The sequence below is a fragment of the Carassius auratus genome, chromosome 15 (assembly GCF_003368295.1).
Source record: "Carassius auratus strain Wakin chromosome 15, ASM336829v1, whole genome shotgun sequence".
Classification (NCBI taxonomy): Eukaryota; Metazoa; Chordata; class Actinopteri; order Cypriniformes; family Cyprinidae; genus Carassius; species Carassius auratus.
In genome coordinates, this window is record NC_039257.1 from 22399386 (window position 1) to 22460774 (window position 61389).

Here is a 61389-nt window from a genome sequence, read left to right on the forward strand (position 1 = left end):
TTGTGTTCTTATTTCTCTTTCTTTCAGTGCTTGATCACAGCAGGTGTTTGAATGACTGAGAGAATTTTGCATGAACATTTTACTAACCTTAAAATAACATTATACTAATATGGAAACTGGACCTTTTTATGTTCTTGGAATGTTACAAATCAACATGTTAAAATATAAATTTTTAAATCAAAATTAAGTTGAAATAATGTTTGAGGAACATCATACCTTTAACCATTAACAGATAACAGCCATCACCTGCTCTCATTTCACGTTAGCTTTCTTTGATGCTGCAAATGTGCTTGAAACACAACTGTCACAGCAAAGACAAAAGATATAATAAGTGTTAAGAGCCCAACTAATGGAAACACTAATCACTGTAATGGTGTTTAACTGTTATATGTTATGGAAATTAAACACATTATAGTTAAACGCCTGTTAATTTTCAATGAGAGCTTTTGTAGACGTCTGACAGAAATAAAGTAAGTCTGGTTAGTAATAAGTGAAGCTGGTAATGCTGTTTGTAGAGTTGTTTAATCCTTCTCTGCTGAGATATTGAGATATTTAATGTGCTTCTATGCATTTCACCCTTTGTTGCAGTGTGGTGCTTATTCCAACCAAAATTCAACGTTTGTCTGATTTCGGAGTTTGATGTCAAACAAAGTTGGGTTTAGACGACAGCAGAACCCAGTGATGAACCCAGTGAACTGATGCTCGTTCTGTTTATGATGAAATGTTCTGACACTGCGTTCAGATGATTTGACACTATAGTGTGATGTCATCGAGTTTAGACACACTTTTCGCTGTGGGGCACAGATGACAACTCTGGCGTCCGGTGTAGACAAAGACAGTGACTGCTCTATTTACAAATAAGTTCTATAAAAAAATAAATAATAAAAAATCTAAACCAGCGGCATAACGAGATGGAAATATAAACTAGAAAAAATATTAACAGGTCCTCCATCCATGACACTGACTCACTGCTGAGCTGCCAGTTTTAATCTGAACAGCTCTTAAAACTGAGTGGATGGTTAAATGCATGATGGGCTAGTATTAAAAAAAATAGCATCTTTTCAGCATTAAGGTACTGTTTTTTTTTTTAAATCATCTTGTTGCAGTTATACATTTGACTGCTAAATGAATGATAAATAACTATATTTAAACTTGTTTTGTAAAATGTATTCGTCATTTGAATATTGATTTAAAAATAGGTTTAAATCATAAATCAGATTTTTTTTCCTAAAACTACTGCCTGGCATGCATAACATAGTATTCATTAGTATAGTGTTTTTGTTTGTTTGTTTTTGTCCAATGAAATCAATATTTTTGTGTAAATTTTACTTAATTTTTTCATGTTATTCTACTCATTTTGAATGGTTGCTTGTAAGCATCTAATTTGATTATTTCTAATGAGTTAAAATGTGTTAAATGTAATTAATAATATTGCTTATATTCTGTATACATATGTTCTCTCTCTCTCTCTCTCTCTCTCTCTCTCTTTCTCTCTAAGTTATCAAATAATGACATTGGATTGATTTCGCTGGACCAAGAGAAAGCATTTGACAGGGTTGAACATATGGGGAAACGCTAAAAGCTTTTGGTTTTAGTAAAAGTTTTATTGATAAAATTAAAGTTTTGTACAGTGATGTTGAGAGCATACTCAAAATTAATGGTGGTTTATGCACTCCTTTTAAAGTTCTTAGAGGTGTGAGGCAGGGATTCCCGCTCTCAGGAATGTTATATTAATTAGCACTTGAACCTTTTTTAGAACAACTAAGAAGAAATCTACAAGGTTTTAATGTGCCAATGTTGGGAAAAAGTCTCTCTGCATATGCTGATGATGTTTTAGAGTTTGTTAGTCAACAGAGTGATGTAAAGGTTTTAATCAATGTACTTGAGGATTTAAAAAAACTGTCTTTTTCTAAAAATAATTGGGAAAAAAGTGAAGCGATACTAATAGGAAATAAGAGGGTGTTTTCCCCTTCCTCCTGGTTTAGTATGGAAAAAAGGAGATTTTAAATATCTGGGAGTTTTTTTAGGAGATGAAGCAACTGTACAAAAAAATTGGGTAGGAATTACTGAAAAAGTTAAAGGTCGACTTGGGAAATGTAAGTGGTTAATCCCAAATATGTCATATAGAGGTTGAACCTTAGTTATAAATAATCTAATAGCTTCGTCTTTATGGCATAAATTAACCTGCATAGATCCCCCTTTGCGTTTTTTGGCGGAGATTCAAGCAATTTTAGTAGATTTTTTCTGGGACAAGTTACACTGGGTTCCTCAGAGTATATTGTTTTTAACCAAAGAAGAAGGAGGACAGGGATTGGTACATCTTCAAAGTAGAACAGCAGCTTTCCGTTAACAATTTTTGCAAAGGCTACTTACTGGATCAGTAACTTCAAGTTGGAGAGTGGTTGCATGTAAAATACTGCAAAACCTTGGAAATTTGAAATTGGACAGGAATCTTTTTTTTTATGGACTTGTCAAAACTGAACCTCAATGGAATGCCTATTTTTTATTGGAATCTTTTTAAAGTGTGGAACATGTTCAAAGTGCAAAGAGAAGAACATTTTAAATCTCTTTACTGGCTCCTTGAAGAACCACTTATATACGGAGCATGCTTTGATTTAACGCACAATGACTGTATAATTCCTGGACTCACTGAAACACTTGTGGCTTCCAAAATATGCACAATGGGGAGTCTAGTTAATTTGACTGGACCAGTTTTTGTGCCTAAAAAATGTGCCTAATGAAAGAGATGTTTTATCAGATTTTTTTCTTTTACCTGTTTTAGATGATGTTTCAGGAAAATTTCTAAACTCTGGAAAATCCCTATGTCTTTTTATAAAGCTTGTGTTCTTGTTTTTAACAACAACACAAAAACGCCTGACAAAAGGGTTGATACACCATGGTGTGATGTTTTAAAACTGTGTGATGATGATAAACTACAATGGAGATCATTGTATAAGCCACCTTTAAGTAAGAGAGTTGGGGACGTACAGTGGACACTTTTTCATGGTGCATTAGCAGTTAATGCTTTTATTTCAGTTTTAAATTATGTTATTGCGGAATGCCCTTTTTGTTTGAAGAGAGAAACTGTTTTTCATGCTTATATGGACTGTTTTAGACTGAAAAGGTTGTTTGATTTATTACATAATTTATTTGCTAGTTTTAATGAATCTTTTTCTATAGATGTATTTATTGTTGGTTTTAAATAAATATGTCAGAAGAAAAAGGTTTATGTGTCAGTGTTTAAAGTGCATCATAGGTCAAGCCAAATTAGCAATCTATATGAGTAGAAAAAACAAAATAGAACTAGGTGCAGATCAAGATATTAATACTTTGTTTTTAGCCACAGTAAAATCTAGAATACTTATTGATTTCCAATTCTATACATCCATGGATGATGTTTTTACTTTTGAAATGAAATGGTGTAAGAATGAGGCTTTGTGCTCTGTTATTGATGGAAGAATTTTTTTTATCTTTTACTTGTATAAAAAAGGGATTTATTTTATTTTGTTTTGTGTTCCTGTGGTATAAAAGGTAAATGTAAAATAGTAAATGTTGATTTGTGAGCATTTGTTGAAAGTGTTTTATGTGTGAAAATTGTAATTAAAGTATTTTTTTTAAATTCTCTCTCTCTCACTCTATATATATATATATATATATATATATATATATATATATATATATTTATTTATGTGTGTGTCCGTTTGTGTGAAAGCAAAAATATATGTATGTGAAAGGAGAATGTTCGTGTGTGAGAGTGCCTGAATGAATTTTGGCTTTTACGGCCCCTCATAAAAATGTATGGATTTTTTTATAATTGTATTTTTCATATCTCAAGTATACTTTCCTAGAAGGCCACGAGGGACACGACAAAATAGGTTGTGCCAACTGAAAAAAAAAAAAAAAAACCAGATTAATTCTAATACAGAGATAATAATGTATATCATGTTTTTAAACCTTATTTAAGGAGACATTTCAATTAATATAAAAAGCTTTTAAAAATAGATTTTGGTGTCCCAATAGATAAAATAAATGTAAAAAGGTCAGAAGGACTCAGATCATACTGGTTTCGTGGAATGACTCAACTGCATTCAACCCAACTCACACCCATCCATTTTCAGGATTCACAACCGCATTCACCGAAACTAGCTGTAGTACAGCGCGTGAGAGCCACCCACTCTGGTTAAGTTACAGCAACAGAGGAATGAGCTGTGCATCATCTGAAAGTTTTAGATCCAGTCTCCATTCTCCACTGTAGCAGTTTCAGTCTGTTTTTTGTTCTGTGCGTGACTCAAATTCAGTGTCATGCGTGACATGCAGAAAAGGACGCTATTGAATATGCAGATCAAGTCTCATTGCACATTCATACAGACAGTATTTGAGACACTACTGTACAGTAAGCTGCTGTTTGAACAGGAAATTTCGAGGCTGTAAGGAAATGTGGTTGTCAGTCCCTAAAACTGAAAGCGTAAACGTGGTGCTAAGGCATTTTTAAACTGTGTCGGATGTGTTAGCATGTTTCTAATAATATTGGTCACAAACATACCTGCATGATCTGATGTGTAGTATTTTATTAACTCGCTGTCATGCATTGTGTGGAAATGCATTTCTTCTTCCTCTTGTTTTTATCCATTTTCTCAAGTCAAGTCAAGTCTGCTTTATTGTCAATTTCCACATGTACAGTACATACATACAGAGAATTTAAATTGCGTTACTCTCAGACCCCGGAGCATACAGATAACGTTAACGTTACAGCCTACAAATCTAAATCAAATATAAAATGTAGATACAACAACTATACAATAAGGGAATGTAAAAAAAGGCATATAATAAAATAAAAAATAAAGTTACATAAAGCAGCGCAAGGCAAATGACAGATAGAGTGCAAATCAATGACGTGAACAACAGTGCAGATAAAAGATTTTTAGTGCAAAAAAAAAAAAAAAAACGTATAAAGTCTGATTAAAGTGACAAGTGACAAAGGGCTCAAGAGAAGTTATTTTATTTAACTGACTGATGAGGTAGTTCAGTGGTGCCTGGGGCAGAAGAAGGGAGGGGGGGGCAATTCAATTCAATTCAATTCGAGTTTATTTGTATAGCGCTTTCTACAAAATAAATCGTTACAAAGCAACTTTACAGAAAATTATGTTTCTACAATATTTAGTAGTAGCTAGTAGTTTGTGCACATTTGACAGGATTTTAGAAAAAATAAAAATAATAATAATAATACAAGACGTAGTTAGCTAGACGTAGAACTATCTATATTATTAATTAAGTTATTATATGATTCAGTCACACATTTAGCAATAATTGTTAGTTCTGTTTGTTGATTCAAGGTAGCATCATCTGGGGTCCTCTGAGGGTCAGCATCATCTCTTCTCAGGTGTTCTGGATCCAGACTGGAGCTTGTTTAAATCCTAGTTACCACGGGATGTAAATCCCGTGGCGAAACATAGAAACAAAATACAGACATCATTAGCATAGCTGCTGATCCAACAAAGTAAAATTAGTTTAACCCAAGTTAATGAATAAAAATGCACCTTTGAACAGATGCAACTACACTCACAATTAAAAAGATACATTATTTGAATGCTTGGTGAAAGAGATGTGTTTTTAATCTAGATTTAAACAGAGAGAGTGTGTCTGAACCCCGAACATTATCAGGAAGGCTATTCCAGAGTTTTGGAGCCAAATGTGAGAAAGCTCTACCTCCTTTAGTGGACTTTGCTATCCTAGGAACGACCAAAAGTCCAGCGTTTTGTGACCTTAGGGTGCGTGATGGGTTGTAACGTTGTAGAAGGCTAGTTAGGTACGCTGGAGCTAAACCATTTAGGGCCTTATAGGTAAGTAATGATAATTTGTAACTGATACGGAACTTAATAGGGAGCCAGTGAAGAGACTGTAAAATTGGGGTAATATGATCATATTTTCTTGACCTGGTAAGGACTCTAGCTGCTGCATTTTGGACTACCTGTAGCTTGTTTATTGACGAAGCAGGACAACCACCTAGAAGTGCATTACAATAGTCCAGTCTAGAGGTCATGAATGCATGAACTAGCTTTTCTGCATCAGAAACAGATAACATGTTTCGTAGCTTGGCAATGTTTCTAAGATGGAAGAATGCAGTTTTTGTAACATTGGAAATATGATTTTCAAAAGACAAATTGCTGTCTAATATAACACCCAGATTTCTGACTGTAGAGGAAGTAACAGTACATCCGTCTAGTTGCAGATTGTAATCTACAAGATTCTGTGTAGTGTTTTTTGGTCCAATAATTAGTATCTCTGTCTTATCCGAATTTAATTGGAGAAAATTGTGTGTCATCCAATCTTTTACATTTTTAACACACTCTGTTAGCTTAGATAATTGGGAAGTTTCATCTGGTCTCGTTGAGATATATAGCTGAGTATAATCAGCATAACAGTGGAAGCTAATTCCGTATTTTCTAATAATATTACCAAGGGGCAACATATATATTGAAAATAGAAGGGGACCTAGGACGGATCCTTGTGGCACTCCATATTTTACTGATGATAAATGAGATGACTCCCCATTTAAGTAAACAAAATGGTAGCGATCGGACAGGTAGGATCTAAACCATCTTAGAGCCTGCCCTTGAATACCTGTATAGTTTTGTAATCGATCTATGAGTATGTCATGATCTATGGTGTCGAACGCAGCACTAAGATCAAGTAAGACTAGAAATGAGATGCAGCCTTGGTCTGACGCAAGGAGCAGGTCATTTGTAATTTTAACAAGTGCAGTTTCTGTGCTATGGTGGGGCCTAAAACCTGACTGAAATTCTTCATACAGATCATTTTTATGCAGGAAGGTGCTCAATTGAGCAGACACAACTTTCTCTAAAATTTTAGACATAAATGGAAGATTTGAAATAGGCCTATAATTTGCCAGTACACTAGGATCTAGTTTTGGTTTCTTAATAAGAGGCTTGATAACCGCCAGCTTGAATGGTTTTGGGACGTGTCCTAAAGTTAACGACGAGTTTATGATATTGAGAAGCGGTTCTTCGGCTACAGGTAACAGCTCTTTCAGTAATTTAATGGGTACAGGATCTAATAAACATGTTGTTGGTTTAGATACAGTGATAAGTTTATTTAGCTCTTCCTGTCCTATGGTTGTAAAGCACTGCAGTTTATCTTTGGGTGCGATGGATGAAACTGAAGTGTTAGACGCTGTAGAATCTACATTCGCTATTGTATTTCTAATGTTATCTATTTTATCAGTGAAGAAATTCATGAAGTCATTACTGTTTAACGTTGGTGGAATATTTGAATCAGGTGGCATCTGGTAATTTGTTAACTTAGCCACTGTGCTAAATAAAAACCTTGGATTGTTTTGGTTATTTTCAATGAGTTTGTGTATATGCTCTGCCCTAGCAGTTTTTAGAGCCTGTCTATAGCTGGACATACTGTTTTTCCATGCAGTTCTAAAAACTTCTAAGTTAGTTTTTCTCCATTTGCGTTCAAGACTACGAGTTAATTTCTTGAGAGAGTGAGTATTACTGTTATACCATGATACAGTACGTTTTTCTCTAACTTTTTTCAATTTGATTGGGGCAACAGCTTCTAATGTATTAGAGAAAATAGCGCCCATGTTGTCAGTAATTTCGTCTAATTCGTGTGTATTTTTGGGTACAATTAGCAGTTGAGATAGATCAGGCAGGTTATTTGCGAATCTTTCTTTGGTGGCTGGAACAATAGTTCTGCCCAGACGGTAACGCTGCGACATATAGTTAATATCAGTTATACGCAGCATGCACGATACAAGGAAATGGTCTGTAATATCATCACTTTGAGGTACAATATCTATAGCAGTAAGATCGATTCCATGCGATATAATTAAATCTAGTGTATGATTAAAACGATGAGTGGGCCCGGTGACATTTTGCTTGACTCCAAAGGAGTTTATTAGGTCAGTAAACGCAAGTCCTAATGTATCATTTTCATTATCAACGTGAATATTAAAATCTCCCATGATTAGTGCCTTATCAAGGCGCAAGTTCAGAAGGGAGTTTAGCTTCCTGACAGCCTGGTGGAAGAAGCTATCCTTCAGTCTGCTGGTCCTGGCCTGGAGACTCCGCAGTCTCCTCCTTGATGGCAGCAGACTGAAGAAGCTGTGTGATGGGTGAGTGGGATCACCTGTGATGCAGGACGCATTGCAGGCGCTATACCACACAGTGATGCAGCTCGTCAGGATGCTCTCTATGGTGCCTCTGTAGAAGGTGTACATGATAGGGGTTGGGGCTCTGGCTCTCCTCAGTTTTTGGAGGAAGTAGAGACGCTGTTGTGATTTCTTGGCCAGTGCTGTGGTGTTTTCAGTCCAGGAGAGGTCCTCTGTGATGTGCACACCCAGGAACTTGGTGCTGCTCACTCTCTCCACAGTCGCACCTTTGATGGTCAGAGGAACGTGTTGAGTGAGTTCTCTCCTGAAGTCAACAACAATCTCCTTCATCTTCTCCACGTTCAGAGCGAGATTGTTGTCACTGCACCACTTGGCCAGGCTGCTCACCTCCCTCTTGTAGTTTGTCTCACCTTTGTTGCTAATGAGACCCACCACAGTCTTGTCATCTGAAACTTAATAAAGAGTTTGGAGTTGTGTGACGGTACTGCCTGAGGTCTTCCATTCAGAAAGTCCAACAGCCAGTTGCACAGTCAAGTGTTGAGCCCTAGCTGGATCAGTTTGTAAATGAGCTAATGAGGGATGACTGTGTTGAATGCTGAACTGAAATCTATGAACAGCATTCTGACATATGAGTCCTTTTTGTCCAGATGTGTGAGTGCTGAGTGTAATGGAGATGGCATCATCAGTCGACCGGTTGGACCGATATGTAAACTGGAAGGTGTTCGGGGGGGGGGGGGGTGCGATGGGGTTCAGCTTGTTCAGCAGTGAGATGTTGTTGTCACAGGTCCGTGGTGGGGGCTTGTTGTCCGTAATGATCTGTATCCCCTGCCACAGGTTCCTAGTGTCTCTACTGTCACTGAATTGATGAGCTATCCTCCTGGGGTGCTGTTCCTTAGCCTCTCTGATGCCACGGGATAGGTTTGCCACCTCATCTCCAGCTCTGAAGGCAGCGTTCCGTGTCTTCAGGTAGACCTCCCCTGTCATCCATGGCTTTGTAAGCTCCTCTCTGTGTGGTGTAAACAAAGTCCAAAATGTTATTACCTCTTGTTGGAAAGTTAATGTGTTGGTGTATTTTTGGAAACACACTCTTTAGGTCAGCATGGTTGAAATCCCCAGCCATGATGAGAAAAGCATCGGGGTGTGCTGTCTGCTGCTCACTGATGTGCTGGTACAGTTCATTTAGTGCGTTGTTCCTGTTGCTGATGATGTTGAACGGGGGAATGTACACCAAAATGAGCAGTGTATTCCCTCGGCAGATAGAATGGCCGGCACTAAATAATCGATGGTGGGGATAGATGGCTTGTGTGGGTTATCCGTTTGCCTAGCCCGGATACCTCCGCGCTTACCCCTCTTCTGCTTCCTCTCACACCGCTTGTGGTGCCTCCGCTGTGGGCGAGATGCATTAGTGGGGGTCGGTGATGGTGAAGGCCTCCGTAGCAGACCAAGATCCCGCAGCTGTTCTGCGTGTGCGGAGTTTAACTGTCAAAAAAATGTGGTTCTGCCGACATCGCGCAGAAACTCGTGACTGTATTTACGCTTACAGAAAAAACACGAAAACACCGTTCTGTCGGGACAGAGAGAAGCCGTTGCGTGTGGATGCGCCGCCATCCGCCATCCGCCATCCGCCATCCGCCATCTCCACTGCTAAAGAAAATCTTAAGCCTATTTAAAGTCCTTGTCAGTACTTAGAACAATTTTGGACTTTAAGAGCTCTTTCAAGGGTTAAGATTTTTCCTGAATATGGCCCCAGAGCCAAACTCAACACCATCTGGTTCAAGTCTCGGGTTCAAGTCTGCTCCAGGTGTGTGTTCACTGCTGTGTGTGTGCACTTTGGATGGGTTAAATGCAGAGCACGAATTCTGAGTATGGCTTACAATACTTAGCTGTATGTCACTTTCACTTTCATCTGTGTCAGAGAAGAGAAACAGATAGAGATTAGTTCTTACACTGTAAAACCTCACAAGTAACTTAACTCAAACCATTTGAATAAACAGATTGCCTTGATTTAAACCAGGTAAGTTTTAAAACTTTGTAATTAAGGAATTAAGTGATTAACTAATTGTTGAAGTTCATATACTGATTATTGATATCTGCGTGTGACTACTTGACACCATGGAAGACTAAATTGATTGGAAAGGTTTTTATATTAACTGATTATCATAGAACCACTGGTTCTTAGAATCACTTTTACTATAATCAATCCAACTAATAACACAAAACCTATTTCATCAGAGATTAGACTCCAAACAGTTCAATAATTGATGATTATCATCACCAAAACACAGATTAACATCCAACACCTAGGTACAGGCTAGGTAAAAAATATTAGCCAGAAGGCACTGTAAGTTGCTTTGGATAAAAGCAGCTTCTAAGTGTGGGTGCACATATATATATATATATATATATATATATATATATATATATATATATATATATATATATATATATATATATATATATATATATATATATATATATATATATATTTGGGCTGCATGTTTAATTGCATGCAACTGTATTTATTATACACGTTGACAGACATTTATGCACTTTGGAATTTGTTGTTCTGTAGCATATGCAGCAAAACTATCTAAGATAAATTGGTGGTTTATTCTTGAATCAGCAAGCTCGAATAGTGGAAGCATAGTAACAGTTTAATATAATTTTTTTTGTTATTTAATTATATATATGAAATAGGGGTGTAACGGTTCACAAAATTCACGGTTCTGTTCGATAAGATACACTGATGTCACGGTTCGGTTCAGGACGGTTCGGTACATTTTAGATACAGCAAAAATTTAAAACATCTCAACTTTTCAGAATGCTGCAAGCGCACCACGGGACATGTGACAAGAACTAACCAATCAGCTTCATCCTTTCCCGTAACAACATTGAAAGCTCAGCCAAGATGAAGGAACAGCTGATCATAGTTGTATATGGATTGCAATTTTTAAATAAATTTAGTAGCAGAGCTAGCCTACTGCAAGCGATTTTTAGAGCTGCAAATCCATTTATCCTTTGCTGAAATTTCTGCATCTTCATGTAGAGAGCACGTCATGGTTGCTTAGCAAAGGCAGACGCCTCAGGGGCGCAACTGCCCGAGCGCTTTGGAAAGGAGAAGACGTGCCTAGCATAAACTGATATAAAACAACATTATACAGAAAATACAACAGATTTAAAGATGAATTACCCTGTGCGCCTTCTTAGACCATGCAGATAAAGGTTACTCTTTTCCAGGCTCTGTATACCATTAACATTACTCTGCATCCATGTTTCTTCAACCCATAATGCAGCGGTCCCACGTTCAACTCAACCTGGTCATATGACCTGTTACGCTTCGATATTAACTCTTTCTTAAAGAACCCATGACATTAAAAATTCTAAGGGAGCACTTTCTCTACTTGTAAACAATAAATGAACTCAAATTGATTAAACTGTTTAAACAAACATAAATAATAAACATATCTTTGAATAACAAGTCTTTTGACAGTTACACTGGTGTTTGGGTGCACTTTGGATTCCCTGTAAGCTATAATGGTGATGATAGAATGAATGGTAAATAGTAAGGTCTTATATCCGCGGCTATAACGTAAATGAAGCCTACCAATCGCTGTGGTGATGTCTTTTGCCCTGTTTGAATCCATTGGAAATGTCTGTCTAAATGCTGCAGGTATAGTTTGTTGCATATATGTTTCTCCTTTTTTCATCTTTTCCCAGATACTGACACACTAAGGTGATGTTGGCGTAAATGAGTTGACATGTTTTAAGTATTCCCGCTGGTGTTTTTATTTATTTATTTTTTTTTTATTCCCGCTTGTGTGCCCTATTGTCATGTAGATACCGTTGTTTTTTTATCCACCACTCTCTTGCCATCACCATTATAGCTTACAGGGAATCCAAAGTGCACCCAAACACCAGACCTGTTGGTTATTGGAGGATCTTCTATTTCTGGTCTGTTAAACGCATTGGCCACCGCGTACAGTGCATGAACTGCTAGCTCACTCAGCGTGTACTGAGTGAGTGAGCGCCTGACTGAGTAGCCTAACATAAACATATAAGTTGGTGTTTTTTTCTTCTTCGGGGGTGTCAGGGGCATTGCCTGTTACGTCGTTTGGGTTATTGGGCTACCTTGTTCAACGCATATCATTATATTTAACTTTCTTCTTTTTTTTTCAAATATAATTAATTAGTCCAACGAACCGTTCGATACATAATGTGTACCGCCTACCGGACCGAAAGCCTCATACCAAACAGTTCAATACGAATACGCGTATCGTTACACCCCTAATATGAAATGATGTTATTATGTTAATTTTTACATATATTAACAATATTATTATTTATTTTAATAGTAATTGGCGGCCCACTTGCGATAGCATCACTACCCACTAGGGGGCCGCGGACCACAGGTTGAAAACCACTGCTCTACAGTATGAAAAATTATTGTCACCACTGTTGAGGATCATATGATAAGTGTTCATGTCTAAAAGCCTGCACTTTTTTCTCATGAGCACTGCTATTTGTGTTTATGTGTTATTGAAGTTTTTATCAAGACTTTTTTTTTTTTTTTTTTCAGTTGCAGCTGAATGTCAAGCAGTAAACCAAAAAAAAAGAAAAGACCACATCCTGTATATTCATTTGTATCAAGGTATAGACAGAAAGTATAAGCTCAACTGCATTGTCAAGGTTTGATTTGATGGAGCACAAATGCTTGCTCTGGAATAATTTTTCTGTGTGTTGCTTGTCTCAGCTTTCTGGCCTATCTGCTACCTTTTGGTAATAATGGGAAATAAAGGCTTTCTGAGTAGTTTGAAGCTTTCATGAAGTTGTGAAAAAGCTTTTAACCTGTTAACCTGACCCCCCATTATGGGACTCACAGCTGAAAGTGCTCTACCTAACTTATAATTGTAACAGTTTCTTACTTCAGTGTGTTACTCACATAATTTGTGTGTATTTGAAAAGAAGATCCTTTGGGCTTTTTATCAACCAGATTTGGTAATGCTCAAAAGTATTAAAAGTTATAGACACTGAAGTGCCTTGAATTTTTTTTTTTTTTTACCATACTTAAATATTTATTATTTGATATAAAAATACATGAAATCAGTCCTGGAGCAATCTAGAAAAGTAATGGTTTGAAAGCCACATGTCTCATGAGTTTCTATTTCAAATCTGAATAAGATATCATGAAAAATTTGGCTCCTGCTAATATTTTTATGAGACTATGTCTATACCCCCCACCCCTCCATATATATTAAACAAAACTGTATTGGAGGTTTCTACAAACTATTTAGTCATTAAACATACCACTGCATAGTTTTTTTCAATTATAAAATACTAGACAGAAACTTAGACATCATAAAAGTGACTTATACAATAAGAATAATTTGAGTAAGATTACCAATTACAGGTCGCTATAAGTTCCAACTCCATCTGCTGACAGGTGCGTCAGAGCGCGTCACGAGAGAGCACCAAAATTGAAATATACTATCTTTCGCCTATCTTTCATTCACTTTTTTTCCAGTGGAAATCTCTCATTCTGTTTGTGACACTGTACGTTGCAGAACCATGCCATTTCTTTACTACCAAGATGCAGTTTCTGAGCGTGAGTTATTCCATAACGAACACACAAACAGTTCTGTCGCTGAAGAACTGAAATGAAAACAAAGGAATTATGATCCATATTACAATGTTATTGCTTCTTTGGACTAAACGTGCTTCATGAGATGCCGTTCAGTGGATCCTTACCTTTCTAACTAAACCAGGATTTACAGCCGTGGATGTGTTTATGACTTGTTATTACGAGGTATCGGGAATGTACTGCGTTTTCATTATTCATGTTTTGATGTTTACTGCTTACACAAATGTAGCAAATTTAGTTTTATAAGCTTTCCATTGAAAAACAGCAAACTGTCTTCGATGCTTGAGGATTAGATCTTTATAATGATAGATAGTTTGTCAAGATTAAATTTGACCCATTTGATTTAATCTATTCATAAACACTGACAAGTGCGAGTTGAGGGGCATTCAGGATGCCCGCGTCGGGGTGCAGGCTAACAGGTTTTAACACAGTGCACTTTAGTGATATCAGGTGGTCAGACTCGGTTTCTCCACCATATCTATTAAAACATTGTGGAGCAGAGTAGAGGATGGTTGGAAAAAAATCTGTGCCAACTTGTGTCATGCGTGGTCTGGTCAACAGATTCACATATTGATCAATAATATAAAATATACAAGTGTGTAATGATAATTCATAATTGATGTGAGTAATTGCAAAAAAATTTTGGGTGACCTGTTTGGGGTCTCAGAAATGTATTCTACTGAATCCCAAATAAGTATAATATACACACACACAACCAAGTCAATGTAAATTCAAACACGAGACATACGAAGCAATACATTTTTTAAATTTTTTTTACATTGATACTGAATCATGAAAAAAAAATATTTTCAGCTAGTTTGAATCTTTCTGAAACTTTTTCTCTAACACATGATGTACATTTTATCTCTATAATGTGTCATGTTTGACCTGACTCTAGGTATCAGGAAGTCCTGAGGTTTTAACACAGTTGTGTTTTTTTAACTGTCTGTCATTATTTGGTCAGTATGGGGCTTAGTCAACTTCCTCTTGTGCTCTGTGAGTATTGCTTTCTCTGGATGTGTTTCAGTGAATGTTAATTACTATTATATTAAGAATAGGATCAAGTGATTTAGGGTACCTGGGATTTTTTTTATTTTTTATTTTTTCATGCTGCTCATTTCAAATGAAAAAAATATATAAAGGTAGCATGTCTATAGTTAGTGCTGTTTGTGAAGGAGAAATGCACTTTATTGTGTTCTGTTTGTTCAGAAGATCTGATTTTTTGTGTGCTTTATAATAATGTTTGTTGAATCAGCTCTGTTAGTTTGTTATGCGCAGATGCTTAGTGTAATGTGTAATTTAGATATTCACTATTGCAAAGTTATTAAGAGTTTCTTTATTCCTCTGCTTGTGATCAGACTGTCAGTTCTCTAAACATGTTTCTCTGCTATGATGATTAAATCTGTAAAATATCAAACCGGTGTTTCTGTGTTCATCTGGACACAATATATTACTTTAAGTCAGTAGAATGTCTGTTGGGACACCATCACAATAAAGAGTTAGCGGATATTATTCAGACGGTCTACTAGTACTCTAATAAGTGTTAGTTGAAATATAGGTGCAAAGTTACTTATTGTCAACAAAATGCTCAAAAGGGAGCTTCAAAATAAAGTGTTACAAAAAATGACAACAAAAACCTGTTGTGCAGCTGAGAAACATTTTAGAGTAAACTGATGGTGTTTTACAAGAATATACCTTCATGTGGCTAATGCAATTTACACAGTTTCAGCTCAATACTGACATTTTATTTTTGTGTTTTTAGTGCTGATTTCAAATATCCACTCTGGTCAAACTGAAGGTGAATGAATTTCATCACATAGTCACATATGAGTGATTCTACACTTTTACAAACTAGCCGTAACAAGAGTGTTATGAACTGAAATGATTATAAATATTCATTCTTAAGTTATTTTGTGTTTTGACTAGAGGAAGAAATATCATTGAACCAACAGCAGTGACGATACACAGCAAATACTATATATTTCTTCACTTAATGAACTGCTCTGAGAAATTAGTGAAAATGTTTCATAAATACATTAAGTGACTGTAACAGCTATACAGAGCACAGTCTTACCCATATACTGTAGCATGTGTGCTTTGCAATAAACTGTATATGCAGTAAAAACAGCTAACATTATTTTTATTGTGAATTGTCATTGTACAGGAAGACCAAAACCCACAGTAACCATTACGCCTGCTCAACCTGTGTTCAGAGGAGAGACAGTCACTCTCAGATGTGACATATATGGTGGAGGAGTCAATAGCTGGCGCTACTACTGGTATAAAGAAGGTTTATACAGTGTTTTCAGTGATCAAAAGGAACACACATTCAGGTCTATTACTGAGTCTGATGCAGGTAAATACTCCTGTGATGGATTCATTGGATCAAACGGCTCTAATCGCAGTGATACAGTTACACTGACAGTATCAGGTGAGGGTGATCATCTTTTCATATTCACACAAACACACTTTTAACATGTTATTAATGAGGGATTTCTCAATGTCAGCTCCCATAGCAGTTTTCTTAAGTGTTCCTTAAAAGGTTAAAAAGTTAACAGATTTCTAGGGGCCAATGACCAAATTTGTGTTGGCCGTGTTATAACTTAAATTTTTTGGCTAAAAACAGAATTCTTCTCAAAATGAAGATGATTTCAGTTTTTGAAGTCTTGATAATCAAATTTCTTTCTTTGTTTTGTTTTTAACAAAATTGGTTCATATGATTGTCAAACAAGGTTTCATTTTTTTTGTTCAAATATTACTGACACCCTATGAAAATAGTTGTGATATTTCTCTGGAACATGTCTGTTTAATTAAGCTTTGTAGGCACGGTCTGGTATTTGATAACAGCTCCACATAGTGGTCAGAAATAAGACATTTTCTTTCTGTTGTTGACGACTGATTATTGTAAACTGCTGTATCTGCAGAAAACTCTGGGCTGTTAATCTAAAGGCAGGGGGTTTGAACCCTGTCTAAGGTTTTTTTTTTGCACCTCTCTGTCCTTGAATTTTTTTTGTTGTACATGTAATAAGAGATGGTAAACAGCAGGCTTTCTGGTTCATTCATGTGCTGATGAAGTGAGAAGGCTACATATCAAAAGTTGTGTGCACATATCCAAACATTAACTAAGGTTTAGATGTTGATTTGTTTAATTAAAAGTAACCATGTTAGAGATCAGTGTTTGCTTTGGTTGGGATCTTGACTTATGCTGTAACTTTTTTTTTTTTTACTGTTACAACTATATGTTCCTGAAATGTATTTGTGATAACTCAAAAGACTAGAGAAAATATCATCAGGTTTTGTTTATTATACTATATGTTGGTGGTAATAATCATCGCTGTTGGACAGTGTTTTCTCTACTTCCTGTTGGCCTTCTGTAGCTAATCATAGCTCCGTGTAGCTGTTTTTATTTAATATTTTTTCTCTATAATCTTTCTTACTATCACTGTCTGTTTGTTTGTTTTTTAAATTGTAAAATATAACTTAATTCACACCATATTTCTGATATTATCGATCAATCTTATCAGATTAACTTTGATCGTTCTTTCTTCCGTGACTGCAGTACACCTGCAAAGCGTTAGCACTCGTTAGCTTGTCATTAGCGTTTTCTTTTCTCCTCTCCTCTCCTCTCTCACTCTGAAGTTTTCCACAAGTTCATCAAACAACCGCAGTAAGAATATTTCATCAAGCACGGTGAGTAATGGCTTCTCCTACAATTGTTATTTGCACCTCTTGCCACATGTACAGTTTATCTATCTCTGTCGCTGATGAGGGATTCACATGTGATAAATGCAGGGAAATAGTTAGGCTGATGGAGAAGATTTCAGAATTAGAGACATGCATCCAAACTTTAATTGAGGACAGTAAGCATGTTAGGGCTCTAGATACGGCTTTGGATGCGTATAGCTCAGGGATTCCTGTACATTGTCCGGTTCCAGCAGAGCCCCTGCAGCAGGGCAACTGGGTGACGGTGAGGCAGCGTAGTCGTGGGTCAAAACACCGCTCTTCTGTTCCGATCAAAACATTAAACAGGTTCTCCCCACTCAGTGATGCACCCACTGAGAAACCTGATGAAAGTGCTCTAGTTATTGGTGATTCTATTGTACGGAACGTGAATATAGAGACACCAGCCACCATAGTCAAATGTTTACCGGGAGCCAGAGCACCTGACATCTTGGCAAATTTAAAAGTGCTGGCTAATGCTAAACGTAAATACAGTAAGATTGTTATTCATGCCGGCGCTAATGATGTTCGACTTCGCCAGTCGGAGATCACTAAAAATAACTTTAAAGAGGTGTGTGAACTTGCAAGCACGATGTCAGACACTGTAATATGCTCTGGTCCCCTCCCTGCTTACCGTGGTGACGAGATGCATAGCAGATTGTCATCACTCAATGGCTGGATGTCTAAGTGGTGCCCACAGAATAACATAGGTTATATAGACAATTGGACGAGCTTTTGGGGCAGACCTGACCTGTTTAAAAGAGATGGTCTTCATCCTTTCTGGGGTGGAGCTGCTCTTCTGTCTAGAAATATGGCAAATAGTCTTAGAGTTCATACTTGACTAACTGGGGCCCAGGTCAGGAAGCAGACAGACTGGCTAAACCGACCGTCTGCTAGCTGCCTCCCGTCACAGAGGTCAGTTAATTCTCAGCACATAGAGACTCTTTCACCTAGATATCACACTATAGAGACCGTGTCTGTTCCACGAACTAGAAAATACAAAAAACGTCCAAACCAAGTTAAGGTTAACAATTTAATTAAGGTTCAACAAATAAAAAAACAAATGCTATATCGATAAACAAATGATAAAGATTGGCTTATTGAATATCAGATCCATTTCTACGAAAACACTTTTTGTAAATAATATGATAACTGATCATAATATAGATGTGCTCTGTTTGACAGAAACTTGGCTAAAACCTGACGATTACATTATTTTAAATGAGTCCACCCCCCAAGATTATTGTTATAAACACGAGCCGCGTCTAAAAGGCAAAGGGGGAGGAGTTGCTTCAATTTATAACAACGTTTTCAGGATTTCTCAGAGGGCAGGCTTCAAGTATAACTCGTTTGAAGTAATGGTGCTTCATATAACATTATCCAGAGAAACCAATGTTAATGATAAATCCCCTGTTATGTTTGTACTGGCTACTGTATACAGGCCACCAGGCCACCATACAGACTTTATTAAAGAGTTTGGTGATTTCACATCCGAGTTAGTTCTGGCTGCAGATAAAGTTTTAATAGTTGGTGATTTTAATATCCATGTCGATAATGAAAAAGATGCATTGGGATCAGCATTTATAGACATTCTGAACTCTATTGGTGTTAGACAACATGTTTCAGGACCTACTCATTGTCGAAATCATACTCTAGATTTAATACTGTCACATGGAATTGATGTTGATAGTGTTGAAATTATTCAGCCAAGTGATGATATCTCAGATCATTATATAGTTCTGTGTAAACTTCATATAGCCAAAATTGTAAATTCTACTTCTTGTTACAAGTATCGAAGAACCATCACTTCTACCACAAAAGACTGCTTTTTAAGTTATCTTCCTGATGTATCCGAATTCCTTAGCATATCCAAAACCTCAGAACAACTTGATGATGTAACAGAAACTATGGACTCTCTCTTTTCTAGCACTTTAAATACAGTTGCTCCTTAACGCTTAAGGAAGGTTAAGGAAAACAGTTTGACACCCATGGTATAATGAGCATACTCGCACCCTAAAGAGAGCAGCCCGAAAAATGGAGCGCAGCTGGAGGAAAACAAAACTAGAGGTATTTCGTATTGCTTGGCGGGAAAGTAGCATATCCTACAGAAAAGCATTAAAAACTGCTAGATCTGATTACTTTTCTTCTCTTTTAGAAGAAAACAAACATAACCCCAGGTATTTATTCAATACAGTGGCTAAATTAACGAAAAATAAAGCCTCAACAAGTGTTGACATTTCCCAACACCACAACAGTAATGACTTTATGAACTACTTTACTTCTAAAATCGATACTATTAGAGATAAAATTGCAACCATTCAGCCGTCAGTTACAGTATCACATCAGACAGTGCACTATAGACCCCCTGAGGAACAGTTCCACTCATTCTCTACTATAGGAGAGGAAGAATTGTATAAACTTGTTAAATCATCTAAACCAACAACATGTATGTTAGAACCTATACCATCTAAGCTCTTAAAAGAGGTGCTTCCAGAAGTCATAGGTCCTCTTCTCACTATTATTAATTCCTCATTGTCATTAGGATATGTCCCCAAAACCTTCAAACTGGCTGTTATTAAGCCTCTCATAAAAAAGCCACAACTTGAACCCAGAGAACTTGTTAATTATAGACCAATCTCGAATCTCCCTTTTTTTGTCCAAGATACTAGAAAAGGTGGTATCCTCACAATTATATTCCTTCTTAGAGAAAAATGGTATATGTGAGGATTTCCAGTCAGGATTTAGACCGTATCATAGTACTGAAACTGCTCTCCTTAGAGTTACAAATGATCAGCTCTTATCATCTGATCGTGGGTGTATTTCTCTATTAGTTTTATTGGATCTTAGTGCTGCGTTTGACACAATTGACCACAACATTCTTTTGCATAGACTTGAACACTTTGTTGGCATCAGTGGAAGTGCATTAGCATGGTTTAAATCGTACTTACATGACCGCCATCAGTTCGTAGCAGTGAATGAAGATGTATCATATCGATCACAAGTGCAGTATGGAGTACCTCAAGGCTCAGTACTAGGGCCGCTACTCTTCACACTTTATATGTTACCCTTGGGAGATATCATCAGGAAACATGGTGTTAGCTTTCACTGTTATGCTGATGATACGCAGCTCTATATTTCCTCGCAGCCCGGTGAAACACACCAATTTGAAAAACTAATGGAATGCATAGTCGATATAAAAAATTGGATGACGAGTAATTTCTTACTACTAAATTCAGAAAAAACAGAGGTGTAAATCATAGGGCCTAAAAACTCTACTTGTAATAACCTAGAACACTGTCTAAGACTTGATGGTTGCTCTGTCAATTCTTCGTCATCAGTTAGGAACCTAGGTGTGCTACTTGATCGCAATCTTTCCTTAGAAAGCCACGTTTCTAGCATTTGTAAAACTGCATTTTTCCATCTCAAAAATATATCTAAATTACGGCCTATGCTCTCAATGTCAAATGCAGAAATGTTAATCCATGCATTTATGACTTCAAGGTTAGACTATTGTAATGCTTTATTGGGTGGTTGTTCTGCACGCTTGGTAAACAAACTACAGCTAGTCCAAAATGCAGCAGCAAGAGTTCTTACTAGAACCAGGAAGTATGACCATATTAGCCCGGTCCTGTCCACACTGCACTGGCTCCCTATCAAACATTGTATAGATTTTAAAATATTGCTTATTACTTATAAAGCCCTGAATGGTTTAGCACCTCAGTATTTGAATGAGCTCCTTTTACATTATACTCCTCTACGTCCGCTACGTTCTCAAAACTCAGGCAATTTGATAATACCTAGAATATCAAAATCAACTGCGGGCGGCAGATCCTTTTCCTATTTGGCGCCTAAACTCTGGAATAACCTACCTAACATTGTTCGGGAGGCAGACACACTCTTGCAGTTTAAATCTAGATTAAAGACCCATCTCTTTAACCTGGCATACACAAAACATACTAATATGCTTTTAATATCCAAATCCGTTAAAGGATTTTTAGGCTGCATTAATTAGGTAAACCGGAACCGGAAACACTTCACATAACACTGTACTTTCTACATCATTAGAAGAATGGCATCTACGCTAATATTTGTCTGTTTTTCTCTTGTTCCGAGGTCACCGTGGCCACCACATCCAGTCTGTGTCCAGATCAGAGGGTCACTGCAGTCACCCGGATCTAGTACGTATCCAGACCAGATGGTGGATCAGCACCTAGAAAGGACCTCTACTGCCCTGAAAGACATCGGAGACCAGGACAACTAGAGACCCAGATACAGATCCCCTGTATAGACCTTGTCTCAGAGGACCACCAGGACAAGACCACAGGAAACAGATGATTCTTCTGCACAATCTGACTTTGCTGCAGTCTGGAATTGAACTACTGGTTTCGTCTGGTCAGAGGAGAACTGGCCCCCCAACTGAGCCTGGTTTCTCCCAAGGTTTTTTTCTCCATTCTGTCACCGATGGAGTTTCGGTTCCTTGCCGCTGTCGCCTCTGGCTTGCTTAGTTGGGGTCACTTCATCTAAAGCGATATCATTGACTTGATTGCAAATAAAAACAGACACTATTTCAACTGACTTGCTGCTTCCGGCTTTGCTACCGTTCGGACGTTCTAGCTTACTGCTCTGCGCTTTGCTTCTTATTTCTGTACTTTTTTATAATTTTTCTAAGATTTTTACTTCAAGAGATCAGCACAGTGCTCAAACAACAGATTTTTGGCACAAACGCTAAAACTAAAAACATTGGGACTGGAATAATACTACAAAAAGAAGACTTTGTCTCCCACTGCTAACAGCTTACATTCCTGTGACGGGATAACAACTGCCTACATTCAAACAGAAGAGAGAGAAAATGCCTCCTGTTGGATCTACTTGTTGCATGAACTGCTGCAAACTTCTACAAAGGATTGTGATTCTTGAAACAAAGTTACTTTCTGGACATCCAAAACAGACGGAACACTTAGCAGACCGTCGTCATGGACCCCCTCAGCATACAGCCGGTGAGTCCCATGAATCTTCTGAATCTCAACAGTTTATACCAAGTGTAGAGGAACAAGCCAAAACTGATCGCCACTCTAATCGATGGCACAAACAGGGAGCGAGACCCAAAGGAACACGAGACATCAGATTGTCACGAGTTTCTCATATTGCTGCCATAGCTTCCTCTACGCCAGATTCGACTATGACAAGGCTTGTAAATACTGGTATTCTACAAACCCCTATACAACTTGAGAACAGATTTCAAGCATTTATGAATGCGGGTGAGGAATCCCCAAATGTATTAAAGCATGGATCTGATCAGCCAGCAGCTAACACCGCTACTAACAGGCGCTCAAGGACGAGCAGACAGCGGCATTCAGCTCAGAGCACAGCCGAGCCAAGGACTCTGATAGTGGGTGACTCTGTTATCAGAAACATCCGTAGCAGGACTACAACAACATGCTGCCTTCCTCAAGCAACAGTCTCTGATGTGAACAAGGAACTTCAGAACATTCTGATGAAGCACAAGACTACAAATCGAATCATCATCCATGTGGGAAAGAATGATATTCGGAAAGAGCAGTCAGAACTCCTTAAGAAGGACTTCAGTGAACTCTTTGAAACACTTCGAAGATTCAAAGTTCAGTCGTTTATCAGTGGACCACTCCCAGCAAGGGGAACAAATATGTTTTCACGGTTGCTTGGGCTGAACACATGGCTACAAAGATCTTGTAATATAAAAGGAGTAAATTTCAATCTTTTCTGGGGCCATAGACAATTGTTTAAACCAGATGGCCTCCACCCAAACAAACTTGGTGCCAGAGTGTTTAAGGACAATATCTACTTCTCCCTCCGTCATCCTTCAGCAGAGTGTTTCAATCCATTCAGCACACACACACCGGGTCCGAGTCATCATGTGGTTGACATATCCCGCAAGGACACTGATAACACCACGCAGCCAAAACAATCACTGCTGATGGACACTATCCCTGCTGAGCCAAGCCCACAGAGCTCCTCACAGACAGACTGTGATGTATCAAAACCGCTACAAGATTCAGCACCCAGGGATGACTTTCTGGAAAACAGCCAGGGAAGCCAGGACAACACATCACAGCCACCGGAAACACCAGAGACACAGCCCATCTCACCAGACACATTATCACTCTCTCCAGCATCTCCACTTCTGTGCTTCTCACAGAAAATGGAGGAATTGGTGCATGCTGGGACTAAACTCTCTCACTCATTTGCTGCTAGCCCCCAGATATCAACAAAAAAACGGCGGGCCCCCCAACAACTAAAGACTGTGGGCCCTGTTCCTGTGAGAGCTCTCCGACCACTGCCACAACGCCAGGGCCCAAACCCTCTATCTGCTGAAGGTGAACCAAAAACAACTGATAGCAGCTCTCAGTGATATGTGTCGCGTCCCCGCTATAAAAGCAGCAACATTCACAAATGCTTACTGAACAAGCGGGAACCCAGTGTGCCTGTAGCTTTCTTTATTTCAGTTTTATCACGTGATAGAAAATCTAAGGCCATCTCAAGCCGAAGGGCAAACTCATCTAATCTGCGGCCTATTATGCATCAAACTAAGATTGATATAAAGACACAAAGCACTGCCATCAAGTTAGCACTTTTAAACATTCGCTCACTAAAAAATAAATCATTTCTAATCAATGACTTTATAACCACAAACAATTTGGATTTTATATTTCTAAATGAAACATGGCTAGAAGACAACTGCAGTGCAACAGTCCTAAATGAAGCAGCCCCTCCTAACTTCACTTACATGAGTGTTTGCAGGACTGTTAGGAGAGGTGGGGGTGTAGCTGCTCTATTTAAAGATGTCTATCAATGCAAGACAGTGTCATTTGGTCAGTACTTGTCTTTCGAGTATCTAGGGATTGTGCTGAAATTGTGCTCCACGCATTCTGTTTATTATTATTTACAGGCCTCCAAAATACTCTTCAGCATTTGTTGAAGAGATCACAGAAATGTTATCAATGATTTCCTCAGAGTTTGACTATTTTGCAATAGCAGGGGATTTTAATATTCACATAGATAATGCAGAAAACAAAACTACAAAAGAAATGATAACGGTTTTAAACACTTTTGACCTGATTCAGCATGTGCATGGACCCACACACAAATGTGGACACACTCTAGACTTAATCATCAGTAGGGGTCTAAACATTTCATCCATTGTTATTAAGGACGTAGCACTATCTGATCACTTCTGTATTTTCTTTGATATATTGATCTCTGCTACCACTGAATCTAGATCTGTCACTGTCAGAAGGAGATGCATAAACGAGAACACGTGTACTATTTACGGAGGCTATATCTTTAACACCAAGCATTTCTGCAGACTCTGTTGATATTCTCCTTGATTCTTTCAACTCAAAAGTTAAGAATGTTATTGATGATATTGCTCCAATAATAGTCAGTAAGAAAACAAACAGACAGAAATCAGTTTGGAGAAGATCAACAGCAGTTCAGACTATGAAAAGACAATGCAGAAAAGCAGAGAGGATGTGGCGGAAGACAAAACTTGAAATTCACTATAGCATCTATAAAGACAGCCTTCATACTTATAATGTTAAAATAGCCACAGATAGACAGAACTTCTTCTCAAACCTTATAAACAGTAACTTAAATAACACTCGTACTCTTTTTGCCACTGTTGAGAGACTGACAAACCCCCCAAGTCAGATTCCCAGTGAAATGCTATCAGACAGCAAATGCAATGAGTTTGCTTCCTTCTTTTCCGAGAAGATCATCAATATCAGGAAGGCGATTAGCACATCCTCAAGTAATGCAGAGGTCAGACAGATTCGGCCACAATATCAAAAAGATACTATGTCTATTTTTGAAACAATTGATAGCAAAATTCTGGAAGACATAGTGCAGCACCTAAAATCATCAACCTGCTGTCTTGACACACTTCCCACATCTTTTTTCAAAAGTGTGCTTAACTGCTTAGAAGCAGATCTTTTAGAAGTGGTGAATGCCTCACTTCTTTCTGGGACATTTCCAAACTCCCTAAAAACTGCAGTTGTTAAGCCCCTCCTGAAAAAGAGCAATCTTGATAACACAATTTTGAGCAATTTCAGACCAATATCTAATCTTCCTTTTATAGGCAAAATTATAGAAAAGGTAGTTTTTAATCAGATGAACAAATACTTAAACTCAAATGGATATCTGGACAATTTTCAATCTGGTTTTCGGCCGCATCACAGCACAGAGACAGCACTCATTAAGATAATAAATGATATTCGCTTAAATTGCGACTAGATTATAGGTATAGGTATTGCTAGATCTCAGTGCTGCATTTGACACTGTCGATCATAGCATACTACTAGACAAACTGGAAAACTGGGTCGGGCTTTCTGGGATGGTACTCAAATGGTTCAGGTCATACTTAGAAGGGAGAGGCTATTATGTGAGTCTAGGAGAGCATAAGTCTAAGTGGACGTCCATGACATGCGGAGTCCCACAAGGCTCAATTCTTGCACCGCTCTTGTTTAGCCTGTATATGCTTCCACTGAGTCAAATAATGAGAAATAACCAAATTGCCTATCACAGCTATGCTGATGATATCCAGATTTACCTAGCCTTATCTCCAAATGACTACAGCCCCATTGACTCCCTCTGCAAATGCATTGATGAAATTAATAGTTGGATGTGCCAGAACTTTCTTCAGTTAAACAAGGAAAAAACTGAAGTCATTGCATTTGGAAACAAAGATGAAGTGTTCAAGGTGAATGCATACCTTGACTCTAGGGGTCAAACAACTAAAAATCAAGTCAGGAATCTTGGTGTGATTCTGGACACAGACCTTAGTTTCAGTAGTCATGTCAAAGCAGTAACTAAATCAGCATACTATCATTTAAAAAACATTGCAAGAATTAGATGTTTTGTTTCCAGCCAAGACTTGGAGAAACTAGTACATGCCTTTATCACCAGCAGGGTGGACTATTGAAATGGGCTCCTCACTGGCCTTCCCAAAAAGACCATTAGACAGCTGCAGCTCATCCAGAACGCTGCTGCCAGGATTCTGACTAGAACCAGAAAATCTGATCATATCACACCAGTCCTCAGGTCCTTACACTGGCTTCCAGTTACATTTAGGATTGATTTTAAAATACTTTTACTCGTATATAAGTCACTGCATGACCTAGGACCGAAATATATTTCAGATATGCTCACTGAATATAAACCTAACAGAGCACTCAGATCACTAGGATCGAGTCAGTTAGAAATACCAAAGGTTCACACAAAACAAGGGGAGTCCGCCTTTAGTCACTATGCTGCCCGCAGTTGGAATCAGCTTCCAGAAGAGATCAGATGTGCTAAAACACTAGTCACATTTAAATCTAGACTTAAAACCCATCTGTTTAGTTGTGCATTTATTGAATGAGCACTGTGCTATGTCCGAACAGATTGCACTATATCTTCACTGTTTTATTTTATATAAAATCAATTTCTAACTGTTTTTAAATTGATTTTAAGTAAATGTTTTAATAATTTTAAAAGTTTTAAAATTGCTTGTTTTATTTTTATTTTTTTCTTATTTTTCATGATTATTTTACTTTCTTTGATGTAAAGCACTTTTAAATTACCATTGTGTATGAAATGTGCTATATAAATAAACTTGCCTTGCCTTGCCTTGAACAGAGATGACATAACTGAATTCAATGATGAACTGCCTTTAACTATCATTTTGCATTATTGAGACACTTTTTTCCAAATGAATGTTGTTCAGTGCTTTGGCGCAATGTATTTTGTTTAAAGCACTTTATAAATAAAGGTGATTGATTGATTGATTGAATTATTGAACTTTTTAAAGTCTAATCTCAGACTAAATAGAATAGGAGTTGTTTAATTAGTTGAACTGATTATAGTAGAAGTTGTTCTAAGAGCCATCTTTCTCTTACAGTGGCATTCAGACTCACACATAAATCAATAATCAGCATATGAACCTCAACAATAGTGACCATAAAAAAAAATTTAAAAAAAAATGCAGCAATGCATGCTGGGTACTAGCGTAGTACAAAACTCATCCATGGCTCTCAGCATGCATTGCTGCATGAATAAATACCACAGGTTTTCGTACAATAGAATAGTCCATTTTCTTTTATTCTTACTACTGCTTTTATGTTTGCTGTTTTTTTAATGATTAAGTTGCTTGTTTTGTAATGTTCAGAGGTTTATCTGAATATTTTGTTAATTATCACCATTGCTCAGGTTAATGTGCTGATTCCTGATGTTTGAGTCCGAGCCATATCATGGATTTATACATTTTGCATACAAACTGTTTGGAATGTTCTTTATATTAACTAATTGTCACAGAATCCCTGTCTCTCAAAAATTGAATTTACTGTAATTATTTTTTTTTTACAAGCGGTTAGGCTGTGGATGAAATTAGTCAGTTAATTTAAAATTGTCATAAATGTACTATATCCAACTACTGACTTCAGTGTTACAACTTATACATTTCAGGAACACACGGTTATAACAACCAAAGAATAAATTAAGTCAGAAGTCAAGGGTCAAGTGAACAGCTAAAGCAAACACTGATCTCTAACATGGTTACTTCAAATGAAACAATAAATCAACATCTAAACCTTAGTTCCAGGGGGGGATCTAGAAAAATATTAATGGGGTGGCGAGAAGGGGGCAGGAATTTTTGAGGGGTGGCAACATATGGCAGACGTATATACAGGTGCTGGTCATAAATTAGAATATCTGATGCTGTCTGTTGTTCAAGAGTGGCTTGACACAAGGATTGCGTGGTCAAATGTATTTATGTAATATATCACATTATACTTTGCAGTATATTTTCATATATTTTTGTTTTATAAGGGTTGTTCCTGTGATTGATTCTTACAGATTTATTTCTCACTTTTCCTTAACAATCAAGATGCAATAATGATTTACTAGTAAGAGAAGAAGAAAACCTTCAGCTAAAAAACATTAACTACTAATCCTACTAACTTTATATTGACAGATTTTCCTAAACTAACTCTGACTGTGAAGCCACAGAGTTCAGTGTTCACCGGAGACTCAGTTACTCTGAGATGTGAGGGGATTCAGTCACAGTATGGATGGGAGTTTCTCTGGAGAAAAGACTCAAACACTGAAACTATTGAAGCTGCAACTAAAACAATCAATCGTGTGAAAGTCTCTGATAGAGGAGAGTACAGCTGCAGAGCACGAAGAAGAGAATGTTACACAGATTACAGTGTGCCAGTAATGGTGAAAATATACGGCAAGTATTTTACATAATGCACAAATAACTTAATGAGACAGTAATTGCAATAAGAGCTATAGAGAACAACATTTCAGTCTAATCTGATTTAGCATGATTTACAATCAAGTAACAGTGTTCATGCAACAAAAAATTTTCATTATTTTCATAGTGAATTTGTTGTTATTGTACAGAAAAACCAAAACCCACAGTGAAAATTAAACCTGCTCAACATGTGTTCAGAGGAGAGACAGTCACTCTCAGATGTGACATATATGGTGGAGTCAATAGCTGGCGCTACTACTGGTATAAAGAAGGTTTATACAGTGTTTTCAGTGTTCAACAGGAATACACATTCAGGTCTATTACTGAGTCTGACGCAGGTAAATACTCCTGTGATGGATTCATTGGATCAAACGGCTCTAATCGCAGTGATAAAGTTACACTGACAGTATCAGGTGAGGGTGATCATCTTTTCATATTCACACAAACACACTTTTAACATGTTATTAATGAGGGATTTCTCAATGTCAGCTCCCATAGCAGTTTTCTTAAGTGTTCCTTAAAAGGTTAAAAAGTTAACAGATTTCTAGGGGCCAATGACCAAATTTGTGTTGGCCGTGTTATAACTTAAATTTTTTGGCTAAAAACAGAATTCTTCTCAAAATGAAGATGATTTCAGTTTTTGAAGTCTTGATAATCAAATTTCTTTCTTTGTTTTGTTTTTAACAAAATTGGTTCATATGATTGTCAAACAAGGTTTCATTTTTTTTGTTCAAATATTACTGACATCCTATGAAAATAGTTGTGATATTTCTCTGGAATATGTCTGTTTAATTAAGCTTTGTAGGCACGGTCTGGTATTTGATAACAGCTCCACATAGTGGTCAGAAATAAGACATTTTCTTTCTGTTGTTGACGACTGATTATTGTAAACTGCTGTATCTGCAGAAAACTCTGGGCTGTTAATCTAAAGGCAGGGGGTTTGAACCCTGTCTAAGGTTTTTTTTTTGCACCTCTCTGTCCTTGAATTTTTTTTGTTGTACATGTAATAAGAGATGGTAAACAGCAGGCTTTCTGGTTCATTCATGTGCTGATGAAGTGAGAAGGCTACATATCAAAAGTTGTGTGCACATATCCAAACATTAACTAAGGTTTAGATGTTGATTTGTTTAATTAAAAGTAACCATGTTAGAGATCAGTGTTTGCTTTGGTTGGGATCTTGACTTATGCTGTAATTTTTTTTTTTTTTTACTGTTACAACTATATGTTCCTGAAACGTATTTGTGATAACTCAAAAGACTAGAGAAAATATCATCAGGTGTTGTTTATTATACTATATGTTGGTGGTAATAATCATCAATTATTGAACTTTTTAGAGTCTAATCTCTGACTAAATAGAATAGGAGTTGTTTAATTAGTTGAACTGATTATAGTAGAAGTTGTTCTAAGAGCCATCTTTCTCTTACAGTGGCATTCAGACTCACACATAAATCAATAATCAGCATATGAACCTCAACAATAGTGACCATAAAAAAAAAATGCAGCAATGCATGCTGGGTACTAGCATAGTACAAAACTCATCCATGGCTCTCAGCATGCATTGCTGCATGAATAAATACCACAGGTTAATAGTCCATTTTCTTTTATTCTTACTATTGCTTTTATGTTTGGTGTTTTTGTTATGATTAAGTTGCTTGTTTTGTAATGTTCAGAGGTTTATCTGAATATTTTGTTAATTATCACCATTGCTCAGGTTAATGTGCTGATTCCTGATGTTTGAGTCCGAGCCATATCATGGATTTATACATTTTGCACACAAACTGTTTGGAATGTTCTTTATATTAACTAATTGTCACAAAACCACTGTCTCTCAAAAATCTAATTTACTGTAATTTTTTTTTTACAAGCGGTTAGGCTGTGGATGAAATTAGTCAATTAATTGAAAATTGTCTTAAATGTACTATATCCAACTACTGACTTCAGCGTTACAACTTATACAGTTCAGGAACACACGGTTATAACAACCAAAGAATAAATTAAGTCAGAAGTCAAGGGTCAAGTGAACAGCTAAAGCAAACACTGATCTTTAACATGGTTACTTCAAATGAAACAATAAATCAACATCTAAACCTTAGTTCCAGGGGGGGATCTAGAAAAATATTAATGGGTTGGCGAGAAGGGGGCAGGAATTTTTGAGGGGTGGCAACATATGGCAGACGTATATACAGGTGCTGGTCATAAATTAGAATATCTGATGCTGTCTGTTGTTCAAGAGTGGCTTGACACAAGGATTGCGTGGTCAAATGTATTATGTAATATATCACATTATACTTTGCAGTACATTTTCATATATTTTTGTTTTATAAGGGTTGTTCCTGTGATTGATTCTTACAGATTTATTTCTCACTTTTCCTTAACAATCAAGATGCAATAATGATTTACTAGTAAGAGAAGAAGAAGACCTTCAGCTAAAAAACATTAATAACTACTAATCCTACTAACTTTATATTGACAGATTTTCCTAAACTAACTCTGACTGTTGAGCCACAGAGTTCAGTGTTCACCGGAGACTCAGTTACTCTGAGATGTGAGGGGATTCAGTCACAGTATGGATGGGAGTTTCTCTGGAGAAAAGACTCAAACACTGAAACTATTGAAGCTGCAACTAAAACAATCAATCGTGTGAAAGTCTCTGATAGAGGAGAGTACAGCTGCAGAGCACGAAGAAGAGAATATTACACTGAGTACAGTGTGCCAGTAATGGTGAAAATATACGGCAAGCATTTTTACAGAGAGCAAATATAATTTACTGAGACAGTAATTGCAATAAGCATGTGTTTGTCAAGTAATCAAGTAATTGTGTTCATACAACAAAAATTATTCATTTTTTTCATTGTGAATTGTTGTCATTGTACAGAAAAACCAAAACCCACAGTGACCATTAAACCTGCTCAACAAGTATTCAGAGGAGATAAAGTCACTCTCAGGTGTGACATATTTGGTGGAGAAGTCACTAGCTGGCGCTACAGCTGGTATAAAGAAAGTCTAGAGAAAGTTTCCAGTAAACTACAGGAACACACATTCAGTTCTGTTTCTAAGTCTGATGCAGGTAAATACTCCTGTAAAGGATCAGAGACAGAAGGATCACGCAGGTCACAAATGAGTGATAAAGTTACACTGACAGTATCAGGTGAGTTAGATCATCACTTCATAAACACACAAACACAAGTTTTACATGTTATTAATGAGTGATTTTCTTATTTTTTAGATCCAGTAGCAGTTTTAAGTGTTTCTCCACAGAAGTGGTTGACTGAAGGAGATCCAGTGACTCTGATCTGTCAGGTTCACAGCTTTTCTTCAGGCTGGACGTTCAGCTGGTTCACACTAACTGTCTCAGCAGGTCAGCTGTGTGATTCATGTGGTAATATCTGAATTAGCTGATTTCAGCTGAAGTCCAGAATACTATTTAATATTCAATACAGTGTCTGGCTTTACAGAGAACAGCCATCATTATCATCTACTCTCGGACAGCAGCAGAGGAGCAGGAGGAAACTACACGGTCAGTTCTGCTGCTCTAAATCACACAGGAGTTTATGTGTGCAGAGCAGAGAGAGGGAAACCAGTCTATAAAACACAGTACAGCAACACACAGCTGATATGGGTCATTGGTGAGTTCAAATAGGATTACACTATTGGTTGATTTTCAATAGAGTTTCAATGCTTAAACCTGAATCTCTGAAACTGTAATTGTCGTCTCAGGTGTTTCTCCTCCAGTCTCTCTGATCGTCAGTCCCAGCAGAACTCAACACTTCACATCTGTCTCTCTCTCTCTGAGCTGTGAGGACCAGAGTAACTCTACTGGATGGAGAGTGAGAAGATACACAGACGATGGACGACTGGAAGATTGTTCATCATTACGTCGAGGATCACAAACAGGATCTACGTGTTCAATCAGCTCCACCGTCTCATCAGACACTGGAGTGTACTGGTGTGAGTCTGAATCTGGAGAGAAACATCATCCTGTTAATATCACTGTACACTGTGAGTCTGTGTTCCTGCATTTATTTATTTCAGTTTATAATCAAAAGATGAAGTGCATTAAACATGAATGGACAAAAACACTCTATGGGAAAGTGGCACTAAAATATTGTTTTATCAGACTTCATCATATTGTTTATATAATTAAACTTCATTTGTTTGCTCTGTTTCTGTAGCTGGTGTGATTCTGGAGAGTCCGGTCCACCCTTTGACTGAAGGAGATAATCTGATTTTACGCTGTTTATATCAACTTAAAACCCCATCATACCTCAGAGCTGATTTCTATAAAGCTGGATCACTCATCCAGAATCAAACTACAGAGATGAGCATCACTACTGTCTCAAAGTCACATCAGGGTTTCTACTACTGCAAACACCCGAGAGGAGAGTCACCCAAGAGCTGGATCTCAGTCAGAGGTCAGACTAAGGACTATTAACTTCTGTACACTTTACAGCACTAATCTAAATGTAAAAATATATCTCAACTTCCACAGACTCAAGATCTGATGGTCTCAATCCCATGATAATTGGAGTGACTGCTGGACTGACTGTTGCAGTTTTGATCATTGTCTTCTTGGTCCTGCTGTGGTGCTACAGAAACAACAAAGGTTTAATTAATTTTCCATCACACATTTGCAGACACAAGAACTGTTCCTAAACAGTCCGTGTACATTTTGATCATTTCTTTTACTGCTTAGAATGCAATAACAAGAAATGACAACTGGCTTGTTCATTTGTTTTTCTGTTTAGTTTAACAAACAGAAAATTAGATTTTGGCTCGATTTCTCATTTTTTGTTTGAGATTTAGAAATCGGTTTATGACTTCAATATTTCATCAGCACTTGTGGGCAACACTGAAACGCTGCTTTCATCTGATCATCTAATTATTGATATTAATTAGCATAATATGTGAATCAGATGTTGCTGGGCACATAATTTGTGCTGCTTTTACTTGCAAGTGACCCCTTTAAATTATTCCTAGGTTATATGAATATTGTCCCACTGTAAATACAGTGCAAATAGTTCTGTCTCCTTGGATAAAAGTGAAGTGAGAATAAAAATCAACAATAGACTGAACAGTTCCATGATAACATGTCTGTAACATTTACCACTCTATACTATAGTAAATTTATTTGGCACCAGCCGCAGTTAATGTTGACAGCTTGCAGGAGTGTGGTGGAGTGCGAGGTCTGTTGTGACCAATGGATGGAGACCTCAAATCTAAATGCAGATCTGAAGATTCTGTTTTTACAGATTACATTCTCCATTGTACGTACTGATGTACACCTCTGCATGCAGACACCCAACTGTACAAATTAATTTATAGATTTAAAACCCAGTCCTGAACCTGGAGAACCATGTTCTGCAGAGTTCATTTCCAACACACTTGCTTGGACATTGCTCCTGAAGATCTTGCTTAGCTCAGGTGTGTTTATTTGGGGAAGCTAAACTTTGCAGGACACTGGCCCTCAAGAGCAGGACTGAGAGTGCATATGATTTATCAACACGTAGTACATCTTAAAATATACAGCTCATGAAAAATAAAAGTTCCAGATCAAAAAACATCAAGTGAATAAACAATATCTTAAAATAAATTTGGATGTGGGTTGAAAAACCCAGAATGGGAAGTGTTAAGTAGTTGTATAGCTTGAAGTGTGAAGTTTATTCTTGTTGTTACTACTGGCTCTCAAATAGTAACACAAGAGGCAGGAGAAAGTGCGGCAAACAAATATCTAAGGATTTATTTGTTAACTCAAAAGTTTACATAACCAAAAATCTAATTTAAAGCAACAATTCAAACACAACTCAACACCGCTCTCTCCCGCTCTCTCCCTCTCCAACGCGCCACAACCAAGCCCTCTTTATGCCATCAGCTGGGACACGCCTCGCGCGCCGGCACACCCCATCAATTAAGCACAGGAACTGACCTAAGATAACAACAAGACACGGAAATACAGAACAGGAGAAATACAGACAATCGCTGGATGTAACACCCCCCAGCCCCCCCACCCCTTAAAAAATTGGTCTTGGAGGCTTTGCTACACCACAACCATAATGTGAATAACAATACAGGAAATTTGGTACCATAGTGTTAAGAGTGAAAATTTAAATGCAGAAAAGTGTAAAACACTTCAAAAAATATGTACAAAAACACACCATACTATATACAAATGTTGTAACCCCTTTATTCAGACACAACTCACAACTGTCCAACTTCTGTAATCCGGGCCCTGGAAGACAGAAGAGACAGAAAAAAAAACACATAGGGTAACAAACAGCAAAACATTAACCAGCGGGAGCACGAGATAAGGCATCTGCAATCACATTATCTGCGCCTTTAATGTGACGAATATCCAAGTGGTATGGTTGCAGAAAAAGAGCCCATCTCATTAGGTGCTGATTTGGATTTTGAAGGGAGTGCAAGAAAGTTAACGGATTATGGTCACAGTATACCACCAGAGAAAAGGCACCAGCTACATATACATCAAAATGTTGAAGCACCCAGATTAAAGCCAAAGCTTCTTTCTCAATGACAGAATAATTTGCTTGATAAGAAAGAAACTTCCGAGAAAAAAAAGAAACCGGACGATCAACACCGTGTTCATCTTCTTGAAGCAACACAGCTCCAGCTCCTACCTGACTAGCGTCAACTTGCAGCTTGAACGCCTGGTTCAACTGTGGTGCTGCAAGGACAGGAGAGGAAGTTAAGAGAGCTTTAACGGTCTCAAAGGAAGACTGGCAAACAGGTGTCCAGCTATGATTAACACCGGACTTAAGTAGGTCAGTTAGCGGAGCAACAACCGTATAGAAATTTGGGCAGAAACAACGATAAAACCCCGCCATACCTAAGAAGCTCATCAACTCCTTTTTATTTGTAGGTGACAAATACTGATCTATGGCCAAATTTTTAGCACGAATAGGACACACTTGTCCTTGGCCTACCACTTTTCCCAGGTAGGTTACAGTAGCCCTCGCAAACTCACACTTTGCAAGGTTGATAGTTAAGTGAGCCTGGGAAAGGCACTGGAACAGAGCTCTAATAGAGTCCAAGTGATCACCCCAAGTGTTACTAAAGACCACCACATCGTCTAAGTATACTGCACAATCCTTTAGACCAGCGACCACGGTGTTCATCGGTCGCTGGAAGGTGTCAGGAGCGTTTCGTAACACAAAACTCATTACCTTATATGAAAACAACCCTTGTGAAGTAATAAAAGTAGACACCTCTCTTGCACGATGAGTCAAGGGCACCTGCCAGTAGCCCTTAAGGAGATCTAATTTACTAACAAATGTTGCGGCACCAACTTGATCTACACAATCCTCTATGCGAGGTAAGGGAAAACTATCTGGCTTTGTGACTGCATTAAGTTTCCGATAGTCAGTGCAAAACCTAAAGGTACAATCTGGCTTGTTAACCAGAAGGCATGGTGATGCCCAGGCCGATGCAGAAGGTTCCGCCAGCCCACTGTCGAGAAGGTACTCTACCTCTGTGTCAATGTACTTCCTCTTCTCTTGGGAAGCACGATAAAACCGCTGCCTAATTAGAGAAGCCTCACCAACATCTATATCATGTTCCAAGAGATGCGTCTGAGTCGGAGTATCTGAGAAGAGAGTTGGAAAATCATTAATTAAATTAATTATCTCAGTACACTTGTTCCCAGACAAGTGCTGCAGCAACTGTGGAAGTTGCTTCAATGTCTCAGAATTGTGCAAACGTGCACGCAAAACCCCATCATCAGGAGTTCTGATCTCCTCCTGCTCCTGCGCTGCCACCTGAGGAACAAGAGAAAAAACAGGAGACAAACTGGCATCACTTTGAGCCACAGGCTGTACAGCAGTTTTACTCTTAACTGCCTCTGAACGTTCGTGATATGGCTTAAGCAGGTTAAGGTGACACAACTGAGTATTTTTCCTTCTATCCGGAGTGGCAATTACATAATTAACATCTGAAACCTTCCTGACAACCGTATACGGTCCAGAAAACTTTGCCTGGAAAGGAGATGACACAACAGGCAAAAGAGCCAACACCTTATCACCGACTGCCAAAACACGACGCTCGGTTTGCTTATCATACTGCTCCTTCATTTTAGACTGAGTGTTTGTTAATTTCTCACGGGCCAACCTCCCCGCCTCATAAAGACGTCTCCTATAACCATTGACATAATCACACAAGGCTTTTGGTGGTTCTTTGAGGTCCACACCATCTTTTAGGACAGCCAAAGGTCCACGTACAGAATGGCCAAACACTAAATCATTAGGGCTGAACCCTGTACTCTCTTGAATGACTTCCCTAGAGGCAAGAAACAGCCATGGCAAACCTTCCTCCCAGTCACGTCCCAGCTCCATACAATATGCACGAAGAAGGGACTTTAGTGTCTGATGGAAACGTTCAAGAACACCTTGACTCTGAGGATGGTAAGCCGAGGCTTTGTTGTGTCTAATATGAAGCTGGCGTAAGACCGGAGCAAAAACACGAGACATAAAATTTGAGCCCTGGTCAGTCAACTTTTGGTATACCAAATATAGAAAAAAATTGCATAAGAGCCCTTACAATGGCCCTGGTGGTAATAGAGCGTTGTGGGTAGGCAGCAGGATAACGGGTTTTTTTGTTCAGCAAAGGTTAATTTTTCAGCATGACCTGAAGTCGGAGAAACTATTTCATCATCATCTTCAGATGCATCGGCAGACGCTATCAGTAAACCCTTGGCGCACAAGGCTTCATTCACTACACTTTTGATCTCTTTTATATATCGCTTACTTGTAAGCTCTATTTTATAATGATCAGCAAGTTCTATTAATTTTTCTTTTGTCAATGCATTTAACAAAACCTTCGAGGATTCCTCTACAAAGGTTTTTACCGGTGACGCCATCCTTCAAACAATGCAGACTGCTATTATTATTAACTCAAATCAACGTTTCTTATTACGGTCTGTACGATCTGAATAAATTAAACATGAACCGGGTAGGACAGCGACATTTTCAAAACCATATAACCATTTCTCTTAAGCTTACAAAGATACCCCATACTATTTACCTAGACGCGAATCTTCAAACAGGTTTGCGGTGGGATGGATTAAACACCAAGCCCGCAGGAGTGGCTAAACAATCAGTAATCTGGCGATTTCCCCAATTCCTCGGTAGTGCCCCCGAGACTAATGCTCTAGCCACAGACCTGTTCAAAAACAAAAAATAGTAACACAAGAGGCAGGAGAAAATGCAGCAAACAAATATCTAAGGATTTATTTGTTAACTCAAAAGTTTACATAACCAAAAATCTAATTTAAAGCAACAATTCAAACACAACGCAAAGCCGCTCTCTCCCACTTTCTCCCTCTCCAACGCGCCACAACCAAGCCCTCTTTATGCCATCAGCTGGGACACGCCTCGCGCGCCGGCACACCCCATCAATTAAGCACAGGAACTGACCTAAGATAACAACAAGACACGGAAATACAGAACAGGAGAAATACAGACAATCGCTGGATGTAATATTGTACACAGATATGGCAGTTTATTCATGGCAGTACACATGAAATTAATGTATTTATTTGTCATTTAAACTGATGTAAACAGAAAAAGGGTAGAATGGATTTTTTACAACTGTCACTCCTCTAGTGGACATTAAGTGTTAAGGCCTTCATCTGCTCAGATAATGAAAGTCACTAGGATTTTTTGGGAAGCTGAGTCTGGCCAGTTATACAGCAACGAGTCAGACGAGTTTGAAGATCTGAGCTGAATTTGGTAAAAAACATTAAAGTTCTAGTCAATTACTCTCATAATAAATAATAATAATGTTTAAATATATGTTGGATTTCTCAAGCCCAACAATGAAGACTAAGAAGAGAAACATCATTCAATTTAGTATGTAATAAAACTAATATTACTTATTTATTTCATAAATTGAACTATATTAATTTTCACAATTATTATCAATGTCACACACACATACCTGGTGCCTTTAAACTTAAAAGACGAGAGTGGTAAATTTTACACACGTTATCATCGAACTGTTCAGTCTATTATTGATTTTGATTTCCACTTCACTTTTATCCAAGAAGACAAAACTATTTGCACTGTATTTACAGATGGACAATATTCATAGAATACTATAACCTAGAAATAATTTAAAGGGGTCACTTGAAAGTCACAGCAGCAGGAATAATGTGCCCAGCCACATCTGTTTAAAATATTATGCTAATTAACAGTGAGTGGTGGTTTCAGTCCTGAGCTGTTTTTGAACATCAGTTAACTTTTGGTGATTAATTAGTGATGCACTTAAAAATTAATAAAGGCTCAATCAAAAAAATATCTAAAAAGTTGGTGGCTTCTGGTATTGCCTTGCATGCATGGCACAGCACAAGATTGAATTCATGTGCATAGCAGTGAAGGTACTCTGCTTCTGGATGACGTTCTCTGAAACGGGCCTGTACGCCCCTCACAGCTCCACTCATGACTGCACCCCATCATATGCTTGTGCAACTCACAGAAGATGGTCAATTTTATGTCATTTCAATGTTTGCTCTATTGCATCAGTGATGGATTGTGCATCAAAACCAACCATTTTGCTAAAACCAAGGAAATTTTCCTTGATTCTGCCATCGGACATAATGTAATGCACACATACTGGCAGTTGTTCAGAGTGCCTGTCCCTTGCCTCAGCTGCCATCAGAGCATACATCTTTGAATTTTTCATTTCTTTTATGATGCTTTCTGTGACCTCTTCTGAAATACATGCAATCATTTCATTTTGCGATGAGTGAGACAGGTAGGTAGCATGGGATGGAGCATTGTACTGCTGTAGAAATCAGAATCAGAATCAGAATGAGCTTTATTGCCAGGTATGTTTACACATACGAGGAATTTGTTTTCGTGACAGAAGCTCCGCAGTACAACAGAATGACAGCGACAGAACATAAAACACATAATAAAAGAATAAAAAATACAAATATGTAGACAGTGAATGACAATATACAAATGACAATTGTAGGCAGGTATATTACAAAGTGAAGTTATGTATGTACATGTATATTATGTGCAAAATTTAAGTGTATACTAAGTATGTGGGTTAGATAAATAAAGTATGTGTGTATATAAATATAAAGTGTAGTGTGTTCGCCATTATTGTCAGCTGTTCATAAGATGGATTGCCTGAGGGAAGAAACTGGTCCTGTGTCTGGTCGTTCTAGTGCTCAGTGCTCTGTAGCGTCGACCAGATGGCAACAGTTCAAAGAGGGGGTGTGCTGGATGTGAGGGGTCCAGAGTGATTTTGACAGCCCTTTTTCTCACTCTGGATAAGTACAGTTCTTGAATAGATGGGAGAGTTGAACCGATGATTCGCTCAGCAGTCCGGACTACTCTCTGTAGTCTTCTGAGGTCAGATTTAGAAGCTGAGCTGAACCAGACAGTTACTGAAGTGCAGAGGATGGATTCAATGATGGTGGAGTAGAACTGTTTCAGCAGCTCCTGTGGCAGGTTAAACTTCCTCAGCTGGCGGAGAAAGTACAACCTCTGCTGGGCCTTTTTTACGATGGAGTCAATGTGATTGTCCCACTTCAGGTCCTGAGAGATGGTGGTGCCCAGGAACCTGAATGACTCCACTGCAGTCACAGGGCTGTTCATGATGGTGAGTGGGGGGAGTGCAGGGGGGTTTCTCCTGAAGTCCACGATCATCTCCACTGTTTTGAGCGTGTTAAGCTCCAGGTTGTTGAGACTGCACCAGACAGCCAGCTCTTTTACCTCCTGTCTGTAAGCAGACTCGTCACCGTCCTGAATGAGGCCAATGAGTGTGGTGTCATCTGCAAACTTCAGGAGCTTGACAGAGGGGTCCTTAGATGTGCAATCGTTGGTGTACAGGGAGAAGAGCAGTGGGGAGAGAACGCAGCCCTGGGGAGCTCCGGTGCTGATGCTGGATGTGTATTTTCCCAGCCTCACTAGCTGCTGCCTGTCTGTCAGGAAGCTGTTGATCCACTGACAGACGGAGGTGGGCACGGAGAGCTGATTTAGTTTGGGCAGGAGGAGGTTTGGGATGATCGTGTTGAAGGCCGAGCTGAAGTCCACAAACAGGATCCTCACATAAGTCCCCGGTCTGTCTAGGTGTTGCAGAACATAATGCAGTCCAATGTTTACTGCATCGTCCACAGACCTGTTTGCTCTGTAGGCAAACTGAAGAGGATCCAGCAAGGGCCCAGTGATGTCCTTCAGGTGGGCCAGCACCAGTTTTTCAAATGACTTCATGACTACAGACGTTAGAGCCACAGGCCTGTAGTCATTTAGTCCTGTAATTTTGGGTTTCTTAGGGATGGGGATGATGGTGGAGCGTTTGAGGCATGAAGGAACTTCGCACAGCTCCAGCGATCTGTTGAAGATCTGTGTGAAGATGGGGGCCAGCTGGTCAGCACAGGATTTCAGACAGGCTGGTGTAACACAATCTGGGCCTGGTGCTTTTTTCCTTTTCTGCTTCCGGAAGACCTGGCGCACCGCATCCTCGCTGATCTGAATTGCAGGTGCCCCACCTGAGAGGGGGGATGCAGGAGGTGTGAATGGTGAGAGTGCTTGATTGGAGAGGTGTTCAGGATGGGTTGCAGGAGCTGTTAATGGTGTGAACGGTAGTTTGGAGAGGCATTCAGGGCTGGTTGCAGGAGTTGTGAAGGGTGTGAATGGTTTTGTGGGGAGGCGTTCAGGGCAGGTGATGGGTGTTCTTTCAAACCTGCAGTAAAACTCGTTCAGATCGTCTGCCAGTCGTTGATTCTCTACAGTGCTGGGGGGTGGTGTCTTGTAATTGGTGATCTTCTTTAGACTTTTCCACACTGATGCAGAGTCGTTGGAAGTGAACTGAGTCCTTATTTTTTCAGAATAATTCCTCTTTGCCACTTTGATCTCCTTTTCCAATGTGTATTTAGCCTGTTTATACAAGACATTGTCCCCCTTCACGTAAGCATCTTCTTTGGCCTGACGGAGCTGTCTGAGTTTTGCAGTAAACCACGGTTTGTCATTATTGTAAATTAGTTAAAATGGGTAGAAATGGGTCAAACTGTGCGAGAAGTTTCATGCACTCAAGGAAGTTTCCCTGATTTTGACTCTGGCTCTGTTCATCATGTCCACGGAATGCAATACCCTGCTTCCCCGGAAATGACGTCATAGCAACAACACGATTGAGGTGTTCACGTCTCTCAGTTATTTCTCATACACTGGCTCTATGAAGCTGTTCTGTAATATCTCTTCCAGCATGTCATGGAAGCCTTATGAAAGCTACTTTGTTCATGCTCTCTGAATGATTCTAAAGCCCTTTTTCCAGTTGGAGAAACCTGCACTTGTTAATGTGTCTTTGCTGTTTCGGATATGATGCTTGCCAAAGAGACAACAAGAAAAGCAGAATGCAGAATTTCTGGACACAGAATACTCAAGCCACTGAAATGCATCTAGCCAATTCTTATTAAAAGTTCTCTGCTGTGTTCCAAATTGGGTAAAGGGATACTTCTGAAGCTTCACGGCTGTCTGCAGTGTTCCTAGATCCTCCCTTTCACCTTCTAAAGCCTCTTCTTTCCTTGCTGACTTATCTAAAGCCGCGTTTCCACCGCAGGAACTTTACCCAGGAACTATGGACTTTGGGCTGGTACTTGGTGTGTTCCCACTGCAGGAACCAGGAACTAAATAAAGTTCCGGGTAAAAAAATGCCCCTCAGAAAGTCCCTGCTGGCGAGGTGGTACTTTTTCAAAGTTCCGGAACTTTCGGGGGCGGGACTTTGGCGCTAAACATTCTGATTGGTTGAGTTCAACCACCATTTATTCGGATCAACATTTTCAAAATATTACTGTTATTGTGTCATGAAATGTAATTTTAAAAGTATTTCAGGTGAGAATGTAGTTGTTTAAAACTCAAATCTGTGGTTTATTTATAAAGACAGTGCCTATTTAAAAATGTGTTTCGCCGATCTCATAGACGGTGAGCTCCACTCTATCAGCGGGAGCTCAGTCCTCATGTATCCGCAGAGAGCAGCCTCATCTCGGATAGATCTTCTGATATGTGCCACTGGCTCTGATATCTCTTCAGTGGTTAAACATGAAATATAATTCAGCTGCGAGGTAAATCTTACAGGTTTTCTTTGGTCTGTATTCAATTTATCTATATGTTAAAATGAAAATAAAAAAGGCAAGTCTATATAATATTTCGTTTCATAGTAATGGCTGCATATACACATATCCCTGAACTAAGAACATTTCTGCAGCTGTTATTATGCTTAAATGAAAACTAAAGGAGGCAGTGGTATTTTATATCCTATTTCGTTTTATTGTAAATATACAGAGAGGAAAATTACAGGATTCGCGTCGTCGCTGACATCACACTCCCCAGTCGAATGCACAAGTCAGAACTAACTAACAATGATGATTTTTTTTTTTTTTTTTTTTTTTTTTTTTTATCAGCGGTACTTTGTATTGAGAAACGCGTGCAGACCTACATCACCAGTCTATTTGCCTAATCTACCCGGTACTTTACACCGTGGTGGAAACGCAGAAAGCAACAGGTCTGGGGGGAAAAAAGTTCCTGGTACAAATGTTCCTGGTAATTTCGGTGGAAACGCGGCAAAGGACATGGTAAAATAGCAAGCTCAGCTCTATTATCGTTTTAATAGTCTTCATTTATGATTTTTGTGAGAACAGATAAAAAAAAGGTGAATAAAGACTCTATAATAATTAAAAAAACTTCACCCATTCTTCCTACACATATTACATTTTATAGGCTACCTTATTCTTACTTTATACATACACTCACATACATAATACACACAAACATTTATATTTACACAAGCCAAGTATAATTATAAATGCAGGGCTCTATACACTTATATTTTTGAAGGAGCACTTATACAGGACTTTCAAATTGCATAAATAATCTTATGAGGCTAATGTATCAAATATAAAATTGGAATACAGAAATTTGAAATTATGAAAAAAATTTGAATGGTACTTTGCCACTAGAAAAAAAAGTGAGCAACTGTTTTTATAAATGGGTCAGTGAATCATTTACTTATGCAAATTTATTCAGTAAACACCGCTGTGTGTTGCTGCAGAGCACAACAACATGCTTTGTTACATATGTCTTTTTTTATTATCTTGTTTATTAAATTGTTGCTCTGACACGAAAAGTCTGCCACAGACCGTGCTAACCAAACATTATAACCACTCTCTGTGTGTGTGTGTGCGTGCGTGCGTGTGTGTGTGTGTGCGTGTGTGTGTGTGTGTGTGTGTGTCCTAAAGACTGTAGTGCGCAACCGTTAACTGTTAGATGTTCAAAATGTAACGTTAAATCAGACACTATTTAAAACCAAAAAAGAAATCTAATACTATGATTAAAAGCTACAGACACCTGAAGCTGTTGTATCTTGTCATTCAAGTGTTGGCTGGGGGTGTTCCTTTTTTTTTTAAGAATTTGGAAATAACCATTTTAATTTTCAAATAAATTGATATAGTAAAATACTACATGCCAACAAACCACCTGGCTCCAAAAGATCTCATTTCATTGGCTGGATCGTACAGACGCTCATCGATGGTTGGCCAGTTTACATGTCAGTCAGAAGCACTACACTCAGTGGGCGGTTTTGTCGGGTTCGAATGATAACGCGTAAATTGTCAGACATTGTAGATGTGAGAGTCGAGAGTTATTTATTTATTTATTTAAATTATAATATAAATTACTTTATTGGGCATGAAAACTAATTGATGGCATGGTGGTAATAAAAACATTCGGGGCTTAACAAAAAACATTCGGGGCTCCAGCCCCCTTAGCCTACCCCTAACGCAGCCCCTGGTTTGCTGGATGCTAGATACTACTTCTGCATTTGTCCACGACAATGTTGTCATGTGGTTTCTACGTCATTAAAGGCAGTAACAAAGGGTAGCTAACGTCATTGACAGGCGACTGCACTGCACCGTGTCACTGTTTAGATTGGAATTTTCTCATAATTTACAAGTAGTTGAAAACGTTAGAGATTGTTAGTAATCAGCTGGACAAAATATATAACACTAGCCTAGTGGTTTTTGGATATTTTACTGCAAATATCTTACAAATTGTAACTTTAGGCCTTGCCACTTGCCATTTTAACTATTCAAAAGACTTTAAAGCATTCAAACACAAGACACGGAAAAGCTGAACTGAGTAGCTGGTTACTCTCATGCTGTGTTCGGTGCGCACGCGGAGATAGATAGATGATACATGAAAAACTTAGCTAAGTGCTAAAGCATTCTACTAATGCAGTGAAAAAGGAAGTTATTGTAACTCAGGCAAGCAATGTCTGATTTTCCCAAAACTTCTATGTGTGATAGGTGTTCTGTTCCGAACAAACACCCATGACCAATTTCAGTTATAGTCATAGCGCCACCTGCTGGTAACAGGAAGTGACAAGGTTAACACTGTTATGGACTACTAGGAACAAATTAAAAAGTGTCAAAAAGTGTTAAATAGGCTGGCAACATGCTAGAAACACAATAAAACATGCTAGCAACACTAAGCTAAGTGCTAAAGCATGCTACTAAGGCAGTAAAAAAGGAGGTTGCTGTAACAAAGTCAAGCAATGTCCTATCTGCCCCAAACTTCACACGTTTAACAAGAGTCCTGTCCTATACACATCAACATGCTCGTATTTGGTTATAGCCATAGCTCCATATACTGGCAATTTAGCTAAATGCTAAAGCATCATATTAATGCAGTGAAACAGGAAGTTCCTGAAATTCAGGCATATAGTGTCCAATCTACCCCAAATTGAACAAATTTAATAAGAGTCCTCTCCTGAACACATCAACATGCCCATTTTCGATGATAGTGCCAGCTGTCAACAGGAAGTGGCATGTTTAAAACTGTTATGGACTCCTTGCAAATTAATAAAAAGCATCATCAAGTATTAAATAGGCTGGCAAAATTCTAGAAGCATAATTAAACATGCTAGCAACACTTAGCTAAGTGTTAAAACATGCAACTATTGCATTGAATAAGGAAGTTGCTGTAACTCAGGCGAGCAACGTCCGGTATGCCCCAAACTTCACACGTTTGACAAGGGTCCTGTCCTGAATACATCAACATACCCATATTCGGTTATAGTCATAGCGCCACCTGCTGGCAAAAGGAAGTGTCATGTTTACTACCAAAACTTCCCACGTTTCATAAGAGTGCTGGCCTGAACACAACCAAAGGACAATATTCAATTATAAGTATAGCACCACCTGCTGGCAACAGGAAATTACATATTTTAAATTAATTTAACCCTCTGGAGTCTAAGGGTATTTTTGGGGCCTGGAGAAGTTTTGTCATGCCCTGACATTTGTGCTTTTTTCAGTTTCTTATACACATCTAAATGGCCAAAGTCTAATCTCACTGTTATCAGCACAAACTTGGCTATTATAATATGTGAGCAGCATGTATGTACATGATTGTGTTTTAGAGAAAAAATTATGTTATGCGTGGTTAGTGAAAAACAAAAATTTTTGAATAAGGCAATAAAACACATACAGAACAATTGTTTCCTGGACTTTTGAGAACTGGAGCTTGTAGCCTAGAATTTTTCTTTCTAAATTATGTGAAAATCATCTTGTTTACTTACAAAAAATTTTTTATTGATATAAATTTTCTAAGAGACTTTTTGTTGGTAAAAGTCATATGGGAGGAGGCGTCAATTATCATGAATATCATTGTGATTTACACCTGAGAAGAAAAGGGGGCCGCATAATAAACTGCATAATGAGCCGTTTAGTCAGCTGTGTGACTGAGAGGGAGGAGTTACAAGAAAGAATGTGAGGACAAAATAAATCTACATAATTTTATGTTTGTTTTTTATTTAGAATACATTTAATTATCCCACAACATAATTTAATATCCACTTGGGAGTGCAGTTAAACAGTTTATTAGGAACAATCAAAGCTGACTTTGAAACATAATTTTTTGCATCATTACTCCAGTCACACAATTCTACAGAACTCCTTTTAACAATCTCATGTTCTACAAAAAAACATTTATTGTTATTATTATTATTATTATTATTATTATTATTATTATTATTATTATTATTATTATTATTATTATTATTATTATTAATGTTGAAAAGAGCTGAGAATATTTTTTTTTTGTTTTCAGTTTTTTAGGGGGGATAAATTGAAAGAACAGCATTGTTTGTCACATTTGTTACAGTTACATTTATTTATTACATTTATATTATTTACATCAATCTTTTGAATTGTATATTATTGTATATTGTAACTGAAACTTCATAATATTTCACTTGATAATACATTTAGGCAGGAGTTTGGAAAAAGTTTGGAAATAGTTTGGAAAAAGTCTTTGGAAAAAGTCTAACTAGTAAGATGAAAACTAGTATAAATAATAAAAAAGAGAATTTTTCATGTTTATGATCTCTGCTGAATAAAGCACTTCATCCTTTTTTTATGAGGAAACACAACACATCTTTTTGGGGTGAATTACGTCTTATTTCGCTCATCGTGAAGCAAACAGTAAAATAAATAAACTTGAAGAACCGTCTTGCTGCGTTGTCTTCTGTTGTGTGGGCGTATTCAAGGCACGCACTTCAGTGAACATTAGAATCTGAATAGAGCGTTCAGCATTAGAAGGGCGTGGTCACATTAGAAGATAATGGAGGGAGACGTGAAAAACGGACATCGCGTTGTTTTCATATGGATTACTTTATCACAGAATATCTGTTTTCGGCAGCACCTGTTTAGTTTAAAAGTAGACATGTCATGCTTTCTATAGATATACCTCTTATGTCTCTTCGTTGAGTATTCATGGAGTTAGTTCATTTTAATGACGTGTTTGTAAATGAAGATCAGCGCAGACAAAGGCTGCAGACAGCACACCTTGTTTGTTATCTTTACTTTATAAGTGCACAATGTTCTGTTGTTAAAATATTATGTCTGTATACAAATAAAAAGTAGACCCTTTACAGATTCGATTGATGTATTGTTCTTATCTGTATGATAAAAACTGAAAGTGTAATTTAAGTTCTTTTCAGGGTTATCAGGATAAAATGACTCATGACGCGAATACGCGTTAATCGACTCCAGAGGGTTAAATATTAGTTGTCTGATCTGCCAGAAACTTTGCATGTTTGGTAAGAGTGCAGGCCTGAAGACATTTACATGCCGATACTCAGTTATAATCATAGCGCCACCTGTTGACAGCAGGAAATGTGGCACAAATATTTACTATTTTATAAGTATATGGCACAACATTCACTGTTCTCCTATGAGCACCAGCTGGTGGTGAGCCCGGGTGCGAGGGCCCTTTCATCGCTGCTTGCAGCTTTAATTATTTTTGTTTTCAGTTGAATTCATTTGAGGCTATGGCTAAAGTTAGATGTAGTTCTTGTGTTTCTCTTTTCTTCAGTGATGTTGATTGTGAACAATAGGTGTTCATCACTAATGCACAATAATAATTTAATTAGATACTTAAATATCTCATTGATTTTAACTCTTGGAGGACTTGGGATATGACTTTAAGACTTGCATGTGACTTGAAAGTCCCATCTCTGAATAATGGAAAGAACAGTGATTTATTTCTGAAGGAATTGGAAGTCAATGTTTATCACTGAAATTTACAAAGCAAATCAAGTTAAATCAAGTGTATTTTACCTCATTGCAGACAATGTAAGTGGGCCTCCTGAACACATCTATGCTGAGATTGAACTGATATCTGTAACAAAGAAGAAGAAAAAGAAAGAAGACAAAGGTAAACTAAAACCATAATCTCTGCTCTTATGATTTTATGATCAGAACAGTAGCAAAATATTTTCCTAAATATTTGTGGTTCCTAATATATATACTGTTGTGTTTTACAGTGCATTGCTGCTTTTACTTGACTAAACTACTGGCAACCACTAAAACGGTCTTTCTAGTTTGTTTGCCATAACATTAGTTTGCAGTTATTACTGTTAAAATACATTTTGTGGGTGTGTCTTTTTATCTTACACGTATAACCCTTTAAACCCAACAGGAAAATCCTTTATTGTCCACACTACAAAGACAAAAAGTAACATTGATGCAGGGTAGGGCTGCACGATTAATCGCATGCGATTGTCATGCGTGTCTTGTCAGTAAAGATGGTTCTGTGATTAGCAGTAAATGTCCATCAGCTGCTTTCAAATTAGAGCCACACTTAATATACAGAGCTGTAGATCGCTGACAAGCTACGCAATATCGCGTTCATAACCGCATGCGATTTATCTGCGATTATGAACGAGATATTGCGCAGCTTGTCAGTGAACTATGGCTTCCCATCAGACTAAATGTGGAATGACATTGCTCAGAATTCAGATGTTGGTTGAAAGTGAAAACCCAACTTCTGTTTGGTGTCAAACTGTAGCGTAAATACTCCAAAAACAGTATTACCAACTTCATTTATTATAATTAAGATTTATTTCTGTCATAAATGTAAAAAAGTTCTTATTGAGATTAACAGAGGTGTTGATGGTTTATTTAAAATACTATAATTTGACATCACCATTATGGTGATAAGTACTTAGGCAGTATAAGTATTTTCAGTGTTTCTATTCATTTAGCTGCTGTAATTATATTTGTTACAGCAGAAACAGAGAGAGAAAAATGTCATCAGGTGATGTTGGTTACTTGTTGACATAAAAAATTTTCTCGTGTGACAGTCTGATCAACTGTTTTTATCAGGAGTCTGACCTATGCTATTAATTTGATATTTGTGACTATAGCAGATGTGTTTTGCAATACACAAGATTCTGCTGATTTGTAACTTTTTGTCTAATCTTTTTAAGTTATATTATTCATGAATCACTTCAAACATCACTTCATTAGATGACAGCAGTTATAGAACAACACTAACAAGTCAAGCGTCAAATTGCACAATTAAAACCAACACTAACCACCATTATGATGACATCAGACCAAACTATTACTTTTAAACAGACATCAGCATCTAAACATCTGCTTAAATATTAATTAGAATGTTAGGGGATAATGTTCTAATAATGTTATTAATAAACATTTTTAGAATGTTTTAGAGAATGTTATCCTATCTTTTGAGAGAACGTTCTGGGAACAAAAATAAAACTACCCGCTAAAAACATTGTTAGAACAATCCATGAGAATATTCTAAGAACATTTTAGAACCAAAAAATAATTCTAGCTGCGAAGTGCCACATCATTTGAAGTCAGGTGATGGACATTTAGTGCTAATCACAGAACCGGCTTTACTGACAAGAAACACATGACAATCGCATGCGATTAATCGCGCAGGCCTAGTTATCATATATTTACATTAGCACAAATCCGGTTGCACTTTATTTTACAGTATGTCTACTTACATGTACTTATAGTGTACTTACAGTGTATTTATCTAGGAAAGTTCTGGTAATTCAAGGTAACTACATGGGGTAGGGTTAGGTTTAGGGGTAAGTTCAGGGTTAGTACCTAGTTATTACATAGTTATTGTAATTACTATAATAAGTACATAGTATGTACATGGGAAACAGGACTGTAAAATAAAGTGCTACCACAAATCCTAATACTCTAATGACTGCTAATTCATATGTAATTACAGAGTTATTAATCATCAGCTCTCTAAAGGGTACCATCAAAATAATTATATTACAATAAAAATATTTTAAAGCAAATGTGTCATATTACACATTCATCTGCTCTTTTATCTGATCTTATGGCTGTTTGAGAGAAAAACATGTTATTATTAATATTATTATTACTACTTATAAATGGACTGTAATCGTTTTAAGTAGCATTAGAAAAATGGCGAGATATGAGATTTATAATACTGTATAACTATGAGAAATATAATCCATTGTAAAAGTTGATGCAACATGTTTATTGTATTATAAATCATCATACTCTTAAAAGCTATAACCACAAATAGGTAAAAGTTATAACAAATTAAAACTGTTCTAATGAATATTCATGAGATGATACAGCATAGTATATGTTTTTTTATATATATATATATAATGCATTATGCATTCATTATAATGCCTTAAGAACACCCTTATAATGTATTATAAATACGGGCTTCATAGAAAGTGTTACCAAACAATCTATTCCAAGTTAACACTAAAACAACATATTTTAATATCCACTTGGGGGAGCAGTTAAACAGTTTATTAGGAACAATCAAAGCTGACTTTGAAACATAATTTTTATCATCATTACTCCAGTCACACAATTCTACAGAAATCCTTTTAACAATATCATGTTCTACAAAAAACATTTATTGTTATTATTATTATTATTATTATTAATGTTGAAAAGAGCTGAGAATTTTTTTTTCAGTCTTTTTAGGGGGGATAAATTGAAAGAACAGCATTGTTTGTCACATTTGTTACAGTTACATTTATTTGTTACATTTATATTACTTACATAAATCTTTTAAATTGTATATTATTGTAAATTGTAACTGGAACTTCATAATATTTCACTTGATAATACATTTAGTCAGGAATTATAGTTTGGAAAAAGTCTTTGGAAAAAGTCTTACTAGTAAGATGAAAACTAGTATAAATAATTAAAAAGAGAATTACTAATGTTTATGATCTCTGCTGAATAAAGCACTTCATCCTTTTTTTCTGAGGAAATCCAAATCTCAAATCCTCAACCACAACACATCTTTTTGGGGTGAATTACGTCTTATTTCGCTCATCGTGAAGCAAACAGTAAAATAAAAAAACTTGAAGAACAGTCTTGCTGCGTTGTCTTCTGTTGTGTGGGCGTATTCAAGGCACGCACTTCAGTGAACATTAGAATCTGAATAGAGCGTTCAGCGAAGGGGCGTGGTCACATTAGAAGATAATGGAGGGAGACGTGAAAAACAGACATCGCATTGTTTTCATATGGATTACTTTATCACAGAATATCTGTTTTCGGCAGCACCTATTTAGTTTAAAAGTAGACATGTCATGCTTTCTATAGATATACTTCTCATGTCTCTTCGTTGAGTATTCATGGAGTTAGTTCATTTTAATGACGTGTTTGTAAATGAAGATCAGCGCAGACAAAGGCTACAGACAGCACACCTTGTTTGTTATCTTTACTGTATAAGTGCACAATGTTCTGTTGTTATAATATTATGTCTGTATACAAATAAAAAGTAGACCCTTTACAGATTTGATTGATGTATTGCTCTTATCTGTATGATAAAACCTGAAAGTGTAATTTAAGTTCTTTTCGGGGTTATCAGGAGAAAATGACTCGTAACGGGTATACGCGTTAATCGACTCCAGAGGGTTAAATATTAGTTGTCTGATCTGCCCGAAACTTTGCATGTTTGGTAAGAGTGCAGGCCTGAAGACATTTACATGCCGATACTCAGTTATAATCATAGTGCCACCTGTTGACAGCAGGAAATGTGGCACAAATATTTACTATTTTATAAGTATATGGCACAACATTCACTGTTCTCCTATAAGCACCGGCTGGTGGTGAGCCCGGGTGCGAGGGCCCTTTCATCGCTGCTTGAAGCTTTAATTATTTTTGTTTTCAGTTGAATTCATTTGAGGCTATGGCTAAACTTAGATGTAGTTCTTGTGTTTCTCTTTTCTTCGGTGATGTTTATTGTGAACAATAGGTGTTCATCACTAATGCACAATAATAATTTAATTAGACACTTAAATATCTCATTAACTTTAACTCTTGGAGGACTTGGGATATGACTTGAAGACTTGCATGTGACTTGAAAGTCCCATCTCTGAATAATGGAAAGAACAGTGATTTATTTCTGAAGGAATTGGAAGTCAATGTTTATCACTGATATTTACAAAGCAAATCAAGTTAAATCAAGTGTATTTTACCGCATTGCAGACAATGTAAGTGGGCCTCCTGAACACATCTATGCTGAGATTGAACTGATATCTGTAACAAAGAAGAAGAAAAAGAAAGAAGACAAAGGTAAACTAAAACCATAGTCTCTGCTCTCTCTCTCTCTCTCTCTCTCTCTATATATATATATATATATATATATATATATATATATATATATATATACTTTCACTGTTTTGTTTTACAGTGCATTGCTGCTTTTACTTGACTAAACTACTGGCAACCAGTGTATGCCAGTGTATTACTGTCATTCTAGTTTGTTTTAAATAAAATTAGTTTGCAGTTATTACTGTTAAAATAAATTTTGTGGGTGTGTCTTTTTATCTTACATGTATAACCCTTTAAACCCAACAGGAAAATCCTTTATTGTCCACACTACAAAGACAAAAAGTAACATTGATGCAGGGTAGGGCTGCACGATTAATCGCATGCGATTGTCATGCGTGTCTTGTCAGTAAAGATGGTTCTGTGATTAGCAGTAAATGTCCATCAGCTGCTTTCAAATTAGAGCCACACTTAATATACAGAGCCGTAGATCGCTGACAAGCTACGCAATATCGCGTTCATAACCGCATGCGATTTATCTGCGATTATGAACGAGATATTGCGCAGCTTGTCAGTGAACTATGGCTTCCCATCAGACTAAATGTGGAATGACATTGCTCAGAATTCAGATGTTGGTTGAAAGTGAAAACCCAACTTCTGTTTGGTGTCAAACTGTAGCGTAAATACTCCAAAAACAGTATTACCAACTTCATTTATTATAATTAAGATTTATTTCTGTCATAAATGTAAAAAAGTTCTTATTGAGATTAACAGAGGTGTTGATGGTTTATTTAAAATACTATAATTTGACATCACCATTATGGTGATAAGTACTTAGGCAGTATAAGTATTTTCAGTGTTTCTATTCATTTAGCTGCTGTAATTATATTTGTTACAGCAGAAACAGAGAGAGAAAAATGTCATCAGGTGATGTTGGTTACTTGTTGACATTAAAATTTTTCTCGTGTGACAGTCTGATCAACTGTTTTTATCAGGAGTCTGACATATGCTATTAATTTGATATTTGTGACTATAGCAGATGTGTTTTGCAATACACAAGATTCTGCTGATTTGTAACTTTTTATCTAATCTTTTTAAATTATATTATTCATGAATCACTTCAAACATCACTTCTTTAGATGACAGCAGTTATAGAAAAACACTAACAAGTCAAGCGTCAAATTGCACAATTAAAACCAACACTAACCACCATTATGATGACATCAGACCAAACTATTACTTTTAAACAGACATCAGCATCTAAACATCTGCTTAAATATTAATTAGAATGTTAGGGGATAATGTTCTAATAATGTTATTAATAAACATTTTTAGAATGTTTTAGAGAATGTTATCCTATCTTTTGAGAGAACATTCTGGGAACAAAAATAAAACTACCCGCTAAAAACATTGTTAGAACAATCCATGAGAATATTCTAAGAACATTTTAGAACAAAAAAATAATTCTAGCTGCGAAGTGCCACTTCATTTGAAGTCAGGTGATGGACATTTAGTGCTAATCACAGAACCGGCTTTACTGACAAGAAACACATGACAATCGCATGCGATTAATCGTGCAGGCCTAGTTAGCATATATTTACATCAGCACAAATCCTAATACTCTAATGACTGCTAATTCATATGTAATTACAGAGTTATTTATCATCAGCTCTCTAAAGGGTACCATCAAAATAATTATATTACAATAAAAATATTTTAAAGCAAATGTGTCATATATTACACATTCATCTGCTCTTTTATCTGATCTTATGGCTGTTTGAGAGAAAAACATGTTATTATTAATATTATTATTACTACTTATAAATGGACTGTAACCGCTTTAAGTAGCTTCAGAAAAGTGGCAAGATATGAGATTTATAATACTGTATAACTATGAGAAATATAATCCATTGTAAAAGTTGATGCAACATGTTTATTGTGTTATAAATCATCATACTCTTAAAAGCTATAACCACAAATAAGTAAATGTTATAACAAATTAAAACTGTTCTAATGAATATTCATGAGATGATACAGCATAGTATATGTTTTTTATATAATGCATTATGCATTCATTATAATGCCTTAAGAATACCCTTATAATGTATTATAAATACGGGCTTCATAGAAAGTGTTACCAAACAATCTATTCCAAGTTAACACTAAAACATTTCTTTCTTTATTAACACAAATGTTTTTACATTGAAACACTACTGAAAGCACTGAAGGATAATTAACTTAATGAAAAGCAAGAAGCAAACCAAACACTGATCACAATAACAGTAGTTTTTTTTTTTCAACATTTAATAATCGCAGGTGCAAAAGTGCTATTGATTTAATGCCATTAACATTGAAAAATCCACCATTATTAACATTGAATCAATGGTTTTCACCTGATCTCTTGCAATCTCGGTTTGTTTTCAGGTGCTGAATTTAGTGATGGGACATATGCTCAGGTTACATACTGAGAGTTTCTGTGGAGAATGTGTGGAAACTTTTTAGGAAAATAAATTAACTATAATGTGCTTTATTGAGCACCTGATGGCAATAGATTTATCATTACTTAAAATTTGTGATGCAAATGATCATGTGCTTCAGAAAGTATGCATGCAAATCTATGATTATACATTGGAGAAAAAAAGAAAGAAAAAAGTAAAATTTTCCTGGAAAACCTGAAAATATTAAGAAATTTTAATATAGTGATTTCTGAGTCTGGAAAAGTTTTCTTTGAATGTAAATGTATATAGTGAAAATAAATGTATACTTTTTAAAAGATATAACTAGCCAACTTCAACTAAAAAATATTTTATTGGCTAGAAAGTCTTCTTTTAGTTTAACATCTGAAAAATAAATAAATAAGCCATGGAAATAGATTCGTCAAATAGTTATAGATTGCATGTTTGTTTTATCTTATTTATGTCTTATCATATATTAATTTTTAAAAAGTGTTTGTGTATTAGAAAAATGTTTTATACACATTATTTTTTAAACATTTGGGGTCAGAGGGTTTTTTAAAACATGTATTTTTATTATTATTATTATTACATAGAAAAAAAAACATTTTGGTAAGCAACAAAGCATAACATATTATTTTTTATCACTGTTTTCAACCGTGATAACAAGAAATGTTTCTTATTCAGAACATTTTGAATGATATTCAGAATATTACAATGATTTTTTAATTATGTGTCAATGAATACTGAAAATTCACCTTTGATCACAGGAATAAATTACATGTTTTAAATATATTTAAATAGAAAAGTTATTTTAAATTTTGTTAGTATTTCACAATATTGTTTATACTAGTACTGCAATACTATTTTACTGTATAGTTGGTCAAATAAATGCACCCTTGGTGAGCAGGAGAGACTGCCTAAAAATAAATTAAAAAAATAACTTTTGAATGGTTATAAACATACTTTTGTAATTTTATTGAAATATTATTTAAGAATTTTATTTTCATTCCAAAGTTTTAATTGTTAGGTTTCTTTGTTAGACATTAATGTTTAATGTTCAAAAACATATTCTCTGAAAAATCTAATGTGGAACTTAACTTAGGAAACAATTTCTTAATAAAAAGTACCTATATATACTGTAGTCTACTATATTTGAGAATATTAATGTGCCAAAATGTTTGTGCAGCGCTTAATTTTGAAAACCCAATAAATATGGAAAAAAAAAATTATAATATTGTACTCAGTTCTTGTATCACTTATTCTAACCTGACTATTGTCATGTTATAATGAAGGCAGTCTGAGATTTCAGCCTGCAGACCTTAAAACTTTGAGATGTAAATGGATAACATTGGTGTTGTGGCCTTCATTTGAATCCTATTGATACAGATGACTGACTTTTTGCTTTTAACTTGGCTATGGTCCAGAAGACAATCATTGATACCTTCCACAAAGAGGGTAAGTCACAAAAGGTCATTACTGAAGTGGTTCACAGAGTTCACAGAGTGCTGTATCAAAGCATGTTAAATGCAAAGTTGACTGAGAGGAAGAAATTAGGTAGGAAAAGGTGCACAATCAACAGGGATGACTGTAAGCAAGAATACTGTCAAGCAAAGCCGATTCAAACACTTGGAAGAGAAGTGGACTGAAGCTGGAGTCAATCATCAAAAGTCACCACGCTCGAACGTCTTCAGGAAAAGGGCCTCCAAGCCACTTCGGAAACAGAACCAACATCAGAAACATCTTACCTGGGCTAAGGAAAAAATGAACTGGGCCTGTATTCACACAACAACTTAAAGATGCTGTGTATAGATTTTTTTTTCTAAGAGTATATCACAAAGAGTTTTAGTGTTAAAATTAGCTCCTAAATCTGTGAAATGTTAGGAGTAGTGAGGACTCGTAAGTCATTAAGACCAAATTTGAACTATCCTAAAATGGCTGATGCCAGAAATCTACATTAGACATTTTAAATATATATATTTTAAGATATATACATTTTAGAAACATTTGATGATAATGAGCTTCTAAAAAGGTATCAGCTTTGGATTGGAGGTTATCCCAACTCCAAATGTTTGATTATGTAAGGGCATGCAGTCATCGCCTGTTTTTTTCCTCCCGCTAATCTGTTTTACACTCCAGCACTGTAGGTGGCAGCAATGCACCTTTAAGTTGAATGCCAGCTGCACTGGCCGTGGCCGCCAAGTAAGGAGAAGAAGAAGTGAAAGGGTAGGAAGAAATGAACAGCCAAGACGTTAACGTTAGATAGAAGAAGCATAGAAACAAACAAACAAATGCATATCGCGACTGCGGGTAAAAAAACGGAAAGAAAAGGGTGGGGCTCAGAAGGAAAGAGGAAAAAAAAAAGCGGAATTTAGATACTGAAGCCCCTACATTTCCCAAACTAACTGAAATATATTTTCCAGCAGCACCACCTCGCAGTTAAATATTAGCAGCAGTGAAGAAGTGAGCCAAACAGCTATGCAGCAACATGCCACCAGTAAAGATGATGATGAGGGACAGAAAGATGAGCGGGTTCCACAGGCAGATCCAGATCCAAGTATTGAACTTGAGAGGAGAAAGAAAGTTACTTGCTAGGGATGATGTTAGGAAGTGATATTCAGGTTGCTAAATTTTTAATGATTACAGTAGTTAAAACAACTAAACTTCAACATTTTAGCTGTAAAATGTCACATGCAGTAGCTAATGTTAAGAAATATGTTGTGCTTTTACTTTTAAAAATGTTGGTAACATTACATTGCTTACAAATTTTGAAGATTTTGAATAAAGAAGTTACATTTGTAATGGTGTATTTTCATTTAGATGTGGTATTATTATCTGTGCAGTAAGATTAATTAATTACTGCATAAATTAAGATTATTAACTAGTAAATTAATTTTAAGATAGCATGGAATAGATTGTATAATATGCTGTTATAACAGCATATTATATAAACTATTCCATGCTATCTTGGAATAAAACCTGTAAAAAAAAAAAAAAATCCATTCCATCATTGTTTCAGGTTGAGCTTAGACCAAGAGAAGAGAAAGACACCCACTCCAGCTCAACATCTAGTCAACATCAGTGCTATTGCTATAATTTGGATGGTATAGTATAATGAGCCACAATTAAAGTCTTGTGACACTCATGCCAGGCGTTATTGTTGTTGTTGTCGAGTTTATGCGCGCCGATTGCTTTGGGCCGGGTCTTAGTCAAAGTCCAGGGCCATTTTTTTGTCCCAGTCCGTCCCTGACTGAACAAGCCATATAATATAAACTCTGCAATGGATATTAATATCCAAAGTATAGTGAAAACACTATTAATTAGCACAGTTACAAAATTGGCAGTTTAAGACAGTAACTTGTAAGCACAAAACGATACTTATCTTTTCAATATGAATAAGGTTTTATTAGATAAATCTAAGACTAACTCATCTAACACATAAGCACACACTCTCACACATTCACACAAGTGGCAGGAAGATAGAAAGTAAGGAAATAATGTGTTTAAGAGAATGAAAATGTAAAATCCCAAGTTTACAGCAATACGTGAAATTGCATAGTCATGAACAACCATCAATCACTTACTGTAATTAATTCTAAAATATTAGATAGCCACACCAGTTTAGATCAGAGTCTGGAGGTACATTACCTGTGTTGACTGTGTAAAGGGGGTTCCCTTTGTTGTCATTGAAAACGGGGTTTCTTCTCCTCTTCTAGCAGGAGGCGTGCAGGCCAAAGCACGATGGAAAAGTGCTTTAAGAAATGCTAAACGTAATGACAAAAGGCATGGCTAAGAGCAAAAGGATAAGAGCAAAAGCTAAAAGCTAAATTTGATGGTGTCCTGACTATTTAAACTGGCCTTTTGGCCACACCTCAAATGTTGTCTTGACCAATTAGATATTCTCTTTGCTCGGGGTGTTGCAATGTTTCTCTACCCCCATAGATAAATCATATGTTATCTTATGAATCACGTAGTCCGAATTTTCCCACTCTTGCAGAGTATAATTTTGGACATGATTCCTATAAAAAGAATATGATACATTTGACAAATAACTGATGGTCAGAAACAGATTAGAACACACAGATTAAAACACACACATACTAAACATGAATATGAATCCTTAAGCTATTCAATAGTTATTAAACAAGGCATACACAAAAAGTGATTAGAAACATTATAGTCAAATGTGTGGGTTACATATAAATGAATGTGGAGTTGAGCAATGAAATTATATTCGTTTAGAAGTCTTTTTGAGTTTATTTTGGTACATCTACATCTGTAAAATGTCCTGCATTTTTAATAAACAAGCTACATCTAGTCCAAAATGCAGTGGCTAGAGTCTTTACCAGGTCAAGAAATATGATCATATTACCCCAGTTTTACAGTCTCTGCACTGGCTACCTATTAAGTTCTGTATCAGTTACAAATTATCATACCTAACTAGCCTTATACCTCGTTACAATCCACGTTACAAACCATCACGCTCCCTAAGGTCACAAACGCTGGACTTTTGGTAGTTCCTAGGATAGCAAAGTCCACTAGAGGAGGTAGAGCTTTCTCACATTTGGCTCCCAAACTCTGGAATAGTCTTCCTGATAATGTTTGGGGTTCAGACACACTCTCTCTGTTTAAATCTAGATTAAAAACTGCTTCATGCTGATCACGCATGCACAGTATCATCAGCTCATCGGTTCTCAAATTGGACGCATCTGACAGAAACGATTCTTGGTACCATGTACTGGTGATCCGAAACCAATGCAACAGGTTCTTGACTCAAAAACGAGAATCAACTAATCGGTTCTCAAATCAGACGCGTGCGACAGAAACAATTCTCGGTTCAGTGTACTGGCAATCCGAAAACCGATGCAACAGGTTTCTTGACTTGAGAAGCGCTCCAGCAGTGGGCGTGTATGTTAATTATCTGGCTCGGCTCGGTATTCATCTTCAGTTCTCTCTCCACAGCAGTTCAGTCAGTGTACTGTTTGAGTAAGTTTAAATTAATTACTCTGGGATTTTGGTTTATTTTAACTCAGAGGGAGTGTCAGCCACATTAAAGTCAACAGCTTAAGTCAATATGTGGATTAATGATTATTGGAGATGCGAACCGTTTCAAATTATAATACCTTTTATTCTCATTGTAATGTTGTTTCCGCTGCCACTGTGTCGTATAGACGCTGTGTGTGTCCATTTCCAAGTGTTTCCAAAATTGATTCCAATTTTGCATATAAATCCATTTTTGAATGTGTGCAGACCTTCTCTTTTAGCATCCTCAGCCAATCAAAGACAAGACTGCTAAATTCTGATTGGCTGCCTTGACAACCAATATACTTAATGTATATTGTACTTCTGGAGACTCCAAGTAGGTTGCAGTTCTGGAAAATTGTTGTGCTGGAGACTAAATGGTTCGTGGTGATTTTACACCTAATTCTTCATCCCAATTCCTAGTTCTGTTGCAGTTAATGTGTCTTTTCTTATCCACATGTTTTTGACTGACCATGCTGACCCACTGAGTATTTTGATGTCCAATGGTTATGCATTAATCTTGCAGTTTCTAGTGTTGTATTAGTTTTTAATAATTATCATGGGCATTTAATAATTGTTGACTTTCAGTCTGAGTAAAATCTATTTTTTTCGCTCATTTTATCTGTAAAATAAAATCTGCTTAATAATTATGCACACCTGAATATTAGACATTTTTCACGTCCAGCCTTCATTAATAATAATATATAAATTATAAATGATTAAATACAGGATTAATAGTAGTTCTTAAGAATGATGTGGTCTGGAATTCGTAAAATGTGCTTGAAAAAAAAAATATGATCATAATATCAACTCTGTATAATTGCACTGTATATTTCCTGTTCTGCTGCCGTGGTAATGCAAAGAATGTTGTGATTGATTATGGTTGGAAATGTTATTTAATTTTAGCGATTTTAATCAGTTGGCTTAAATATTCTAAATATTTTGACTGGTTGTGTAGCTGTGACTCAACACACTTATCAAACTATATTTTCTAAACCACTTGATAAATTAACATCATTTTTATAACTCTGTATCTTCAGGGAATATAGATTTTGGGGACAAATCGGAAAAAAGTTTGAAATGGTAGCTTTATCAAAAAGAATGGCATAATAATTTACACATCGCAAAAATCACATGAAAAAGTTATACTGCCTTCCCTGTGTGCAATTGATGTAAAAAAAAAAAAAAAAAAAAATTGACATCCTAAAACAGGCCAAACATTCAATTTTCTTCCAGTGGTAACGGTGAAAACAGGAAGAG

General features: G+C 36.9%; 2 protein-coding genes across 2 annotated transcripts; both read left to right on the forward strand.

The window, feature by feature from the left end:
• The first annotated feature begins 14743 nt into the window (after nt 1-14743).
• Nucleotides 14744-31530, forward strand: LOC113115485 (immunoglobulin superfamily member 1-like). Its single transcript, XM_026283079.1, has 6 exons — nt 14744-14774; nt 15541-15576; nt 15943-16209; nt 28483-28743; nt 28917-29180; nt 31241-31530. Exons 1-6 carry the CDS (start codon nt 14744-14746, stop codon nt 31528-31530), a joined length of 1149 nt encoding a protein of 382 aa, XP_026138864.1.
• A 123-nt stretch (nt 31531-31653) lies between these two features.
• On the forward strand, nt 31654-48508 carry LOC113115486 (uncharacterized). The gene is made up of 7 exons (XM_026283080.1): nt 31654-31915; nt 31994-32125; nt 32223-32393; nt 32485-32766; nt 32940-33179; nt 33257-33370; nt 48405-48508. The coding sequence occupies exons 1-7, from the start codon at nt 31885-31887 to the stop codon at nt 48506-48508; spliced, it is 1074 nt and encodes a 357-aa protein (XP_026138865.1). The 5' UTR covers nt 31654-31884.
• Nucleotides 48509-61389: the final 12881 nt, after the last annotated feature.

Bases quoted from the DNA above. Each gene is read 5' to 3' on its own strand.
- LOC113115485 (XM_026283079.1), top strand. From the start codon at position 14,744: ATGGGGCTTAGTCAACTTCCTCTTGTGCTCT. The intron at 15,577-15,942 runs GTGAATGAATTT...GTCATTGTACAG, and splicing joins CCACTCTGGTCAAACTGAAG to GAAGACCAAAACCCACAGTA. The intron at 16,210-28,482 runs GTGAGGGTGATC...TTATATTGACAG, and splicing joins AGTTACACTGACAGTATCAG to ATTTTCCTAAACTAACTCTG.
- LOC113115486 (XM_026283080.1), top strand. From the start codon at position 31,885: ATGAGTGATAAAGTTACACTGACAGTATCAG. The intron at 31,916-31,993 runs GTGAGTTAGATC...CTTATTTTTTAG, and splicing joins AGTTACACTGACAGTATCAG to ATCCAGTAGCAGTTTTAAGT. The intron at 32,767-32,939 runs GTGAGTCTGTGT...CTGTTTCTGTAG, and splicing joins TGTTAATATCACTGTACACT to CTGGTGTGATTCTGGAGAGT.